General features: G+C 47.8%; 1 protein-coding gene across 1 annotated transcript; it reads right to left on the bottom strand.

The window, feature by feature from the left end:
• Window positions 1-37071: 37071 nt before the first annotated feature.
• Window positions 37072-63004, bottom strand: lrfn5a (leucine rich repeat and fibronectin type III domain containing 5a). Its single transcript, XM_048975608.1, has 3 exons — window positions 61858-63004; window positions 42185-43592; window positions 37072-38548 (listed from the first exon to the last, which is right to left on the bottom strand). Exons 2-3 carry the CDS (start codon window positions 43570-43572, stop codon window positions 37654-37656), a joined length of 2283 nt encoding a protein of 760 aa, XP_048831565.1. The 5' UTR covers window positions 43573-43592; window positions 61858-63004; the 3' UTR covers window positions 37072-37653.
• Window positions 63005-72089: the final 9085 nt, after the last annotated feature.

The raw sequence follows: 72089 nt of genomic DNA, 5'->3' as shown, positions 1-72089 counted from the left end.
TGTAACCCTTAGGGAACATTCGAATCGGGCTGGTGTGTCTCTCAAAACGCCCAGCCAAGAATACTGCTTCTCCTTCTTTGAGTTCTGCAGCTCATTGGAGGGCTGAGACCTCCCATTGAGAGCCGCTTCCTCTGTTCTTCACAGAAAGCCCTCGTTCTGGGTTAATAACCCCATTAAGGGGGCACAGTATTTTAAGAAGGGCTTGGTGTCCGTAGTTGGGTGTCGCGCTGTCCTGACTGCGCCGCCATGCTTTCGGGAGACTGCCCTGGCACACAGCCTTCATTTCCTACCCTGCGGTTCCCTTCTCAGAGTTCAGAGGGACACGTCAGATGGTCCTGCAGGGACCGTGCTTTCAGAGAGAGCCAGAAGGTTCACAGGCTAGGGAGCGTAGTCAGGCTGGACTAGAGGGTTTCATGCTCCCATTGTAGAACAGCCAGCATTGTTTTTGAGGATGATGCATTAAATGATTTCCTGTAGTACAACAGAGAACATTTAGCTGTGCAAACATTTACCAGGCCCCTCGAGATGCACTGGGGGAAAGTTGATCTCTGCATGTTACATGGTGAGTGAGTAAATGTGTGTGTGTGTGGGGGGGGGGGATTATGTATATATTACATTGTATGGACCAAATGTCCCCACAATGTGAAAAAGAACCGTTATTTTGATGTTGTGGGGAAACTCAGTTTTAAAAAAGCCTGTGTCTACGGCTAAAAAACTAAACATGCCAAAGGTCTTGTATTTTTTTTGGGTCCTTATGGTTAAGGGTGAGGCTGGGCAGGGGTTAAGGCCGTCATTGTTCAGATTAGGGTTTTTCCTATAGAAATTAATAGAGAGTCCCCACAAAGATGTGAATATAAATGTGTGTGTGGGGGGGATGCGACTACGATATTGACCAAATCGACCCCCCCGCCAAAAGCTGGTCGATAATAAGTCCATATCACATAGAAGTAGCCACACTTTTTAGACTTGTCTTCTGAACCCATTTCCTGTCTCCCGTTACAGTTCCACCATCCGTACATCAGTCCTGCTCACTGCATTTTCATCCTTTTCCCCTGTCGCTTGGCCGTGTTCTAGTGGGAAACATGCAGGACGCCCTTTAACTGACCTAAACGAACCTGCCGTTATTCCCCCACAGCCAGAGAGCACTCAGCCCGGCTAACCATGACCCATTGAACAGCTTCCTCCCATTTTATATTTTTTCAGATATTTAACTTGTGTTTTCAGAATGATTTTAAAATGCATTATTCTTGATCGTTAATTATATGTGGTGTGTGTTCATTGTTTTAAACAGGAATGGATCGGCGCCCCTAGGAGAGCAGTGGTGATAAAGAGATTGTTGCTTAGTCGGCCCGCTGCGTGTCACAGCAAACAGCCCACTTTAGCATCAGTGTGAGCAGTCATGCAGCGGGGTCCTGCTAGCACTTAGAGGCGTCCAGGCTGGCGCCTCGAAGGAATGCCGGGAGCACAGAATAGAGCATGGCCGAGCTCTTAGGTACCCCCTGGTCACTGTCTCCCCACTTCTGCCCTGCAGGAATCTTTTACTGGCTACAGCCCACCTGGCTCTGCATGGCTTTGACGAGGCGTGCTGTAATGAACCCTCTTTTCATTCCTCGGGTGCAGTCGTTTCCGTGCCGTCTTGCCTTTGGTTTTGCTCCCGCACCGCTGTGGGGTGTGTGACTGATGTGCAGCTGCTGTAAGCGCCCTCACCGCTGCGGAGTCGGGCCACGGCATCGCCTCCCGCCCACACGGGGGCCGCAGGCAGAGTGCACACTTCATTGCGAGTAGCACGAGGTGGGTGGGGGAAGGTACCCCAGTTTCTAATACAAACGGAAGCGGTTACCATGACACCACTGGCGGCCGTTGGAGCCCATGTCAGAGATAACCGCCAACTGCTCTTATTTAATTAGGATCGCATTTATAGTCTATAACTAATTTACAGCCAGGGGTTTAACGGGTCATTAGTTCTGGATCACTCTCCTGTGAAATGGGTCCTTCTCTCAGCTGTGGTCCTATGATCCTGTCTCACCTACCTGGCAGAAGGTCAGAGGTTAAAGAGCAGGTTATGGAGGACCAGGCCTTGGGGACACTCCGTAGGGTCCCAGTGATGCTGACATGTACCCTGCTCCTCACACTCATGTAATGACAGTAGCCAGTCAGCAGGGGGACAGTTTTTCATCCCTCGTTTTGTCCACCCCCCAGCACATGAGTGAGGTTTTTAATCGGCCGAGCAGGCCGGACCCCCAGTCCACCTGGGTCTCAGGCTGTCAGATACACTCACTTTGTCTCGAACCCGTAGCGCCCTTTCTTCCCCAAACAGATTCACCATGACCCCCGCCCCTCCAGGGTCTGCAGAACCTGCCTGCCGACATGCTTCAGATGAAAATTTCCATTTTAATTGGCACTTCTGGTCCTGACATTAATTACCGGCGTGAGCTGGAGCTAACCGTCGGCCGAACACGCGTTCTTGCGGATTAAGCTTTTATCCACCATGATATTCTTCTGCAAATTCGATATGCGTCATTTGACTCTGACAAAGTGGCTGATATTACGCGCTAAACGCCCTAAACAGTGTGGAAATGAGAAGCTGGATTCTGGCATCATAATGGAGACACGCTCGACTCCCCGAATGGAGGAGTACATCGTCACCTCCTCTGGCGTTTTCCTACTGCTCCACTCACTCATGTCCTTCCCTGACAGGCTCCTGGTTGTTCTCATGCTGGCCTCATCCCCTTACCTCTCTCAGCCTGGGATAGACTCCCGCGTCGATCTTCCCTTTCGGCCAATGAGGTGGCGTTGGCAGCAGGGGATGCTGGGTAAGGTGTGCATAGCAGTTAATGAGGTTAGCACCGCGATGGAATGGTGTCATAGATGATTAGCCCTGATTGACAATGTTTTGAAGCATCATATGCAATGTCTGTCTGTCCAGATGCCTAGTGAGTGATGACTGTCTGGTTTCTCCACTTTGTTCATTTGCTTCGGTGCCGTAAAGTGACATATTTAATGCCGTGGTTTGCCTGGGAAGTGCTGCCCGTCTTCTCTGGTCTTTCAGTGGAGCTGTGCGTGATTCTCCAGCCTCCAGGAGAGGTGCGGACCAGGAAAAGGTCAGTGACGTGAAGGTAATATCGAGCGCGGTCTGTCCTTTCATCCCTACACATTCCTGCACTTTAGCTCTGCATCTCCAGCCCCTCCTGTCTCTTAGAGACTGTAGAAATACGTTGCACCTCAGGGTTTGACACCCAAGGGAAGTTTTTACGGCCACAGACTCAGACGCCTTTAGAGATGCCTCAGATGTTATCTGCCCTCATTGAAGATGTAAATCTGCTTAGACCCATGCTGGTCAGCGAGATCCATGAGTGACCCTGTAATCAGTATGCAGCCCATAAACAGTCATCTGGGTAGCAGGTATTCAACCCAGGGGCTTTATAGTTGGCCCGTGAACCTGAAGCATTTGTTGGGGGTGGGGGGGTGGGTCGGGAATTGGATGAATACCTGAGTAAACCCACAGATGTCAGGAGGACAGGAGAGGCAAATATTTTGATACTGGAGACACAGTTCAGACACACACAACTAAGCCCCCCCCCCACCCTACTCCCACTCTAGCACCCAGTTCTGGCTCATACTTAGATTGCAACTGGACCACGGTGTTAAGGCCCCGCCCCTTATTCAACAGTAACTGTGGCTGTCTTTCACGTTTGACAGCAAGTAGATCCACGTAGAGGCAAATTTGAAGAGGGTCAGGATAAAGCACAAACGAGGGGGAACGACTGAAATGCCTGTCAGTTGGTTGTTGACACAGCAACAGACTGATACAGTTGGCGGCCCTTTGGGTCCCTCTCGCTTTGTTTATGTAGAATCCGTTGTTGAAATATGAATTTCAGATATCATTGCGTTTCGTATCCGCACGGAGGCATCCATATTTACAGTTACGCAAGGCTGAGATTTGGTTTAAATCAAATCAATGGAAGGCTCACCATGCTCTGTCCTCCAAGTCGGCCGGCGGGGTTGCATATAAATCTCGGTTATCGGTAACTAGCTGTGAGTCGAATGGGAGCTGACCAGGTTATTAGCCCTCCTGGGCGTGGCCTTCTGAGGCTGTTCAATTCAGACCTAAGACTAAACTAAAAGAAGTCAGTCTTTTCTGAGCTGCGAGAAGTCTGGGGCGAGGAGTGAAACATGAACGACGGAGCAGGCGGAGTGCGGGGAAATAGATCCGCTGGTTTGAGACACCAGCAGGAACTGAGGCGAGTGCCGTCCGCAGAGAAGGGGGGGGGATCGCAGATGTGGGACGGTGGCCCATGCTGGTGTACCACAGGGAACGGGCCGGAAAAGGCCGAACATGGAATATCTGCAGGCAGCTTCGCAGGTTGTTCAGAGAGCGGGGGTCTGGGGATCGGCCGAGAGGAACCCCATACATTATTTAGCACGTGATATTAGAAAAATAGTCTCACTGTTCGGTGTAAATAATTCACAGATTCTGTGTGACTCTGAGCCACTCGGCTGTTACTGATGGGCAAGGAAGAGGAACCCGCAGGGACCGCAGGCCTCTGTTTCCCACCGAATATCTTACCAAAATTCGTTTTGTTGTAATTTTATCCAAGGACTGAATGTTCATTCGGGGGCAATGAAATATTTAATAGATGTATTCAAGATGCCGGTTTTAACGTAATGCAAGTGCGTTCAGAGGCTGGTTCATCTAATATTCTTTGGGTTTGGCCCCACATGCCTTTGCGTGGCTTTTCCGAGCACTGAGGTGAGTTTTGTTCTTTTCCGCAGTACATCTGGATGTGTTATTTTAAAGCAATGTTATGGTAAAGGAAGACATTAGAGGCAGGAATCAGAGCCTTGTGGTCAGAGAGCCAGGCTCCATTAGTTGGTGAGCTTTATGGGGCGAGACACGAACAGAGAGCTCGGCGGACAGATACACAGCAGGCGTTTTTTTTTTTTTCTGAGAAGAATTTACTCATACCAGAACCTTCCTGCAGGGGTTTATTTTCTTGCGGATGTAGAGGAAGGTAAAGGCAAAGGTTCTGGAGACAGAATGGCGATTGCCCTTCAGGAGAACGGGTAAGGGGAGGTATGTCTGGAAGCTTCCGTGCCCTCAGCTTTAAGGCGGCTCATGCCACATGACGAAAGACGCTTGCCGTGTTTCCAGAACTGTTCATCATTACTGCAAACAGAAGTGGAAGTGATGCTATCTGGTCATAAAGTGGTGATAACCAATCAGATTATAGAGGAGGTGGGACCAAGACATCATATTGGCTGGTTCCACCTCCTCTAGTTGCTTGGACTCACCTCCTCTACAATCTTATGGGTTATCTCTCTGAAACAATCTTTTTTTTTTTTGCTCTCAGACCATTTCTGTGTAAGAAAAACATATCAGCAAATATATTTATCTTGGGGTAGGGTTTGGCTAACTCTAACCCTAACCCTTTCTGTTTGTGGTCAGTGCCACAGCTACACATGTCCTGTGAGTTTGGATGTGTAATTCTAACACGAGAGGTGTTAATACCATCACTCAGAGCCATAACTAACGCAGGGTAATCTTTCACCGTCCATCACACGCAGATGCACATGCGACAGGTTGGTTTATAACCGTTGGTGGACTCTAAATGAGAACAAACGTGACTCGGTCGTTTAAATGTCACGAGACAATTAACCTCTGTGTAGCAGCCCAAAGATAAATGCTGATCCCTTCTCTGCATGACATTTAATTGCTGTTTGTTTTGGAAGCAAAGCAAAATATCACAACCAAAAATAACATGGCTGACTCCGGTTATTAAGTTCTCGCACACATTGTCACATTTTCAGACTTCCCACATTCAACCACGAAGACAGATGACTAAGTCTTTCTTAGCTTGACTTTTATGTCAATTAAGAGTAATATCTGACTTATTTCAACTTGGAAGTTGTTGTATCGACAAGGATTGGTCTTGGTTAGTGTGCTGGAAATGGCACAGGGTCCTCTGCGGCAGGGTAGACGAGACTGAGTCAGTAATGAATCAGTAAATAGGTTCATTAGTCACATGCCTGGCTGTGTCTCTGAGCACCACCTGCAGCTGTAAGCCTCACTCATGCACAGAGAACATCAGAGGGGAAATACAGACGACGTGGACCGGCAACCATTACCAAAATACTCCTGTAAAACAGAACAAATCCCTTTACAGATCTTATAATCACTTTAATCTCTCTGGGGACTCTTGTGTTTGCTATGCAATGCTTAAGTAACTGTATAAACGCTCATATTTAGGCTGTGTAATGCTCGTATAACAGTTTGAACATTCAGATTAAGGCAGTGTAACGCTCATGTAGCAGTTTAAATGCTCATATTTACGCTGTGTAACACTTGTGTTACAGTATCAATGCTTGTACTGAGGCTGTGTAACAGTATTAGTGCTCATATTTAGGCTGTGTGATGCTATTGTAATAGTATAAATGTGCTTATTAAAGCTACATCACGCTTCTGTAAGAACACAAATGTTTGTATCGGGGCTGCCTGATGCATTTTCTCTCGCCTCTGGTAGACACTCTCTCTGGGAGAGCACATCAGTCAAAGAGGGCTGATCTCTCCATCAGTTTCCTGTCACGTGGTTTGACCGTACCACATAATTTAACGAGCTTTCTCTAGCGCCTGAGCCATGATGATGTAGCGTCCAGTCAGATGATGACTGGAGCTCAATGTCTCTGAAAACACATGCTGAAATTTTTTTTAATAAATAATAATAATTAAATAAAACATGGTGTGAGCCCAGCATGCAGCACTGTAACGCTCCCTCTGGATAGCATTTCAGGTTAGCCTAGCACGCCGCATCATTAAAGAGCTTAAAGCTCTTTATCTGTCATCTCAGCCCTGCCTCAGGCTTTAAGATTTCTGCTCCTCGTAGGATACAGTGTCTTTGCTCAGATGTGACCTTAATTCCTGCCAACTACAGGTGTTTGTCAGTGAGTTATTGGACCTTAAATCCATGCTACTTGCCCGGGAGAGTCAGTGCCCTGACTCTATAATGAGTGGTGGGGGATTAGAAGCCCCGCAATCATCCGGCTGCACGTTTGCAGAAAGCCGCCGCAGGTCATGCGGTCTGCAGATGGCAGCGTACTGCGTGGCTGCGGCCGTCTCCCCGCAGGGTGGGGGCGCGATGGAAACGTGTGCCTCCTTCAGTGGTTGTGGTAAAAAGCAGGGGGGGGGGGTGGGTGTGTGTACATCCAGACACCAGGGGCTCACAGCGAAATAAGCTCCATATACAGATGCCCCCATCCCCCCCCCACCCTGCAAACGGGGGCCGCTTTAATTTTGAATGGCAGCTTAATTCTTCAACTGTCGAGAGCCCGTTGATAGGAAAATTACTTTTGCTCTGCTGTAGCATCATGATACAGGAAATCCATTTAGTACAATTACCTTTAAGCAAGAATAAATCTCTTTCCCAAACAGCCTGTATAGTGTAGCTTCTAGAACGTATGTGCTGTACATTCATTGCTATTTTTAGAACGGCGTGCCCATCAAGCGGGGGCTGGGCGGCACGCCGGCGTCCACATGCCACGCGTTTGGGGTCGATCACGTACAGTGACACTCGGGAGGGTGGCTGGTTGGGAGCTGAGGTGAGAATTATCTAGAAAAGGCCGTGAATGCCTCCTGCTTGATCCCCTTCTCTCGCGTTGAATCAGGCGCTGGTGGGGGCCTTGAACCTACAGTACAGAGCCAACTTAAGTCTATGTTTAATCACCCACCATTTTATTGTCCTGCCTTCACCTTGCCCAGTATTATATTAATTACTCATTTGACTCATTCACCCCCAAGCCAAGGTTGAGTGTTATACTGCAGGAAATATCAAATTTAAAGTTTGGAAAGCCCAACACTGCTGTGTCTTTGCTTTTCAAAATGAAACAGTAGGGATTGATAATGATTCTTCATCTGAAGAACCCATCACTGTCATGTCAGCATACGGTCCACGGTGGAGCATTAAAAATATGAAAGCAGACCATGCTGTGGACTGCAGTCGCATGTATCTTTTGACGTCATTTAATCCGAGTCTTTTCTTTGTGGATGGTATGGGGTCGCTGTTGCCTCAAACCTCTGGGGCCCTGGTTCCAGTCTCTGCCCCAGATCTATGTATATGGTGTTTTATTGTCAAGGGCTTCCTCTGGGTTCTCTTGTTTTAACTCCCACAGGTGGACATTTCAGGTCCAGAAAGTAAAAATACAAACCAGGATTTTGTTTCAACCCACCAGTTGAGGATAAAGAGTCACAGTCACAGAGCACTCAAATCGTTGGTTGAAACAAAATCCTGGTTTGGATTTTCACTTTTTGGGCCTGAAATGTCAGCCTCTGCCCACCGTCCTGGGTTATCCCCTGCTTTGAATCGATAGCTCCCAGGACAGGCTGTAGACCCCTGCATAGGATGAAAGAAAATGGATGGATGTTCTCCTTTAGTCCATTACTAACATGGCTTGTCTTTTTCCTGAGAAGTTATCCAAATGTGAAACTTTCCGAATGAATCTGGGATTCATTGTGTGATAGCAGACTTCCGTTCTCTGGGCGGATGATGGGCGGGCTCATCGAGGGTCATGTCATGACTAAGGAGTCGTGTCAAGGAACAAGGGGACAGATTTAGGGGAGTCTCCACAAAGCCACTGCCTGGCAGTAAATCCCGGCAAAAGGCGACGGGATCTCAAAGCCAGCACACTCTCTGTGTGCTAAGCCTTCCTCCCGCCCGAGGCTCCCCCTTGCTTGCTCGCTCCTGGGGATGTCCCTTGTGAAGCTGCTCCTTCTCTGGCCTCGTTAAACAGTTTTAACTGATGTCGCGGGGGAGTGAGACGCAGTGGTGGAATAATATGGCTCGAGGGACCTTATTTCCTGCCCCTGAGAAGACTGTGACCAATTTAGGATTCAGGCAGCATTGTGAGGATGCCATGGGTCATGTGACCTTACGGTGGGGAGCTCAGGTTCCAGATGGGAACCGACCCTTCAGATACGGCGCATTCCTTAACGTTAATAACTGTCACAAAACACCCAGCCATGTGTCACGCTTGCCTAGGCTGGCCGTGGTTGTTCCCCAAAAACAGCAAAGAGAAGACAGCTGCTTGCTTGTCCCTGGGCTTTTGAGGCCAAGGGCTACCCAAGGGACTCAAACTTATAACCCTGCGCTGTCATTCTACCTCCATCTCCAAACAGGGTGCAGTACAGAGAGTCATTCGCTTTGTGAAATAAGGGTGCATGCAAATACAAAAATAAAGGACCTCGGAAGATAAGCCGAATGATGACTCCCTGTAATAATAATAATTGTTGCTGTCGTTAATATTATTGTCTTTGTTTTGTTGTTGTTGTTTAATCAATAAATCAATTTGTTCAATTGTTCATATGGTTCATTAATGTATATATATTTCGTTTTCCCTCTGGGATCAATAACTTTTTTTTCTGATTCTTATTCTGTTTGAATACCCTGTGCTCTTTCATTTGTTCACATTATGTTTGCTTGTTTACACTATGTGCATCATCCTTACACCTTGTGTGTTTTGCACTGAATGCAAGTTTGTCTGCGCTCTACGTACCTCGCTGCTGTATGCACAAGAATTTCCCCCTGGGATCAATGAAGTTTATCTCATCTAATCAAATGAGATCCTGGGCTGACGTTAGTCCCTAAAGCTCATGCAAATGTCAGGTGTGTTTCTGATGGGAGAGACAGCAGTCTGGCATTTGGGTGATGTCACTCACATTTGGACTGGGGAAGCAGGAGCAGGGAGACGAGGAAGCGGGGAATGAGGGATTTATTATGGAAAACCACTAGGAACAGGCGAGGCAAGGCACAAGACAAGACGACAGATTTCAATGACCGGACTGAGGAAAACATACTTAATGCAGACTTAAATACATAGGACTAATCAACAACAAGGGGAAACAGCTGGTAAACACGGGGAATCCACACAAGGTTAATGAGGGGGCGTGGCACACAGAAGGAGCGGAGGATCGGGGCAGGACAGGAGATCTCATTCACCTACGTGATGTTTCAAACATGGACCCTACGCCTGCTTTAATAAGGAAGTTGAATACGGTCCCTGACAGCTGTTAAATCTGCAGAAACAGTGCAAGAGGCTGTCTGTGTCCGTCTTTTCCCTCCATTCTTAAATCTGAAGCCAGACATCGGCTCTCTCCTGACAAACCGACATGTCCTCCGTCGGCTAACGGAGGCCGTAATCTATTCTAGGTTCGGTTAGAATGAAGTGAGCGGCTGGCAGGGCAGCAGGTCGTTTGTAGGCCACTTTAATTCAGGGGAAGTTCACTTTCGGGAAGAGCTGACAGGAAGGACTTGAAAGGACGGACAGAGTGGCTTCCAGTTCTGCCCGTTGCAAGGTTGCCATGGACACCACGGCTCTCTAATCGCTGCCAAGCAGACAGAAGCAGAAGTGTTAGTGCTTCCTGGAGGACACTGGAGACTGGATGTGCTGACTTTGTCCTGCCTTTTTGGATATTTCAGTGAAACATTAGATCCCTGCTGGATAGTAAAGTCTTAAAATGTGTATTTGAGTTGAGAGCTGTAAGAAAACAGGCTGGAAATTAAGCGCATTTTATAAGAGTAACAAAATGGAGATATTATTCACTGAGTTATATACAGAACATTAATGACATCAGTCCTTTTATTATCGTGGTCATAACTCTAATTAAAGTGTGACTAACGGCTCCTTGTGGTTATGTAATTATGTTCTTAGCATGATGTGTTGAGTGAGTAAAAATAATTCTAATATCTCATTATAATAAACACCGGTAGGTGACATATGTCATTCAACAAGTCCAGCCAATCAGCCATATTGGATTCTCTGCCTGAGAAGTAACTTAATGGAAATATCGGTTTACTTAAGACCGTGTTTTTTAGTCATTTATAAACACATTAATAACACATTTTAGCACATTCATAAAGCATAATAAACATGGCTATAACTATAAAAAGGCATAAAACATTATAGCTATGTTTATTATGCATTATGAATGCTTTATGAAGCTCTCGTCTATAATGCTTTATAATGGTCAGTATAAGAATTAAGGATGCTTTATACTGAATTATGAAGGCATCTATAGTGCATTATAGATGAGAGCTTCCCAGAGCATAATGCATAATAAACATGGCTATTATGTTGTATGTCTTAGTTATAGCCTTGTTTATAATGCTTTATGAATGCATTATAACGTGTTATGAATGTCTTTGTAAATTAATAAAAACATGGCCTTAAGTAAAGTGTTTCTGAAATATCTCTGGTGATGTCCTTTAGCAACCTTAGTGAGCATCAAATCTCCACAAGTATGTTACTTGCATTTGTGCATTTTCATCATGTAGAGGGATTCTGTCGCTGCTCCTCTTTGACTCTTTTGTCACATGCAGCCATGAGCCTTGGAAACACTTATCAGTGCTGAAGTGTCAGAAACGTCCCTGTTAATTTATCTTTTCGAAAGCAGAAGTGGCTACCAGACGTGTGCAGGCCGGCCGTACTGATGCATGAGCAAGTATAAGTGCATGATTTTCCAGAAGGTTCCGGTAAACAGCCATAGAAACACATGGCTAACTGCCAGAAGGGCCATTTAAAGCTGAATAAAGACACGGGAATGTGTCTGTGTGTTCATATGCTGAGCGTATATGGCATTCAGTGAATGGAAATGGGCCGATAACAAGCGGAGGGCCCAGTAAGGCTGTAAATACTTAGCAATAAATTTGTTTTATTTCTCCCGCAGTTGAAATGCTGTTCACAAGCTGGTGTAAACTAATCTTAAGCCCACTCGAGCCTGATGTGCAGCACCAGTCAAAAGTTTTGAGACACTTGCCCGTAGAAAGGTTTATTTCTACTATTCTCTGCATTTTAGAATAGTTGTAAAGACATCAAAACGATCATTGTATGGAATTATGACTTTACAAAGAAAAAGTATTAAAACAAAAAAATAATAATTAGTGGCGGGGGGCTAGGAAAGGCAAGATGCAGGACCGGAGCTGGATTTAGGAGATATCAGCAAGGAAGGCAACAGAACAGCTGGATCTAGGAGAGATCAGCAAGGAAGGCTAGAAAACAGCTGGATTTAGGAGAGATCAGCAAGGAAGGCAACAAAACAGCTGGATTTAGGAGACATCAGCAAGAAAGGCAACAAAACAGCTGGATTTAGGAGAGATCAGCAAGGAAGGGAACAAAACAGCTGGATTTAGGAGAGATCAGCAAGGAAGGGAACAAAACAGCTGGATTTAGGAGAGATCAGCAAGGAAGGGAACAAAACAGCTGGATTTAGGAGAGATCAGCAAGGAAGGCTAGAACACAGCTGGATTTAGGAGATATCAGCAAGGAAGGGAACAAAACAGCTGGATTTAGGAGAGATCAGCAAGGAAGGCTAGAAAACAGCTGGATTTAGGAGAGATCAGCAAGGAAGGCAACAAAACAGCTGGATTTAGGAGACATCAGCAAGAAAGGCAACAAAACAGCTGGATTTAGGAGAGATCAGCAAGGAAGGGAACAAAACAGCTGGATTTAGGAGAGATCAGCAAGGAAGGGAACAAAACAGCTGGATTTAGGAGAGATCAGCAAGGAAGGGAACAAAACAGCTGGATTTAGGAGAGATCAGCAAGGAAGGCTAGAACACAGCTGGATTTAGGAGATATCAGCAAGGAAGGGAACAAAACAGCTGGATTTAGGAGAGATCAGCAAGGAAGGCAACAAAACAGCTGGATTTAGGAGATATCAGCAAGGAAGGCAACAAAACAGCTGGATTTAGGAGATATCAGCAAGGAAGGCAACAAAACAGCTGGATTTAGGAGATATCAGCAAGGAAGGGAACAAAACAGCTGGATCTAGGAGAGATCAGCAAGGAAGGCAACAAAACAGCTGGATTTAGGAGATATCAGCAAGGAAGGCAACAAAACAGATGGTGCAGCTTGTCCTGTCCCAATCGTGCGCTCCTTCCGTGTGCCACGCCCCCTCATTAACCCCGTGTGTATTGATCGTTGTCAATAGTCTAATGTATTTAGTCCCCGTTCAAGTCTGTTTTCCGAGTCCGATCATTGACGTTGCTAGAGTCTCTATGTCTTTCGTGCTTCCTTCATCCATTAAACCCTTTTATTTACCCTGGTCCTGTTCCCCGTGCCTACTTCCCCGCTCCGCACCGCATCGGACGTGACACGACTGGAACAGTGCAGTCCTGTGTTTGACTGGGCACCTTCAGGTTCTACCTGCTAGGTCCACAGAAGCCCAGGAATCTGCCCATCAGGAAATTCAGCTGAGCAGTTATCTATGTGGAAATACATTCTAAAGACACATTAAGACTATTATAGGGAGTCTGGAGGGTTAGGACTGGGTACGGGTCAGGGACTAAGCCAGGGGATGTTATTTTTTTGGTATTCTATTAGGGTGGATTCTTCCCAGTTTATGGGGCCGTTATGGTGGAGCAGACCCACCGGCATGCTGATTTCACAGCTATTTTGGACGAGCGGCCCATGAACCGTTGGAATTTTCCTGAACAGGGTCAGGGTCCTGTTTGTCCTCCTGCACTGCCTGATTCTCCTAGTCGCTGCTTGGATTGGGCCTCAGCGCCCGTCAATCAGAGAATGAGGAACACCCGGAACCAATCACATACCTTCATAAGAACAGGCGGTACCTGAAACAGAGACATCAGCTGGTCCAGTCGCAGATGATGTCACTGTGTGACCCCATGGATCTGTGTCTGATGACACCGTGAAGGGCCTGGTCTCAGAGACGCGTCCATCGCCAGCGTTTATCAGTCTTTCTCCCCGTCAGGCCTCTCCTTAATAACGGTATAAATCCTGTTATACACTTATATAAGAGGCCTGTAGATTAATCCTCTGCAGCATATACAAGATTAAAATGAAAAATAGCCCTATTTATAATATCTTCAGAAGAGTATGACAACAGTGCTCCGATATTTATCTGAAAATAAAGCCCAGGCTGCTGAAGGCAGAGTCTACAGGCGATATGTCATGTCAGGCTGCTGGGTCTGGGGAGAAAAATCCGCCCAATAAGGTCGCGTTCCCGCATGACCATATCGCGCCCTTTATTCCGTTAGCCTGCCGGGGCACTGGCGACCTGTCATGCTTTATCTGGGCCTCTTCGATATGAACTTTTCCAGCCTGACCATGAGGGGGCACTCTCCACTTAACCAGGAAAAACCCCAGAGATTGGGAGGGAGGGGGGCAGTGGTACTCCTGGTAGGATGCTGACTCATCATAACACATCTCAAGGCGGCCGTCAGGTGATCACGTGGGCTTGGATTAATACCTTACTACCCTGGCTACATTCCCAGCCAGGCCCTTATCACCCCCTTGTATGCTAATTGGCTAACATAATTCCTTACCTCGTTATCAGAAAAGGCTGATGAGCGGGCAGCCGTAGACTAACAGCGTGTCGCCCGGCTGTGGGGGCAAGTTGGCAGGTGAGTAGATGTTTTCACACAGTGCTTCTGGTCACAGTATGAACGTGCACATATCATCGCTCATCCAAAGAGCAGCATCTGAACCTCCAGGTTACTGGAGTGGGCCGTGATGCGACCAGCACCCAACACTGGGAAGAGATAAGCCAAAGGAGATCCCAGGCTGACCCAGGGGGATAAGACATGTTGTCGTCCCTCTCACCATCCCTACAGATGTCCTATATGCATGTGGTGCCCGAGGCCTGAGCCCGAGTAAGAGACTGCCCTCTAGAGGCAGGAGGATGTTTGTGTTATTACATGTGTACTGATGGCTGTCAGTGTCAGCACTAGACAGTTGAGTCAGGTGGGGTAATAGATAGACGGATATTTCATTGATCCCAAAGGAAATGTAGGATTTACTCTTGGCTACTTCAGTATGAACTATTCCTGGGGGGTTAGGAACTATGAAATTTAGGGTTGGTGACAGTAAAGTTGCCGACCATAGTGGTGATGGTAAAAGTTGTGGGGGAGGGGCAAACCATTGGACCGGGCTTTTAGGCTAATGTTTTTTTTAGCACCTTTGGGTGATTTATTTGGGGGGAGCATTAATGGCTGTATATTTACATCTGGACTGAAGCACTTGGGTCCCGGTTAGAGGATCATGGGGAGATTAGGCTGAACCCCCCTCCAAGCGATATTACCATGTTTCTGCATGACAGAGATCGACTCCCCCCACTACAGACAGGTGTAGCTATTAATCTTACCGGCAAAAAAAAAACTGACGTTAAATAGAAACTGTGAAAGCTGGAAAAATGCCTAGAGCAGGAAAAATGATGCTGTTCATCCACTTTGAAACAGAACCAGGTGACTTGTTTATTGCTTAATTAAGCGCATTTAAACTTGCGGCGACGCATGCAAAACGTGAAATACGGGGAAGATTCATATGCCTCCTGTAGAGAGAGCTCCGAGATGGAGCCGGCTGATGTGATTGGCAATTTTCTATCATGTGTCTGTTACTTTAAAAAAACAAAACTTCAAGTCATTGAGAACAATATCTTATTTACAATGGTGGCCTGGCAAAAGACACCCAATCCCTGCTCCACTTCTTTGTTTGACCTTTATGACTGATTAGTTAGGCAAGTTATTATTGGCTATCTTGAAAGTTCCTTTGCATGACAGGTTTTGTTGGCTGACGGGCTTTTCTGCATGTGGGCCTTAGCTAATGTGAACCTTTATTCTTAAAGGGCCGGATGGAGAGAGCGTTTAGCCAAACCTGGGGGGCCGTGAGTCATCTCACATCAGAGTGAGGGGGGTAACAGCTGGCTCCTCACATCTTTTATGACACAAGATGTATTAATTACTTAATAAATCACTCCTATCAATGGATTGCTTACATTGTTTAATGCCTCGACATGATGTTTGCAAAGGAATCCATGCATTCCTCTTGTGAACAGAAGAGCTACTTACACTCTTTTAGGTTGGATACTGAATTGGAAGTCAGTGCTGTACTGGAACAGGAACTGGAAATGATGTCGTTTCTGCTCGTCCCTGTCAACAGCCTGCAAGTATTAGGCCCAGCTGCAGTAGCTGCGTGTTAATTAGTGTTAAATTCAGTGTTGACGAACATGCGGCTGTGCTGGGCGGCGCGGGATTCATCTCTCCCCGCTTGAAGGAGAGCACTTCTATTTTCCGAACCATTAAAGCCGCCAAAACAGGTGATTTGACTCCCCACCTAAACATAGTTTTTGAGTGAATAATTAAAGTGCCAAGAAGGAGCCAGGAAAAGAACCGCGGGCCTGGAAGTGCTCTTTCGGCGAGCACACGGAGTGGGATAAGTGCTGCTCGTCGTGGCCATTTTGCGACTAGAAGAGTCCTAAAGGTGGGAGCGTGCTTGTCTCCGTCTCCGAGGACGAGCTGTCGGGCCAGAGTAATTAAATGCACCGCAAACACCTGCTTTAACCAGGTTCACCTCGGCCCCAGACGCGGGAGTTTAATTTCCGGCCGCGATGAGTCATTTGGGAGCGCAGCTTGACTCACCGACACGCAAACAGCTGCCTAACTAACGTGTGCGTGTCGTAGCTTCCCGCTGGCTGCTCGCCTCGTCACGGCTCCGGGTCTCTGCAGACCACGCCACCCATTTTTCCAGCCCGCTGGCTGCTGTTTCCAACGGGACCTTGAACCACAATCCCTTACAGCTCTGTATCTGACCTTGTTGCATTCAGTGAAAGTGTGATGCCAGTTGTCCTGATATAAACAATTACGGGGTGTGACCCACCGATGGCTTTTTCCCAACATGCAAGGCGGTAAGTGGGCTGACAGATAAAGGCTTATTTCACAGTTTTTAATAAAATTATGAGCCTTCCACTTGGAATCCAGAGCAATGCCACCCACAAACAAACAAGGGTTTATAAGCTCCGAAAGGCTGTAGTCTAGCAGTCCCACCCAGGAATCAGGTGGGGGTTATTAGTGGCTCAGTCGTCGAAGCAGAGTCCCTTTGACCATGTGTGACACCAGCGCCTTTGTCAATCCAGCTTTATGGACCAGATCGACAGGGGCAAGACCCACATATGGACCAGGACAGTGGTCACCAAGTGCCGGACTCTGGTCCACTTCCAGCCCCAAATACAATTGAATCCCAGCCAAATACAATTGAATCCCAGCCACATGATTGATTCATTCGCTTCCCTTGCCAGCATATCAAATTTTATTATTGGAGGACCCCTGACCCCCACCCTCAGTTGGCATTTTTTGGATGTATTGGACCTTATCTTTGTGTTGCCAGTGGAATTTGTAAAAATAACTGACACCCCCTATTCTAGAAGGTTCCCCATCAGCTGATGAACAAAACAATGTCTTTCTGTGCAGTGTAAAACAGGCACGCACATAAGCATTGTTTAGTATGTTCAGCGAATATATGTTTGCCATGTATGTTTATCATATTATGAACATGGATAATACAAAGAAATTTATATCCATTCCATATAAAACGGAGCAGCTTTGCTGAAGATCCGGACCTCGCTGACAGTCACACCAGAACCCAGCACGCGGACCGGCACCCCCTCCCCGGCCACTGTTGCTGGGGATCCATCAGACATGGCGTGTTTGCCCTGCCGTCCGGCAATGTAATTAATGTTCTGGTTGGCAGAGTCTCTAATTATAGTGATTTACTCCAGTGCGGTGTCACAAATGATATGAGCCTAGCGTTTCGCTAAGCAGGAGCGAGTTACAGGACTGTGAGTGATGCTCGCTGGGACAGAAGGCTGGCGGGGGCGGGGGGGGGGGGATATCGTCCCCACGTTGGTGCTAAAACAGACAGCGTATGCGGTCACAGATACTGTGAGTCTGTGTGCCTGGGCTGCTGACAACGGTCCTTTCTGCATGAATCTCAACGAACAGGCTCTCGCGTGTGAGTGTCATCCCTTAGATTCCCAGACGTCTGCCCTTGGTGACCTTCTGACCCTTTGCTTCAGCCTCACCCAGTTCTTATCAGGCCTGGAGGGTTTTAAGCTGACGGCTGCGTATGGGCGGGCCTTTTCCTCCTCCAGGCTGCCTCTTTCCTCCTCACATGGGGGCTGTGGGGGGAGGGGGGGTGAGATGTCACAGCACAGATAACTGCAGAAAATTACATCATCCAGTGGATTTTGTTTCACATATTTCGGTATAAATATGCAAAGCAGAATTAACCAGAAGCAGGGGTACATTGATAATTGTCTGATAGTTTAGATAAGTGCAGTCGAGCTTCTCTGCAGTACCCAGAATGCAGTTCTCAGAGATATTACCTGGTACCGTGGGCGGAGCTTAATTTCCATGTCACGCTTCTGCGTAGAGCCACGATCTCCACAAAACATTATCTTTTATTGAAAACAGCTGAGGCAAGTAGTTTTCTGAATTTAAAAGTGTGTATAAAATAAGTAAACGTGTGTAAAATAAGTATAAAATGTCTTACAAAGCATATAGCCAATGATAATTACTAAAGAATTTAAGCATAATAAATATGGTGGGTAGGATCTATAGCTGGTAGAAATGGCGCTATCCTGAGGCCTACAACATAAAAGCGTATGACACCAAACTGGAATCAGTAATCTTTAAAAGAATAGAATACATTACATTAATTTATTAAATGCGATATTTTAAATATGTTTTAAGGCAAAATAAAACTTTTAATAATAATTTAAACAGGGTCACCTGACGCGTTGAGCGTTTATAGCTAGAGAGGAAAGAGGTTCTGGCAGTTTTAAATGGTAAAAAGAGTAGTTATGTATTGTTAAAGGGTTATTCTTTAAACAAAATGCACTATTTTATATCAGTAAAACACAGCCATCCTGTTTTTAAGGGGATTTATGCGTATTGCATGTCTAGACATGTTGCTCAGCTAATGTCCGCGGCAGTGGGTAATGGGGCGTCGGTGCAAGAGCTTTTGGAGCCGTGAGCGATAAGCCTATGAGAAGGAAGCGTCAATGAAACAAAATGGCCGCCGGTTGACAAATTGTTGCAGGGTGCCTGCAGTGTGACTGTAACATCCCGTTTAACCGCTGGTCCTGAGTGTGAGAAGCAGACAGCCAGCACACCCAACCTGGCAGAAAGCACATTACCTCTATTTGTTAATCTGTCTTATTTGTAAATAGTATAAAATAATATATTTCTAATTTAAATAAAAGCCGATCTCTAACACCACAGCTCTGGGGCTCTGGCATAGGCCCAGACGCCCCGCTGCGGGTCTGGGGGCTGGATGAAGTATCTACAGTAACTACAATTGTTTAATCAGCGGGATAAAGTGCCATAACTTAAATGGTTGTATGAAAATTTAGTATAAATTTTAAACCAATATGATTTTAAGTAATAAAACAATTTAGCTGTATTTTGTTGGTTTTATTTACATAAGATGCTCCCAGTTTATTATTAATTTAATAGCTGTAGGAACTAGTGAGCGGTATTTAGCAACATACATCAAAAACATCTTCAACATTCCAATATGGAAGGTAACTGACAAAGTTTTCAAGCAGATTTCATAAAACAAGACGCCGCAAGACTAATATCTTAGTTATTTTAATAATTTAAGGGATAAAAAACACTTATCGTGTTTGTCAATGTGTTATTTTAAGTAAATGCGTTATTTTCTAACAGCAAAAGCTCTGTCATCATGTTTTAGGTGCGAAATTATATGGTCTAGCATTATATGGACTAGCAACTGTCTCTGGGGGAGCAGCCCCAGATAAGAACTATTAAGCAGCATTTAATGACAAGCATCAAAAACACATTTTTTAAAACTTTGACAGAATAATGCCTTAGTTATTTTAATAAATATGTTTTTGAAATTGTAAATTAGTATGAGTGTGATATAAATCATTCATGCAATAAGAATTGAGGAAGAACCTAAATAGCAGCTAGAAATGACCGACCAGGCAGGCAGAAGTCTGCTTTTCTTATCTCACAAGCCATGGAAGGGTGGGGTGGGGGACACATAAGTGTGGGGTAGGAACTGTGGAATCAGGCAAGGTTGTAAGAATTTAGGATACATTATTTTAAAGAAGGTGTACATGATTATTTAATTACATTTAATAAGAACTAGTAAGTTGCATTTAGCACCATGCAGCAAATACACATTAAAAACTTTAAAGAATGATATCTTAGTTATTTTAATAAAGACACCCTACAAGGTGCCCCACGGCCCCAGCTTATATCATCTACAAGCTTGATTTGAGATGCTAGCTGGAGTAGCATGATACGGCCCCCCCGCTTATGACATCAGAGGCGGAGCCAAATTAAGCTCCGCCCAAGGTACCAGGTAATATCTCTGTTCTCAGTTCTTTGTCACCATTGCTACCGAAAACCACATTAGCACATGCTGGCCTCACCGGTTCATGTGAGCGTCCTCCATCTGGCTCCGACACTGCAGCGATGCTTTCTAGATGATTCCAACACCTTTTTTTTTCAATGCTGCTAGAGAGCACTGGTAAGAAGCGTGAAGCGTGAATGTGAATTTTAATGCATGGCAAGATGCTGCCAGAGGAGGGCGCCGAAGCGGGGGGGTGGGGCCATAGCACTATTCCAGTTTCACCTAGGTTTGTAGGCGTGGCAAGGAAGGTGGCCTCCGCGGGTTGGTACGCGTGCAGGGAGCTTTTCATGCTGACGCAGCTCCTACCCACCAGAACTGACGCCAGCGGAAAATGAAGGGGGGGGGGCATCTGAAATGTAAAGAGGGGGCTGTGACTTCACCCAAAAAAAAACGATGCACACACAGCTTTATGATTGTTTAACAAGTGCATCATTACACCACACACACGCTAACAGATCAACAAATCCCAGGAAACATGTACCATCCACACCATTGCATGATAGCAACTGTCTGAACTCGATTACAGCAGAGCCAACAACGCTTGCTAACATAAAGCAGGCAGCTACTTTCTGAAATGCTGAGTCCGTCACACAACGTAACCCAACATTGTTCACATCCACTCAGGCAGTGGTGGCCTAATGGTTAGGGAAGTGCACTTATGATTGACAGGTTGTTGGTTCACATCCCTGACCACTGAGTTGCCCTGAGCAAGGTACCACCCCCAAGCACTGCTCTCTGGGTGCTGAATTAGCTGCCCCTTGCAATGTTGCAATGTTACATGCGGGTTAAATGCAGAAGACACATTTTGGTGTGGTGTGTCAACAATGACAATTAATGACTTTCACTTCACAAACAATGAAGTGGATTTGTGAGGATTCGAAAATGTAGGCTAGATCGTGACTTTCAGCTGGGCTAAATTATCTACACTACTCACAATAAGTTAGGGATATTGTAATGTACATGAGTGCTTCTCCAATTTGCTCTGAATATTAATGAAATATGTAAAATTTCCCTTTGATATTACTAATAATGTAGAGAAGAAACAGCATTGTCATTAGCTTAATATTTATTATCATAAAAATTTAGACCATAACAGGGACAGCCCCAAATAACAAAAATTGACAATGTCAGTAGCGGGTGTTTCCACCATTTTCCGCAATGACAGCTTGACAGCAGCGTCTCATGCTCCTCACTAGCCTCATGATGTTGTCCTGAGGCAATGCGTTCCACTCTTCCACAAGTGCTACACGCAGTTCTGCCAGGTCACGTGGGGGTGGGGTACGATCATCCAGTCTCTGCTTCAATTGGTCCCAGACGGGCTCTATGGGGTTCAGCTCAGGGGACATTGATGGCCATACCAAATGAGGCACTCCTGCTTCCCGAGCTGTGACAATTCTGCCACGATGTGGCGGAGCATTATCATCCATGAACAGAAAGTTGGGGGTGTGCTGGCGGAATTGGGGGATGATGATGGGTTCAATGATGTCTCTGAGGTAAGAACGTGCAATGACTGAGCCATGGACAATAACCAGATCTGTTTTGTGCTGACTGGTGATGCCTGCCCAGACCTCCTCCACCAAAGCAAACCCTGGGGACCATGTTGACCTCAGCGTATCGCTCTCCTCGCCGTCTCCAGCAACGCTGACGGCCATCATTTCCGTGCAAGGTGACCCGACACTCACCAGTGAACAGGATGGTAGACCACTGCTGCATTGTCCAGGTCACATGGTCTTGTGCCCACTGCAAACGTTCACGGCGGTGTCTTGGTGTCAGTCGAGTCACCTGCAACGGTCGTCTGGCATTCAAGCCAAAGCGGTGGAGTCGGTTGCGAATGGTTTGTCTGGAAACCGTAGTACCCTGCGCATCTCGTAAACGGGCCTGCAGCTGTGTGGCAGTTGCATAACGATGTCTGAGTGCAGTGGTCCTTAGGTACTGGTCATCGTTGCGGTCTGTCACTCGTGGGGCTCCACTCCTGGGTCTGTCCTGAACTCTGCCAGTAGTTCTGTGTCTTGATGCAAGTCTGCTGATGACACTTTGAGACACACCAAGTTCACGAGCAACATCTGACTGCCTGCCACCCACCTGAAGGCGCCATGGCCAGGTGGCGCTGGTCCGTTAAGTGACGTCGTGTGTTCATGGCTGTTTGACTGATGAACTTGGAATGACTTGCTGAAAATACCAGCTTTTTATCCCCGCAGACTGTTGAAATTGATGCCACATTGAGAAAGGTTGTGTTGTGGCATTGGCCCCAATAAGGCACACCAGTACACAATGAGACTATTACATGGAAAACACAAAATGAGGGGTGTCTATCACCCCAATACAATTGCCTCCCTATCCCAAAAATGTCTGAAGTGTAACAAACACCGTATGCATGACATCCACTGAGTCTCTCACAATATCCCTAACTTATTGTGAGTAGTGTATTTGTATTTTAAAATGTTTTTTTTTTTTTTAAGCATTGGGTAGCCCAGTTTGCATGTTCTCCCCATGTCGTCGTGGGGTTTCCTCCGGGTACTCCGGTTTCCCCCCCACAGTCCAAAAACATGCTGAGGCTAATTGGAGTTGCTAAATTGCCCATAGGAGTGCATGCGTGAGTGAATGGTGTGTGAATGTGCCCTGCAATGGACTGGCCCCCCATCCTGGGTTGTTCCCTGCCTCGTGCCCATTGCTTCCGGGATAGGATCCGGACCCCCCGCGACCCAGTAGGATAAGCGGTTTGGAAAATGGATGGATGGATGGATAACCCATCTGAGGGAGCGACAGCCCCTTAAATGCCCCCCCCCATGGTGCCGGGCCATCTCCACACCGGCTGCTTCTCCTGCACTCGTTTCGCAGCAGGGAAGCTCGGAACCCCACGTGACCGGGTTTGTCGTCGCCAGCTCTTCTCGACGTCCCCCTGGTCCCAGTGGTCCGCCGCGTGCTGCCGGAGCATCAAGTGAAATGCTGAATCCAACAGCTTGGCTGGGAGGGCCCAGTGCGGGCTTGCTGAGTGAGAGATAAGGAGTGGGCAGTCGTTTGCTCTGAAAGCCACACGGACGGACTTCCGAATGGCTTGTGGAGAGCGCTATACTGCAGCTGCTATCTCTAGCTTCCTGTCTGCACTGACTGCAGGCGAAACCACTTGGGAGTCAGATTCCATAAAAAGTTTTCTTTTAGATACCTGCTCAACTATTTCTTCCCCGTGTGATGTTCGTGTGGGTTTTTCCTCTCCGCTTCTATCTCATGACCCTCGTTGACACCCCTGAGACTGGAAGCTGCCTCTTACATGCCTTCTCTTGGCATTTGACGTCAAGCAGATGGAATATAAATACTAAAGAGCTCCTGGTTAGACAGTAAACCCAGTTAAAAGCTCCTGCTAGCGCAGCCCTCCCCTCACTGCCCCCTCAGCAGCAGCCTGGCAATCTGCCCCCCACTGCCTGGTCGACTGTGTTGTCTGAATTTAAATAGTGCACAGAAAATGTACTGGGGAGCCTTTAAGAAGTGCCACTCTAACTGCTGTATTTATTCTTAGCATTAGAGACGCTGAGGGCAGAGTTTGGTGGCATTGGAAAGGACCCTTCTGCTGTCCAGGAGCTGCTGATAAAGGGAATGTGAGATCTAAGCTGCTCACCTTTTCTGTTTACTTATCTGATGATGGGATGCGGGACAGCAAGCCTAGCCAACAGCACCTGATCCAATGCATGAACATGCCCCCCCCCCCCCCCCCCCCACCCCCCCATGCGCTAACCACCCATCATCCACATCAGTGAAATGAGGAAGGAGCTGAAAATGAAATGGCAGCCCTTTGGCTCCCGGCCAGTTACAGCGTCTCCCCGGCTTAGCTTAAGCACACTGCTTCTTACAGGGTGGAAAACGCAGGCGGGGTGTCCCAGGCCCATCGCACCGTGAACACGGCCCAGCAGACGCGTCAGATACGCCTTCCGACTTCCTTCGGATCAGGCTCTGGGGATCGGGAAGAGGGTGAGCCAGAGAAATGAGTTTTCCCATCTGAATGGTTATAACTAGCCTCCTGTTACAAACTGAATCATTATTTAATCTCTTTGCTTCACACTTCAGAATTGTTTGTTTGCAGTGGATTATTTTATTTCCCTTTTCTTCAGGAGTCCTAAAAAGTACATGAAGGAACTGCACAGTTTCCTGTCCTATATGATCCTCTCTCTCTCTCTCTCTCTCAACCCCCCCGGTAATGTATGGGGAAACGTAGGTAAGGTGAAACAGGATGTGACCAATCAGTGGTGACCGTGGACTAATAGATTTACGAGGGCGAATGGCTGTCCTAACACTACACTTGGACCAGGGGATTGGGCAGCCCTCCACATCCTCCTTCCTCCTGCTCACAGTCGTGCTGGGAGAGCCAGCTCCTCTTTGGTGACGAGGCAGCAAATCCACAGTCCCTGCCGTGTGAAGGGTCCGTCCTTGACTGCACGCTGCTGTGTGTGTTTGACCTGATGCTGAGGGTTACATACATCATCCTCAGGGAAGCCTGAATACCAAACCCCAGCAGAGAGGCCTAGTCATGCCCCCCCTCCTCCTGTTTGGGGAGGGCTTTACACCAGTGTTTCCCAACTCTGTCCTTGGGGACTTCCAGACAGTCCACATTTTTGCTCCCTCCCAGCTCCCTCCCAGACGGTCCACATTTTTGCTCTCTCGCAGACAGTCCACATTTTTGCTCCCTCTTAGCTCCCTGTCTAATGGTCCACATTTCTGCTCCCCCCCAGACAATGAGCTGGGAGGGAGCGAAAATATGTTCTATCTGGGGATACCCAAGGATCAGGTTGGGAAACACCAAAGCCCATGTGGAGAGGCCCTCACCAGGCAGAGAAGAGCAACAGGCAGACGGCCTCCCAGCTGCGCAGCGATAACTAATTATAGGTGATTAGCGACTGCACGAGGAGCTCAGGCTGTAGGGTGGGATGCGCTTCATGGGTGCCGCACACGTGCTTGATACGCTACAGTCCGAGGCGTCTCCCGCAGGAGCGCCGTGAATCAAAGCACGCATGGTAAACAGGGCAGGGATCTCCCCGGCATGCGGGCTGCGTTTCTCCAAAAGTCTTCTTTAATGGCATCCCATGCGTCGTTCCAGGCTTGCTGCATTTCACAACAAAACCGGAATAAGATTCCTGTGATCAGCCTTGAATCGTGAGCAGCTCAGTTTCTGAACTTACCAGCTCGAAAGCGTCGTAATTAAAAGGCCAAGAGATTCTATTCAGCTCCTGTCTGAATCCTGAATCAAGCAGCCGTGAGTGAATTCCTTTCTGATGCAGTGATACGGGAACCGCGATACCTAGAGGATGGAGTTATTCGCTTTAAATTTGTTACGCTTTCAGGAAGCTCTATTGCTGCGGCTGGACAATGTGAGCCACAAGTGTGGAATCCATTTGCAAAGGAGACCTTGTGTAATACTTTATTTTCGTGAGTTTCGTGAGAATTCCGGTTTCTGACTTTTTGGACAGAACAATGGCATTCTCAGTGTTACTCAGCAACAATATTAAAATTGAAATGCTTCTGAGTGAGAGGCTCCCATCTTTACCTCTGACTGATGAAGGTTTCCCACGGCACGCTTTGCCACTCTTTGGTCACCAGGTAACGCTCTCATGAGCAATCGGCAGCTGGAACCTTCCGGACATAAACGTGCGAACTGGGCTAGTTCATTATTTCCAACCATGGATTTATAATCGCAGTTTATCCAACAAAAGCCACAGCCCTGCATGACAAGTCAGAGGATCTAATTCAAAATAACGACCTTATGTCTTATTGAGCTGCACAGCGAAAGGTCGGCTCCTGTTCCCAGAGTCCCATGGGGCTGTTGTGGGCCAGAGACCACGGATCCGCCGTTCCCTGGGGGTGGCCCCCAGCCAGAAAGTGGGGGAGGGCGCTGGGCTGCAGTGGACACGCCGGCCGGCTCCTCATCCCTCCTCGTTTCCTCCCAGCTTCGTTAAAGCTGATCTGCATGCATGGCCGGGGAAGCCCGAGGCATTCATGTTTATTTTAAAGCACCTCTGAGCCGCATCTGCATGAATGTGCTCTTAGAGCAACCCGCCATGTCACCTGTCAGTCCCTGACGCTGGGCCGCATGTGTCAAAGCGAATGAGGCTGAAGCGGGAGGACTGTCAATAATTAATCGAGTCGGACGAAAGAAAGGGCTCGCCGCTTTTGGTTAAGCTGAGCGACCATAAATAAAACATCGCTCTCTCCCAGACCCCATAGAAGCGCAATACACCGGGACGATTTCATTTATTTATGTATATATCTCACTTTAACGCCCCTTTGATTCATGGGCACTCTGACTCGTAAGTTTTATTCAGACAAGGCTAATCTGGTCCTACATATTTCACTGCTTCTCCTGGGCCACCTACTGCCACAGTCTGTCGTGCTGCATAACTTACAACTTCTTCATGCCCTGGGGGATTGTTTGAAATATGATTTCTATAATAATATATAATTAATGTAATAAAGTATGCGTTTTGCTTTTAAGGAATCCAATTAGAAGGCACAAGTAAAGCATGGTTGTGATTCACAGTACTAATAATTAAATGCGGTTTCCGGGTGTGTTTGAGTTAATGAGGCAAGCGGTAGCGGCAACCAATTAAAGGGGAATTTTAAGGTTGATTCTGACACCGACCGTGGTCTCTAATTGGTCGGTGTAGGAGGCGTCATTTCGAAACGCCGGCTGCTGTCACCGGCATGAACGATGTGACATGTCATCTCCACCGCGGGTCACCGGGTTTCGATTGACAAGCCTTTTTAACCACACACTTCACGGGCTGTGATCTGTACCAGAATGGCAGGATGCGTCCATCTGGTTAAGAGAATAAAATTAACTGGCAAAAAAAAAACCGACGCTGGATTTAGAGCTTTCTGGTTTATTTAGCTTTTCATTAGGAACTTGCCTTCATGCAGATGAAGACTATAATTAGCATTATCACAATCAGGTTCAGCTCACATTTGCATAAGAGGCTCCAACGTAGATTAGCAAACGGCAGAGGGGACAGAGAGAAATCATGTTTTGATTTAATTGGATAGCAGGGTAAATTATTTGGAGACCAGTTTATTAAACGCCCGTTCCAGTGCACTATGTCCTTTTCCTGATTGGGACGCGAATGTTTTATTCATTAGACTGATTCAGGCAGCCACTCACATCTGGATTAGCAGAGAATGCAGAAATATCCATCGGGGTCGTATCTGGGCGGGGCTTGGGGGATCGAGCAGGAATATACATGTTCATTTCTTGTATATATAGTATGTATATGAAATGTGTTTATCAAATGCAGCCAGTTTGATTGCATTAACAGATTGATCTCATTAAATAAAATGTTGCGCAGCCCATTCAAGGACAGAGATTCAAAGGCCTTTACTGAGCCACCAAAGAGTCCATCAAACAACAGACTGTGGGGCCCCATAAGGCCCTGGGCCCCTGACTGTAAGGTCGCCGGTTTCAGTTCTGGGGCTGGCAGAGTGATGCTGTCATTGGGTCCTTGGACAAGGCCCATAACCCCAACTGCTCCAGGGCCGGTACACTTTCTGTCCTTATCAGTTTGACCCTAACCCCCCCAATCCCAGATCAGTTATTCTGTCTGTGTTATCATCTGGGGGTAAGGGGCAGGGGCAGTAGCTAAATGAACCATCCGCTTCTTAATTGTCCCTGTTTCTGAAGGGGTTCAGTGACCAGGAGTGCTGAAGTCTGTCCTGCAATGGGACTGTCTTTGCTTACGGCAGCTGCCCCCCCCCCCACACACACACACACCGTGTTTGATCACTGACAGCGGTGCGTGTCCTGACAAAGGCCAGTGACAAAGGCTCTCTGTGATGGCAGTAAGTGATTTAATTTCAGATACCACACCGGAGGCGTGACAGCTGCAGATGGTAGCATCCTGGGGCTTTAGGCTCGGCTCCGGTCAGCGCCGAGGGCTTGTTTGTTCCGTAACAGACACATCCGGTTATTTCTGTTAACCTGAGATGCTTAGTGACCAGGGGGCATTGAAGGCTACAGCTGGGATTAAGTGAACTGGGCTAAGAGGGTCTGTTATGGCTGTTATGGCTTTCTGTGTCGGCTTTTTATGACTCGTTATAACTATAAGTGCTGATTTGTTATAACTCGTTATGATTGTGCGTGTGTCAACTTATTATGACTCATGATTGTGAGTGTTTGAAATCGCATACTTGTTTACTGCGTAGTATGCAACACGAGCAGTATGTCCGAATCCTCAGTATGGATGGGACAGTAGGTGAATGGTACCCTGATGGCATACAACATTCTGCAAATTTCTGAAGTATGCAACTGATGGATGCCACAATGTCCTACAAGGGCAAGGGAGCTTCAACCAGAGAGGAAGAACGTCGCTTGCTCCGTCAAGTTGGTCGGAGGAGGTGCCATCTCTGTACAAATTAAAGCAGAAAACAATAGTCTGTTATCTTTGAATTTACATTTGCAGTTTAAGTTGATGTATTTTTTTTGTTGGCAGTTTTTAACAGTTTTTAAGTTTCACACGCGGTGTGTGTTGATTCGGTAAAACTGTGTGTCTGGAGTCCGCAAGACTGTGTGTATCGCCTCGTTATGTTTGTGCAGATTGCTTCCCTTGTTGCAGAATCACACACACAGTCCATTCAGATTAAATAAGTCTGCTGCAATCTTGATTTATTTCTCTGGCATAAAAACACGAGCAAGTGAGAAAGTGGAATATATATACTTTGCCAGGTTGAGTTTACTTTCTTTGTAAGTTCTGTTATCAGTCGTGACAGCAGTGCTCTGTGGGATTGCTGGCTGTGATAACCTAAAAGTCCTCACAGCCATGGTGTTGTGCTCCTGGAATGAGAAGGGGGAGTGAGACAGCAGGAGCCAAGCGGGATGGCAAAGGCACGACGAACAGGCAGTCTCCAAATGCTGAGCTCCTGGTGGGTAAGGCCATTGGTGTTTCCCCGACGCACAGAGCAGAAAAGAGATCACTGGGCAGACCTCCATAGAACCTGGCTGCAGACCTCCAGAGCTTAAACAAAAAGGATCACTGCACAGACCTCCAGAGAATGTGGCTGCAGACCTCCAGAGCTTAAATAAAAAGGATCACTGCACAGACCTCCAGAGAATGTGGCTGCAGACCTCCAGAGCTTAAACAAAAAGGATCGTTGCACAGACACTCCAGAGAACGTGGCTGCAGACCTCCAGAACTTAAACAAATAGGATCATTGCAGAGATATCCAGAAAATATGGCAGCAGACCTCCAGAGCTTAAACAAAAAGGATCACTGCAGAGATCTCAAGAAAATGTAGCTGCAGACCTCCAGAGATAAAACAAAAAGGATCATTGCACAGACCCTCCAGAGAACGTGGCTCTAGAGCTTAAACAAATAGGATCACTGCAGAGATATCAAGAAAATGTAGCTGCAGACTTCCAGACCTTAAACAAAAAGGATCACTACACAGGCCTCCAGAGAATGTGGCTGCAGACCTCAGGAGTTCAAACAAAATGGATCACTGCACAGACCTCCAGAGAATGTGGCTGCAGACCTCCAAAGCTTAAACAAAAAGGATCACTGCACAGACCTCAAGAGAACATGGCTGCAGACCTCCAGGGCTTAAACAAAAAGGATCACTGCACAGACCTCCAGAGAATGTGGCTGCAGACCTCAGGAGTTCAAACAAAATGGATCACTGCACAGACCACCATAGAACATGGAGGCAGACCTCCAGAGCGTAAATAAAAAGGATCACTGCACAGACCACCATAGAACATGGAGGCAGACCTCCAGAGCGTAAATAAAAAGGATCACTGCACAGACCTCCAGAGAATGTGGCTGCAGACCTCCAGAGCTTAAATAAAAAGGATCACTGCACAGACCTCCAGAGAATGTGGCTGCAGACCTCCAGAGCTTAAACAAAAAGGATCACTGCACAGACTTCGAGAGAACGTGGCTGCAGACCTCAGGAGTTCAAACAAAAAGGATCACTGCACAGACCTCCAGAGAACGTGGCTGCAGACATCCAGAGCAAACAAAAAGGATCACTGCAGAGATCTCAAAAAAATGTGTTCCCAAGTTGTGTTAAAAACTGCTTCCAGAACTTATGTCCCTGACACTGGACTGCAGGTCACATGATGTTTGTATATGCTTACATGTGTATGCTAACAAGAAACAAGAACATTTTCCATCTAATCATGATCAGAACAACTGAGACGCTATCAGTGCATAACAGACCCCCCCCCCTGCATCACCACCACCACCACCACCACCAAGTGGCCCTTTATTTACTGAAAATGCAATAATCACTCACTTAAACACAGTCGGTCATTTTGCCTGAAATGGACAAATTTGAATCAAAATTAAAAGTGAGGGGGAAAGCATGTGAATGATTAATTTGCTTATAATAAAATAGTTTATTTTCTATTATAATTGGGCCACCACAGAGCAGCAAAATGGAGAGCCGTAGGGCAGGGGATGAAGTCGCCCTGTGTGCCGTGGAGACGCATGGGTTTGGGGAGGTAAAGCACTCTCAACAGCTGCAGGTGTGTGTTATGCAAAGGAGCCGTCGGGCCCCGGGCTCCGCGCCACCCCACCCGTTCCAAGGGAAATCCAAAGGTGGCATTATTCCACACATAATGGCCCCCACTTTTTACTCTGGCCCCCGGCCAGAGGCCTGCTTAGGAACGTTGCCGAAAATGTAGATTTGTTCAAAGGGGGGCGGGGGGGGGGGGCTTATGCACTCTCTCTTTACAATCAGCCAGGCAGACAAGGAGACTTAGGATGCATAAAAATCACACTGCGACATTTGCCGGTTTCCTCTCCAGCCAGTAGCTGGAGACGGTTCGCTTGCTGATCTCGCCCGTTTTGATCTCCGCGCTTCGCAGTACCAGCTATTTCCATATATAACAATGAGATTCCCTTTGTTTAAAATCAGCACAAACAACATCTGGACAAAAGGGAAAGTAGCTCTCAGCAGATGCTCCCGTCTTCCCCCTTTGGTGACTTACCTAAGGAAACATTATCATCAAAGGGACGGAGCCCCTGGGCATGTCTGTGCTGAGCAGGATTTGCCGTTCAGAAAGCTCATTTTTCCCGTCGCCTCAAACATCACTAATGAAATTCTATTGATTTTACACTAATGAGTTTGCTAATTATGATGCATGGAAAGTTCTAAGACAAATATCAGTCTTACACTTCAAAATAATAAATTAAATACATTCCCAGGCAGAACATGACGACGTTAATTTTCATACACCCCCCCCCCCCCCCCCCCCCCGCCCCCCATGTCCACAGACAGGCTCCACTATGACCCTGCAATAGATAAACAATACTGGAAAATAGATGGATTATGTTACAACATAAAAGCCATGCTTTTAGACACATGAGACTTAGCGGGACATGGGCTGTACTGGAATCATGATGCGCTGACACATCGAATGATCCGATGCTGGGTCTGCAGGGAAATACAACCTCGAGGAGCCGCCTGTACAATAAATATCCAGAAATGCAGAGCCAAGCATGATCCGACTGCCCGGTGTTGTGTTTAGGAGATCTATGAAAAGACCCCAGCTATTTCAGGAGGCGGCCATGTGCTGTGCCTTCTGGGAAATGAAGTCCCTTTCTGACCCTCATCCCCACTGGCCTTTTGATGGTGGTGCGGATGTTCTTGCGCATGTCTGTTGCAGTTGGACTGAAGGATTATCTGAAAGCAGAGATGGTGCTCATAAAAACAACTGCAAGGAGACTATATCTGAGGAGGAGGCAAAACTTCAAAGCTTTGGCTGAGTGACATTCGGGGATGGCCACTGGAGGTCCTGTTGTTGACCTGTTCTATAAAAATTTTAATTGGATAGGAAAAGATCTGTGTCAAATGCCAGCTGAAGTGGTGCTGATGAGAGGTGGTGCACTGCCATTACGAGTGGGCAAACAGCTCCCTGATGGAGGAGATTTGGTGGAGATTTGAAGGAAGGCAAGAAGTGCTAGGGGTTCCTTTCCCAGTAGCTAGGGTTAGAAAAAAATGCATGTGCTGATCGTCTTTGGAGCAGGGACAGAATCCTGTGGGCTGAGCGATGGTAATGCATAATTTTCACTGTGTTTGCAGATCGGCTTTGCGGATCCAGGATGTATCGTGGCTCTGCGAGGCCAGCTCATCATCAGTCGCGCTTCTCGTGACACACCGGCCGCTTTCTCGTGACTCACCCGTCGAGAAAACGAGCTTCGACTGACGTTCCTGACGCCTGGCAGCCCACGATCATCACCCAGCAAGAGGCTACGTCACCCGGCAGGGCACTGAGACGGACGCGCTCAAGCGACATGTACAGACGGACGTGAGATCCAGCTTATTCCTGCCACCATCTTTTAGATATTCACAGACAAAGGCTGGACGACCTTAAACTCCTCAGGATCCTCTTTTTGACGTTTTGATTGGCAAGACTGTTGTAGAGCATCACACCAAACATGAATGCATCAGTGAGTGATCAAGAAGGATTCCCTACTGGGGAAACAGAGTACGGTGGCCATGGAGACCGTGCCACTGGTCAGATAATTGAGGCTTTCTAAGCTTTTCAATGGGTGTCTCCAATGCTGGAGATCAAAAGCAGTGCCTGCTCTTTGAATTAAGCAAAGCAAACCCTGCGTGAGTAGCTCTTTCAGGACTCCGCAGAAATTATCCACCTGTTCCTTTATTTTCCAGCAACGTCTGTAAGTACTTCAGTCAGTCAGAAGTCTGAGACCGGAAGTGTCGATACTGCTTTGCTTCCCCAGCAGTGGACCTGGTTAACACCAGACATCGGGACGATTTAAGGTGAGGGAGAGCTAACAGAAAATCAATCTGATGTCTCACAGCGAGTCATAATCCGGGTGACTGAGCCTGATGGTAGTTAAGGCTAATTACACTTGCAAAGCATTGTGGGATGGAGCGTGGGATTGTGGAAAACACAAATACTTTATAAAAGAAGAAGGGAACAAGAGGAATTGAGATTCACATTATAACCTTTATCTGAGACAGTGATAGACACACCCTTCAGTTCATTCAAATTCGCCCTTAAATTTAAGTCTTGATTACAGACACACACACGCTGCTTGGAGTTCCCGAGGCTCCATCTCGGTCTCCTCGATCGCTCCGTGCCCTCACCTTCGCCCCAAACCGGACCTTGCTTTACATTTATTGAAAATCAAAGTGATGACTTTTTAAATAGTTTTGCATGCGCCGGGTCCATGCATGCCAGTTACAAGGCCGCCAGTGCTGATTTAATGCACTAATTAGCGCCTTTGTGGCCTGCAGATCCGACGCGGCGCCTGACACCCTGCGAGTGTGTGCATGTCATGCGTGAGTGTGGATGCAGAAGCAATCATTTCCCTGCTGGGGTGGGGGAGCTGGTTCATCGCAGCTATGCTGCCTGATACTGGGGCTCTCACTCTGCCTTCAGAGCTGCACCCCACAGAGCACTGCACCCCCCCTTCTCCGGCCTGCTTAAAGGCCTTGCGTCGCCACATCTGCTTACATTTAAAGGGATTATCATTTGCCATCAAAAATAACTTGACATTTGAAACCATATAAGCAGGTAGCTTTCATAACATTCGCATAAAGGTCATTTTGCCACAGATCCCTCTAAAAGACATCAGTAATTGTAACATATTAGTTATTTTTGGCCCTTCTGCACTGTCTCGCTTTGAGGGTAGAGGAAGGGGGTGGGTGGGGGTGAGCTTTCAGTGCTAGTTGCGCTACATCGCCACGGTAACCTCTGCGCAGTCCTTCAGCGTGCACAGAGAGGGGGCAGGATGGTGAGATCGTCTGGGGAATAAGAAAGTGAAAGTCGAGCCACCAGTCACAGCTCGTCCTGTCATTATCACCCGGCTCCTCCGACGCCCTGGGCTGAGCTGAACGCCCCGTTCTGCTGATGGAGGGAAATTAGGGGAGGCATCCTGCCGATCGACTGGTGCTGCCGCTGTTTGGGATGGGCAGGGACCACCAGAAGGCCTGTCACGCGAAGCCTAGCCTGGCTGCCACCTCCCAGGCTGACGAAGTCAAACCTAAACACCATCAGGCAAAGCCCAGGACCGGCTGGGGGCCGCACCTGTTCCGCAGCCATCCTGGAAGGGAGTGTCACTGAACTGTGCTTACAGGTGCAGCTCAGTGCCTCCTCTGTCTAATGAGGATTATTGGCTTTACATCGTCCACCAGGCTGGATTCTTCACATTGCCTTTCACCCTGATATCACTCATTCAAAATAGTGCCATGTGTGTGTAACGGACATCCCACCTTAGGCATATTGATTTCAGGAAAGCAGATGAAGGACAACTGGGAAGGGGGAGGGGAGGTGTTGAGGGGGCTTGGGAGGTACTAAGGAAATATCTGTTTTTTTTTTGTTCAAAATTATCCCCTATCCCTTGCTCAAGAAATTTTAGCTGGTTAATACCAGGATAGCATTGCTTTTTAAAATGCCGCCAAAATACTATATACCGTGGTATAATATCTGGATGGTATGATGGTACTAAAATGACAAAATGACAAAAGCGCAGATTTGCGGGACACTGCCTGTCATTTGAGGGAGTAAGGGACCCGCTGTCGATTTGCGGGAGATTCCCGGAACTTCCGGGAGAGGAGGGACGTGTGCCTGGTGGCAGTGTGGGCAGCAGAACAAGTCTGATGGCCCAATATTTTCATGGGGAGAACAGCTGTTAAACAGATTGGGGTGTGGACAGTAAAAGTTGATAGCATCGAGGGGGGGGGGGTAGCATACGTGGATGTGCTTTTCAAAAATAACCCCACTGCTTTAAATTTGCAGAGTAGCAAACCTGACGTAGGCATTCGGCCCCCAACTGCTCCGATCTGAACCCTCTCTGTGGAGATGACTTAGTGGGGGCATGTGACAGGTGCATCTCAAAGCCAGATGTCGGCTTTTCACACCGTTATTTGGGAGGATCCGCCTGCCAAGATGGCGTCACGTTCATCTGCCTCTTCTTTGATCAGACGCTGCCCTTCTGCTGTTGTTTGTCAGGCGGGTCGCAGAAACTAAATGTTCCTGCTGTCTCGCGTTGTCGTCTGTTAGCCCGGCGCGTCGAGCTGAAGCTGCCGAACGCTGGGGAGCCAAGACACTCGGTGTCAGATTCGAACGAGATCAATCAAAAGTCCCGCTAATCTTTGCTTTTTCCCCACTGTACCCGAGCCGGTCTCTGCCCCCATGTTAAGCCGCAGGCCGGCGTGCTGAATTACTGAGCCTGACTCTCTCCATTATCGCTCCCTCATTCTGTCACTCGGGCTGAAGCACGTCGGGCTGCACCACGCCCTCTGTCCGCCTCCTCTATGCGACTGCATCACCAGGATAAGGCTGTTTGGAGTGAAATCCAGCCTGGCTGAAAATCAGGGGGGTGGCATACAGTACAGGTAAAGCCCTGCATCATTTCAGGGAAAGCTCTCTTCCGTCTCAGGGCACGGGAACCGGTGGGGGGGGGGCATTTATCCAGGGTTGTGGGGGTATAACAACGATAGCTAAAAGGAGAGCTGGACAGTCTGACCCAAACGGGTACGGAAATGGGGCCAGATGGCTAGAGAATCACGAGTGTCAGGCAGTAGCCGTCTGTCTTATGTGTTAATAGGATAATTGGCTATAAATAGGCGCCTTGCTGAACTGGTGAGCTCCGGCCTGGCGAGGCGTGTGGGCGGGAACCGGGCTGCTGGCTCTGCGTCGTGGGCTTCGGCGGCCCCCGTAGGGGCTGCTATTGGGCGTGGCTTTGCTACCGCATGAATGGGCGTCCTGGATCGGCCCTGAGCCGCTGGCCGATCTAAGGGCGAGGCGTCCCGTGTGCATAGACGACCCCAGAATGAGAGGCTCCACGCACTAATGAGAACGGACCTTCCACATAGGAGTCACAGTTTTCAGTCTGAGGAATTCTGTCAGCACGAACGTCGGGGCTGGTTCTCAAAACCGATTAATTAAATAATCATTTCATATCTGGGGAGGGTTGGAGGGACTTAATTAGGAAAGATTTCCCCAGACAATTTCTCAGTACATCATGTCAAAACCTTCTGTTTGTCCTCCGGTGTGTTGTCAGGGATGAAAAGAGCCAGCAGCGATAGCAGTGGATGGTCTCCTTAATGTTCTCTGGAGGGGACTGTCAGAATTTGGACACTGGGGAGAGGGGTGGCGCACGGGGGCGGAGGAAAGGGGGGGGGGGAGTGCTACTCATTAACGAGCCGTTTCACAATAGCTGTTAAAGACTCTACTGTCACCCGCTGTAATCTGGCAGCGAGGCTGTCTGAATGGCTAGAATTGTGAGCGTTTTATGTGCCGCGCGGGTTGACGGACACATTCATAGCCCTGTCATGTGGTAGAGAGGGCGGGACCTTCAATCTAGCCAGAGCAGAAAGGGGTCATAACACTCAAGGGTGACAAAGAACAGGGCGCATCTCTTTTGCTCTGAAGGCAGGTGCTCATTTCAGCTTCTTAATATTCTGGGCCGAGAATATTTAAATCAATCTAAAAAAATAAGTAGCCTGAAATAGTGACGGTGAACTGAATGGGAACCATTATCTCAACAAAGCAGATGTTTTTTAAGCAGCACAAAAATGTAAGGCCTGCGAGAACATCACTGAGATACCCTCAGGGCCCGTTTTCGCAGAGACCACCATCGGGACTCGAATGGCCAGCGCGCGAATCCCGCAGCCCCCCCCACCAGAATCATTCTTTGGAAGTGGAATGAATAGAACGGACTTTAGAGCACGCCGGATGTTTGCTGGGTAATCGGCTTCCCCTCCCCCCCACAACGGCTCTCTTCACCTGTCTGAATCACTGGCGAGGGGCCGCACACGTTGGGGGGGGGGGGGGGGGGGGGGGGAGTGGTCTGGCTCATCAGGCACATTCACCACCATTACAGGATGTCCGTATTTGTATTTCATGTTTTATTTTACACAACATAACAACACAGCAGATGTTGTCTTCCTGTACAGCTTTTTTTTTTTTTACGCCGCCTTAAAAGAAAAGGCAATTCCAATGTCATTGAAAAGAAGGCTTGAATTTTCCTTTAAAAAATATCAATTTTATACGAGGTCCAGTATCAAGTCTTAGAGTTTTTTTTTCACGTTTTTTGATTCTTTGTCTGTATATATGCAGGAAAAGGGCATTTCCTCAGTAAGAACGCTTTGTGTGTAATTATGCCAGATCCCACACCCCCGGCAGAGGGCTTGGCTGTCCGGAGGTGCCAAATGAAGGCACCAGATTGACTAAACTGACCAAATGAGCTTACTGTAGTCCAAGCGACTGGGTCCATTTCCTCTCTTGCTTGGTTTTTTTGTCGTGAAATGATGGCATCGCCGTGTGACATCCGCGCTATTACACAGGGAGACCGCTTTCCACAGGAGGCTGAAGGTATTCATCCACATCCTGGCCCACACTGAGGCAGGCCCCCGTCTCCCTGGCAGCTCCCTGGGACAGAACGGAAACAAAATGGGGGATAGATCCAGTGGAGGCAGTGAATAGTCACACAGTGCTTTCCAGTATCCACTCGGAGCTGGAAAAACCCTTCCCGACATCCTGCCCCTCCAGCGGAATGAGCATCCCGTTCATGGACAGACTCCGCTTGTACCACATGCCTCCCAACTTCTGAGAGCCGATGTAGCAGTGATATTTGGACAAGTCCTCATTTAGGGAGTATCTGCGTTTGGCCCGGGCTCCCTCTGCTGGCAGAGTCAGGTACTTGGGAGAGCCCTTGGAGTGCGCCCTTCTGAAGACCGGCGTGTCCTTGATGCGGGCCACGGGCAGGGCCGTCAACTGCTGCAAAGCCGTGGAATTATTCCGGTTTGTGTTCTGCAGCTCGGCGTCGGTCAAGGACTCCGCCGCAGCTTGGCGCTTCGGCATCGAAGACCCCGACAGTCCGGGCGTCCTACCTTGACTGGCTGCGGCACTTTCCGGCTGAGAAGTCTCGAAGGAATGCGTCAGCGTGTCTGGTGGCCCCGGCGCCCCCTTGTGGCACACGTCATCCTCATGGGCCAGGGCCTGCTTGGACGAGGAGGGCGTTGCGGAGCATCCCTGGGACCCGTTGGTCTGGGAGTGCACGTTGGTCACCATGGCGCCCTTGGCGGCCTCGCCGTTGTTGCACACCTTGTAGCGAATCATAAGTATGATGATGAAGACCAGCACGGAGGCCACGATGATGCCGCCGATGATGATGATCATGGTGCCGCCCAAGAACTGCGACTGCATGAAGTGGCAGCGGAGATACTCGGACTCGGTGGTGAACTGGACGCAGCCCACTACCCGAGTGGCTGTCAGCGATGTTACCACGTCGTCATAGATGGCCAGCACGCACAGGTCATACTGAGTGCCTGCTGCCAGGTTGTTCACCAGGAAGTTCTTGCTGGTAGGAGGGATCATCCTGCAAGGAAGAAGAAAGAGGCTGAACATCAGCATCCAGGACAGAGATGCCGACCCTCTCAAGCTCTCTTTGTTATGTGTGAGTTGTCAGTAGCAGGGGTCTGACACAGGAAGGGGGGCTGTTCAGCACCTGTGGTTAACAGTCCCAGATTGCTCTTCTGTGCCCCACAAAGCCGAATGTGATTCCCTAACAGCTCTGGCATTCTGTAACCGACCAATGGCAGTTTGTATAGCTGTTTATCAGCCGACCTTATAAGGACTTTACGGGTGCCTTAGGCAGCCTCTCGCTGTGGTTCTTCTCCACCTGTGTGGAAATAGGCGGAGCTCCGTCAGGGGTCCGGCCCTCTGAAACCCCTGTGGCACGGTCTGCCTCTTACCATGTCCCACCACACTGCCACCCACTCGCTCTCTCACCCCTGGAGAGGAGAATGACCAGCACGCTCCAGAAGGAGCCCAAAAAGCATCTTCCTCACAAGACAGCTACCTGAACCCCATGATTCCAGATTATTCTGCAAAGAAGGAGTGCAGAATTTAAAGAGGGGGGGCTACAAACGAAAACTGGGGGGAGGCCATGAGCTGCTCGCTATCTGGAAGAACGGCATCACAGCATCAGAAGGTGACAGATCTGAAATCTGCTCTGATCCCTTCAAGACCAGCTCCTGAAACTTGGCTTACTGAGGTATCTACTGAGGTATAAACTATCATCGTTTAATTTGTCTGTTTTACCAGATTTGTTCAGTTGTGGCACCACATTCTCCTTTCTTCCCAGCGTTAAAATGCTATGAATATTTTCACAACAGTGAGGTACCACTGCACAGCCTTTCGGTAGCTCTGAAGGATAGAGGAGGAGGAGCTGAGGCTAACTTTGCTGGGTTATGATCTGCACATCATCCTGCCCATTTGGGTGTGTAGAGTTTAACTAGCCTACATGTGTGCTACATATCTAATAGTACATACATGTGTGCTATACAGTATGTGCAACAGTACATATATGGTGTTTGCATTATATGTGTAATAGTACATGCATGGTGTGTCCCTCTTGTATATTTGTGTTATGTATTTGTTTGAACTGCCATGTTACTGACGGTTCGGCCTGTTCCCATGATTCATGCGCTCATTTTGCTCTTTCTGTCAGCTGGTCAGAGTTGCCCTTTGTTCAAACGTGGGAAAAATATCTTTCCACTTAGAAAATGACCTGGCTGACCCCAGTGACTAAAGACGTGTAATGAGCAGTGGTGCCGAGTATCCAGCTCTCTGCCTTGCATGCGGGAACCACGGAGGAATCATGCACGCTGTTGAGGGTTTATAAGAGAGGACACGTCAGCCGACAATCATGCGGCGACACCCCTGCTGCACCACTGTATGTGCCCTCTGCCACCCCCTGCTGGTGGGACATTGTCGGTTGCTTCCCACCACAGTGAGGTTGCCTCCCTATGAGGTAGCGCGCCAGTGTCATCCGAGGTCGCCCAGCAGCCTCTCCCATCCTGAACAGTACAGTTATGCCGTCTAATGATGGTGCCTAACGATAGATCTACACCCGGCTAAACGATACGCCAATCACTCGGATTCAACTAAGGCCAAGCACCCAACTGCAAGGTTTCTCGGCTGAGGAGGCCTCTTAAGGTCTTAGCTGTCTGTGATTTTTAGCCCTCATTACTTTCACATGAAAAGGGGGCGGAGCCCCGGCAGCCCCAATGGGCATGATCGCTAATGTGCATAGCGTTTCCTCTTTTGCGATAATAATTTATTAGCCTTATAAGCAGTTTCTGTTCACTGTAGCCCCCGCACCCCCCCCCACCCCCATCTCCATAGTAATGCTTCTCCCACCAGTACATCTCTCTCCTCTGGTAAGGAGGAGAAGGTGAACTATGACACATTTTAAGACCAGACGTTCCCTCATCAGAGCCTGAGAAATGGATTTCATTTCCCCGTGGTTTCCAGCCGCTCAAGGCCAGGGGCTCATCCTGTCACAATAACCGCCCAGCCTGTCATGCCCAGGCAGACGCTGCCGCATGAACTGTGATACATCGACAAAGGGAGTCATTTGTCATGTGCATTATTTATAAACATTTAGCATTTTAACCGGTACAGGCTGTTACCAAGTGTCCTTCAGGGGCTACGCACTTGTTCGACTGCCTGTTTTAAAAACCTTTGATTTAATAATCTTCGATTGCCGGTCTTTTTCTTATGTTAACAACTGATCATGGTAAATAAGATTCAGGTTCATTGTAATGAAGATGATTGTTCTCACCAGCATCCTAATTCACACACACTTTTAACAGGCCAAAAAACAGGGAGTTGATTCTGTGCATGTCGGACTGATAAACGATTGGGGGCAGTGTGCAGCTCGGAGGGTCAGGATGCTGTGCCTCTGATGCAGAGTCACCAGTCCAAATCCCAGGGTGGGCAGAGTGATGGCACCATTGGGCTCCCGAACAAGTCCCTGAACTCCCAAATGCGCCAGGGACTGTCTGACCCGGTTTCTTCCTTTGTATGTTGCTTTTGGTAAAACCATCAGCTAAAACAAATAATAATAAAGCATTACGTATCCCTGCATATGTGAATTTGCTGACTGATGGCTACCCCTTTCTTAATGCATGGGTTAAAAAAATTTAAAAATGAGGACATCTGTGTGAATATTTTCCCCGCTTCTCAAGATCGTCTCCTATGGCTATACGGTTTGTTTCGCTTGTTCTGGCAGCCTTTTGTAAAGGGGTCAGCCTTTGAAGGAGGTGCCACTACGATTGTCTCCTCTGTATGCCATGCCAACCCTATGCTAACCCTATGCTAACCGTAACCCTTTCCCTAACCTTTTCCCTAACCCTAACCCTTTCCCTAACCCTAACCCTTTCCCTAACCCTAACCCTTTCCCTAACCCTAGATTATTCCGCCGTTGGTAAACAAAATGCTCACCTTGACAGGCTACTGCATCAGCACCTCCTACAGGCTAGTTGCTGGTAGTTTACATGTTTTATTGTGCTGCACCCATTGCATTGTTTCATTATTACTAGCCAGTATCTTTCTTGCTTGATTAGAGCATTATAATGCCTTGTATAGCATGAGGCTAATCAGGCCATACTCATCCGGGACCTTGATCTGAGCTGCATAACTCAGGAGACTCACTTTATGATGGTGAAAATAAAACGATAAAAATGAATTGGACTCAGGATTATGTTTCGAGCCATATGTTTGTGCCAGGTAGGAGTGATGGATTAAGGGCCATTTAAAAATATCTTGTAACACCATGGAATCAGTGATTTTTTTTTTTTGGCTGGATTCCATTCATTGCGGAGCCAGCAGCATAAAACGCGCACAGCTGACTGCTCGCAGATGGACATTAGTGTCACTTTGTGGTGCTGCGCTAATTCAGGAGTGTTTTTATTGCTGGAATAGTAACCTTCCCATTGTAGCTCTTTGAAAGTGCGCAGTGCATCATGGAGTACAGCATCTGTAAGCTTAAGAGAAAGTGTTCTGCTTTCTTAATGTTTACCTGATGGGTGTTTATCTGTAGATAAGAGCAGAGAAGTATCAAAAGTACATCCATCCACGTAATCCTTCGATTTAGTGCTTCTGACAGTAGAAACTTTTAAGAAGAAAATCACTTACGAATTTGTGGGGAAATGGTAATGTTGCTTACCTGTAAACGAGGGAATCATCATAGGTGCCATTGTACTGGATCTGGAACATCCGGATACCTGGAATATTCCTCTGGAAGTTGAACTTGACGAGGGCCGTAGAGGCTGTCACCTCGGCTATGACGACCCGCTTATCCGGGCTGGTCTTGGTCTCAGCTGTGTGGTTGCTGCCGTTGGCACCGCCTTTGGTAGAGGTGGAGATGTCAGAGGAGCCAGGGTCAGGCTCCTGGATGTTATTGGTGCTGTTGGTGATGTGAGGCAGCTTGATAATGACGAGGTCCACGGTCTGGTGGGCCTCGCCAGCAGGGTTGGAGGAGATGCAGGTGAATGAGCCTGAATCCTTGACCGTGCTGATCAGGATGTCCAGTGTGCCATTGGAGTACACCACAGTCCTTGTCGAGTTGGAGACCAACTTTCCCTCTGGTGAGATCCAGTGGATGATAGGCTCAGGGTCACCCCGGGCCTTACACCGTAGGGTGGTTCGCTGGCCCTCAAGTACCCGCATCTCGTGGGAATACCTCGTGATGAGGGGTGGCTCACAGAGGAACTCCTCTTCGGGGATGGACCAGAAGTAGCGTCCGGACAGGTGGGAGGGCGTGGCGCAGGTCTCTAGGTCATCGTCTCGGCTAAGTCGCCGCAGCCAGAGCAGCTCGCAGTTGCAGTGCAGAGGGTTTCCCCCGAAGCTTAACGCGAAGGAGGTGGGGCTGATAATCCCTGCGGTGGCCAGAACCTGAGCTCTCTGGAAGAGTGGGTCTGGTGGCAGCTTTTGGAGTTTGTTGGAGGTCACATCCAGGCGGTTGAGCTTCTGCATGAGGGAGAAGGTGCCCTCTGGGATGAAGTCAATCATATTGTGGTCCAAACTGAGAGTGTGCAAGCTGATCATCCTCTGAATGGCCTCCCACGGTACCGTCTCCAGATTGTTGTAGGATAAGTCCAGCTCCTCTAGAGCCAGCAGGTCATTGAAGGCCCCCAGGTGGATGTTGGTGAGCTGGTTGTTGTTCAGGATCAGGTGGTGCAGCTTGGACATGCCGCTGAAGGTATCGTTGGATATCCGTGTCAGACGGTTGCTGTTGAGGTGCAAGGCGCGCAGATTCTCCAGGTCTGTAAAAGCGTGAGGTGTAATGAAGCTTATCGTGTTCCTGGAAAGGGTAAGGTCTACAAGCCTGGTCATGTTGGCAAAGTCCTTTCGCTTCACGCTAGTGACGAAGTTATCGGCCAGCCGTAGCTCCACAGTGTGCCGGTCGATGTTTGGGGGGACAAAGAGTAGCCCTTTTTTGGCACAGAGGGTCGCAAGGTTGGGGGACAATATCTGACAGACGCAACGCTTCGGACAAATCTGGGCTTTAACTGCCATGCTGATAACCAACAGATAGATCAGCAGGTTTTCCATTGTAAGTCAGGTTCAAACACCTGCAAGACAAAATAAAGAGGAAGGTCACATATTGTGAAGGCTTCTTTGTTTTATTAACAATGCAGAACTGTGCATAATCATTTGACAAGTTGTGGTCAATCCTGTAACGTCACCAAGTAATCGATCATTTAACTATGTGCTAATTAGCGTCTGTGCCTCTGTATTTTCTTCTATTCGGGAATTCCACTGCTTGTAGATAACCGTATTCTGTGGTCCAGCAGGATCAAAATGGAGATAGAGTACAGTATACTGAAAACATGGCTCATTCCTAAAAAAAAAATTCTCATCTTAAAAAATCTGTCAGAAATTAACAAAAGAAATCACTGTGTGCTCTAGAGAGAAAAGGCCGTACGACAACAGCAGCCCTTCCAGGAACTCTGACGCTGAGCTCGCCTGATTTACGATTCAGCCTCGGCTGGCTGGCAGGCCTTCTGACAGCTTGTCTGTGCATCTAATTTGAGTCCAACTTGTCGGTCACTGAGAGTCACGCCTGGCTGCTCCGGCACCACATCACAAGACCTGCCCACCTTTCCCTGATACGGACACTGTATTCCTTCCCACCACACGCAAGCTGTCGGAATCTACGGACTGCACAGTCCCCTCTTGGAAAAGGACACTCTCCCCAATAGTTTTCCCATTTGTTAGACATATATTGGTTCCTTGAACGAATTGAATTGGTTCATTCATTCCTGTATAGTTCTAAGATGATTTCTGCTGGCGGCTTTGACTCATACTTTTTCAAGCCTCTAAATAGCTGGCCTCTCCCCTTTCATTCATTTCAATCATAAAGCTGGAATGTTCCCAGATTCATGAAGTCCATGTTATGCTTCTGAACAATAGACTTATTCTATGACAGTACTGGCGTCACAGAGATGGTACAGAGGAGCAGCTCATCATTTACTCTTCTTAATATACCATCACAACAGCCCGAGTCAGACATGAATTAATAAATGAAAATGCAGTGATATGGGATAAGTAATCAGCAATGTAATGCATGAGGAGTCTTCTTTGTAAGACATGACTCATGACTGTATATGGTAATTTCCTTCTTTGTTAAACTCTTTCCTTCATTCTGTCCAGAGCTGTACTTTTGCACGCATGCGTCTTGGTGTTAATCCTAACGTGTAATACACTTACCATACATAACTATGTTGGTGCAATAAGCATGACTCCCATGTATAATATCATAGAATTTCTGTCCTGGGCAGAGTGTTTTTGAATTGACATTTATGCTTTCCTCTTCTTACATTTAAATTCTGAAAACAATAATATGGTCTGTCTCTTTATTTGGGAGTTCCATGATAAGACGAAAATACAATTATGAAAAATTATAGATAAGATGTAACAAGACAGTTGCTGTCTCGTGTACCTTTCATGGTGTGGGGATCATCTCAAGCAAAACAACGTGTCGGGCCCCACAAGTCAGATTTCAGACATAATGTGGGCCCAGAAGACATGGAAGCAAGTTCCTTCAGCATCCTCTCTCCTCGCCCAGGTCTCCGTACAAGTGGACTTAGCACTCTGCTACTAATCATCAGGAAGCCACATCTGCTTATCATGTCTGCCATAGGAATCAACAGAGATAAATACAGCCACGCTGCCTACCGCTTGACACAGAGTGTGACATCTCTATTGACAGGAAGAACATCTGCAAGGAGCGTGGACAAAGATCCCTAATACTAGAACACATTTACACAATGTCTTCTGAGACGTTTCGCGTTAGTTTAGGCTTGTCTCCTGTCCATCTAGTCCAATCTGGTAGGGTTCCTTCGGTTTTCATTTTATAAGACAATGTAAAGATGTTCACCTCTCAGAAGTCAGTGAATTCAGAGCCTACATGACAGGGCTCTGGCTCGATTCTAAAACGAGCCTCTGATGCTTGTAGGAACATTCACAGTCACGTGGTGGAATGGACATCTCCACATGGCCACCAGCCACAGAGCTGCGGAGTGGACGTCCATTACCTGCTCGTAATTCTTCACCATTGATTTTTGTTTTTTTCCCTCGTTTCCGGGCTACGCTGCTGTTTATGTGAAGTGAAACATAATGGTCCAGTGAAAGATGAGATTATAATGGCTTGTATACTAGATGGTTGTGTGCTTTAATACAAGGGCTTCATTGGAATATTAAACATGCTTGTCTGAGTATCAGGCTCATTCTCCCCGTTTTTCCCTTGTGTCAGAGCACTCGCTCTGAAATTTATGACATTAAAGGCTTTGGCTTTGCCATTGCTTATGAGTCTCAGCCAAGATATTCATCATCCCCCTCAAATGACGCTGTTGTAAAGGCTACGAGCTACATGCTAAGGGCCTCGGCTACATGATATGTTTACAGTGGCCCAGACTGCTCAAATCTAGTGAAGATGTCGGTGCAGTGCAGCCTAGATATATTAGACCATCCGCGTAGCCTTTTCAGTAAATCCACATGACAGACATGTGAAAATGAGTCTCCTCGGGAGTGTAACACTGAGATGTTTATTGGAAAGCCGATAGGTACATATGCCCTGGTTGCGTTACCATGAATTCTGGTGATTTTAGATATTTCGTGTGTCAGAAAGCTCAAAAGCAGCAGTGTTGGATTTTACTGAATATGTTGAGGTCGACCATGCGTGAAATACAGGGGAGGATAAGCTGTTTGTGTTTGTTTTCCGGTGAAGGCAGCTGGGTTTACTCAGAAAACTCAATGGGAAAACGAGTAAGGAGACAAGGAAACATACTTGAATTCAAATTAGTAAGATGTAACATCTCGCAGGTATTTCAAATCAGTTTTCCCATCCAGCCTGCTTATGTCGACAGAATATGAAAATGGCCCCCATGTGGGCTGTTAACAGGTGACCAGTCAATGGGTACAGCCAGGTATCTGTAGACCTCCTGGAATTTTACTTGCATGGATGTGTCCAGTGAATGTGTCGTTTCTGCCAGCAGTCTCGGAATAAATTGAAGGTTTTGCCATTACTGCTCTCTCTGCTCTTAACGAAGGCGAACGTGGCAAAGACAGCAGGCCGTGTGACGCGAGAACGTTTTTTGTGATTCACTGTAAGGCACTCTTCACATGAATGTAGAGCGAAACACAAGACACTTGCGGTATTTGTTTTACTTCAGAGTTAATTATACATCTTCAGAGCTTTAAATAGCAATTTGCACCAACAGTGTTTTCTTTGTTAGTCAAATGCAAGTTAAAAAAGTACGGTATCTGACTCTGTAATTAAACTGGAGTGCCGGATAATAATCGCAGATGTAATGTGTCCCCTAAGTTCTGAGGCTCTGCGCGTCCGTTTACCTAACTTGAAATTATACCTCGTTAGCAGGCTCGGCTTTCATTACAAGGTGGCATGGAGGGCACCCATGAATATAACTAGGATTGTGAGAGCAGGCATCTCAATAGGCACAATCGCAACTGCCTTTGTCCTTATCGCACTTGTGCCAACATTCTGCCTGCCCATAGCACTTCAGCGCACCTGCGTTGACAACAGCATGTGACAGCAAACTGATTTGGTTTGAGAATGACTCTGTGAAATTTCGGGTGGTGATGTGGGGTGGACCTGTGCGGTTGAGTCCTGCCTCTTTTGCTTTTTCGTTCTATTTTTATTTTTGAACACGCACGGTTCATGAATCTTTTAAACTTCCATTAACTCCAAAAACGCCGCTATCAATCCTTACGATGCGTCAGCTACACCCAATCTTACATCATGCCCCTGGAGGGTGGAGCTGAAAGGAGACAGGGAGAAGCGGGAACATGCATTCAACTGGAGGTTTCATTGGATGATTTAAATTCAAGGGTAAAACAGCAGGACCCCCCCAATGGGTCCAACTAAAGCACAATGTGATCTGCTGCCCTTATTCCACCCCTGTAAAAAGTCTAAACACACCTCACTTGCAAAGGAGGGCCGTGCTCAGTCTCTATCCAGCTCTCCTGAGTGGCAGGTGCTTCCACACAGGGCCAAAGGCACAAATAGCCAGCCTTTAGAATTTATCTTGCTGCAAGTAGCAGTGAACAGCAGCCTATGCGATCTTTAAACCTGTCTGTTTATGTGGAGAGACTCAGACTGTAAAAATTAGAAGACGGAGGGAAAAGGAATGGTGATGAATCGTGATCGATGGCTGTTTCGTGTTCGCATCAGGGAATCTACTCAAGGTCTATCTAATGGTGCTTGGATATTGAAATCAGACGGGGAGACGACGGCAGCACTTTGGATCAGGGGAGTATAAAGACCCTCTGTTTCTCTGGGAGGAGGTCTGCTTCATTACTGTGCTGTCTTACTGGGATGATCCAAGCCCACAGAAACACCCAAACGCAATAACTTAATATTAAGAAAACCCATAAGTCTCTTTCCTATATGGGGCCAATCGAGGTTGATCTGGTAACAAGTGGGATAAAATGGCATTTCCCATTCCAAGTGGGTGGTTTTGTTCCACGGCGTTTTCCAGAAATCAGCGTCTTACGGAGGGACAAAATCTCCAGGCACATTGTGTGTGTGTGTGTGTGTGTGTGTATGGCAGGGGGGGTCCACAGATAGGGGGAGCTCTAGAGTACATCGCTAGTCATATGCGGGAAATGCTCACTTGAGACAATGCTGGGTCTTAAAAGCCTCACTCTCCACGGCCAAACAATGGCTCTTAGGAAATCTTTTAAACTATAATTAGAAACTCTGAAGCAAACAGATGCTTTCTGCTGCCTCTTATTCAAAACCAAAGAGCCACATAGTTTGGGGCTGTAAGCTAAGTGCAGCCCAGTCCCTCATCAAGTTTCATGCCATTAAATGGCTGGAAAGCAGTGACAGAGTGAACCATGTGACTCCTGCCTCCCGATTGCGCAGTTAGAACCTGCATTTGCCCCTCTGCCTCTCCTACCAGTATACTGTAACTCCCAGTCCCTAATTGAACAGTTAGCCTCTGCATCTACCTTTCTTAGCAGTATAACTCCTGTCTCCTGATTTGATAGTTAGACCTGTTGTCTGACGTTCTTAGCAGGATAACTCCTGTGCTATGATTGGATGGTTAGGTCTGTTGTCTGACTTTCTTAGCAGTATAACTCCTGTCTCCTGATTGGATGGCCGTTGTCTGACATTCTTAGCAGTATAACTCCTGTCCTATGATTGGATGGTTAAGTCTGTTGTCTGACTTTGTTAGCAGTATAACTCCTGTCTCCTGATTGGATGGTCAGGCCTATTGTCTGACATTCTTAGCAGTATAACTCCTGCCCTCTGATTGGATAGTTAGGACCTGTTATTGGCTTTTCATACGCTTTCTTAGAAGATTGATGTGCCCCCAGATGTCACTCTATCTTAAGTGACAATGCTGAGTTTTCTGTCATTATTTATAACAAAGCTCTATACCCTGTTACACTTACACCCCCCACACACCAGACCCGTCAGCTCGCTGTTGCCTGTGGTGGGGGAGGGGGGCTGCATAACCCAGGGACTGTGCTGGCAGTCGGGAGGCACAGAGAAGCCAGGGCCATATGCAGTGATGGAGGGCGGTATGGCTCCACACGGCTGACTAACATGGAGTGGGTTGCACTCCTATAGTCAGGGGAGACGGCTCCCTGCCACGCGTCGGAAAAAGTCGCCGCATTTGTGCCACGTCGGATTCCACCGTCTGCCCGGTTTCAGCCTGTCTGCCACCGGGATGACAAATGCCAGGCACGGGCTGATGACCTCACACACCGGCGCCGGAACCCTAAAGAGTGCCATAGGCAGGGGAAGGAGCAAACACCGTAAATAGCTGCTTAATCGCTCCCACGAGGATCTGGATATGAATTATAACATCCAAAGGCCTTGGGATGGAGCTTATTATTAATAAAGGCTCATGGGAGTAGTGATGGCGCATAAACAGCAAGGAATGGTGCATGTTGATAACCTAATTTTCTGTAGTTTTGAGGGTCAGTCTTGAAGCACATGGTTATGACCTCATTCCCCATAGTGTCTCGGCCCAGTGCTGAGGCACACAGTGATGACCTCATTCCCCTTAGTGTCACAGCACATGGTGATGACCTCACGTGTAGCCAGATGGTTTTCCCTGCTCTGTCAGAGACAAGGTTTGTGATGATTCTTTGATGGAAAGTCTGTGGTTTGCCCTCAAGGTCCCTCCTTACTACGGGCAGAGGCATCTGAGCCACACTGAAAGCAGCCCCCGAGATCCCAACCCCCCACCCCCCATTATGGAACATCAGATACATTTTCGATAGAGACCATTTAAGTGAAATGTCTGCCTGTCTTCTCAGACTACTGTCTGCAGAATCCTTCTGGAAAAATCCGTGGTGGTGATGGTGGTGGTGGGGGGGTCTGCAGCTGAAGGAGGACGTCTTGTCAACAGCCCGCCGCACGCTCACACCCCTGTCACTCGTCCTGCGCTCCATTTGAATCGCAGCTGCAACACACCTAGCTGTATAAATATGCACAGGTCACATGGTGCCGCGGTTGCCATGGGTAATGATGTCCCTCCAGCGCTAAGAATACTGATGAAGGTGAGCAGACGATGGAGAGGCCGCAGAAGCGGGAGGACGCCTCAACGCTACACTTCACGTGGCTGAACATGCGTGAGTCTGCAGCACTGAATTATTAATACGCTGGTATGCGCACCAAAGGTTCTACATCAAAAAACCAGACGTAAATAAATAATTTACCAAGTGAAACCTTCTCTTTACGTCTTTACGTGTGGCTCTGAGCAACCACGAGGTCCTGTGTCAGGTTCGGGGTCCTTGCTGGGTGATGGGAGATGCTGATTTGTGGTGTGAGTAGTGGGGAAATCTGGGCCCCGGAGACTGGAGAAAGCTGGTGAAAGTAGGGGTGGAACATGCCCCCTTGTCTTTCCCTCCAACCTCGATGGAGTGTCCAACACGTCTTAAGGAATGTACTTGCCATACAGGACTGGTTAGAGTAACAGTACTGCTCCAAGATCCTCTCTCACCCACAGAACCACATAGTACGGGGGCAGAGCCCACATTATAGGCAGAAACGGACAAGCATATTCCAGCAGACGTGGACTACTAGACTCTCCAGAGGGAGAAACTGTGAACTAGAAGGGGCTCACTCACCAAGAATAGTTTTGGCCTCCCTAAAAATTTGATGGGGATGCCTTGCCCCGATTGGGCAGCAGGGGGTGCCCGGGCGGTGCTGATTGGCCATCTCTCCCAGACAGCCCCGCCAGCAGATCTCCCTTTAAGATTACACAGTATCTCTCTTCCTGTTTCCCCCTCGTTCTGCACTCACCGCACTCTGAACTTATCGTCTTACCGAGCTGTGGCTGCCCCCTCGGATGCCTCTATCGATTTGCCGTTTACAGATTGATACGAACCTTTAATGGACCATCAGTTTAAATGACGCCCCATCGCCGGCCTGCATGCCAGTCAGATATATTATTCATTTTAGTCTAACAACTAAATAAAATATAAATGCGTTATGCTCCTTTAAGAAAGCAAATTTTGTGGAGGGAACGTGAGAAAATTGTGCAGAAACGAGCGGGTCAAAATCGTGAACTCACTGTCACCCAGGGTGAGCAGGAGCCAAGTACAGCGGGCCGGACCTCCAGGACCGGATGCAGGCATAGGCAACCTCGGTAGCTGCCTGGGGCCCAACAGCACAGGAGGGACAGACAAATTCATGAAATAAAAAAATAATTCTCATATATAATTTATAAATAAGAATATTTACACAAAATTCATCATAATAAAAATATAAATCCATACACATCAAATTTAAACGTTTATGTGCAGGCAGAAATATGGCCAGCTCTAGCTGTAGGCAGAATCAGCCTAGGGCCCCAGAATTCTGCGAAATGCACAACAATTTTCTTGGTGCAGGGGGTGCGCCAAGTTTGGCCTAAGGTGTCAAAGAGGTAGATCCAGCCCTGCAGGTCTCATCGCGGGGCAATGGATTCGCCGCACGTTACACCTGTGTTTCCGCAGAGCGCTACGAAGCCGCGACGGAATCGACTACTGTCGCATTTTAAAATGCAGCCAGACAGTCGTGTCATACAGACGCAGGGAAATGGTGAGACGAGAGGAGGCTTTCAGGTGTCCTGTGCTCTTTTTTAATAATGGATGTTGCCTCATTAGTCTGACGGAAAGGTAAACAGGAGTCAAACAACAGCTTGACGAGATTCATAAGTTTTATCGATCCGCAAGAGAGCACTTTAATTCCGAGTTCTCACGGAATATTAAATCAGGGTGCACGCCTCGAGCTCCTGGGAATGACGCTTATGATTAATCGCGTGACTGTTTTCCAGTGGCTGCTGGTCAGCGGTGATGTATGACGCATGTCCGTTTTGATATATTGAGATGCATAAATGGATGCGGAATGTAGGGCCAGGTTTTAATTCCTCCTGCGATGTTTCCGTGTCCCCAAATGGCGGCCCCCTACATCCCATTATACGTCCATCAAAGCTCCCCCAATAGCGTGACGGCAGGTCGATCACACGTCTGGGTTCTGACCCCATCTCCGGTGGTGGTGTGCGCCTCAGTAAGTTTGTGCGCTGCCTGTGATTGGAAGGTCACTGGTTTGAATCCCAGGGTCAGCAGAGTGACTTCATCATCAGGCTACTAAGCCTGTCTCTTAAGCCCCAATCGCTCCAGGAATTGTCTGATGCTGCCTTCTCAAAAATGTGTGCCACACAGAAGAAAAGTGTCCATTAAATAAATTAAATGTGAAAACTGATTGTGCACTGAACCTGGGCATTAGGCTGGGAGTGCGATGTATGGGCTGTCCTCTTGCTGGCTCTGCTTCCAGTCTGCTCATCTCCATCTTTTTCCTGTCTGTTGGTTGCTGTGGCCTCCTTGCACCTCCCCTAACCTCTGAGCTCGGAGCCCCGTGAGCGTCGGTGGGCAGCAGACACCCGCCGTGGTGAAAACTGTAAACACAATGGCAGCAGGGCTCCGGGAACAGCCGGTCAGAGCCTCACCGCTCCCGGCCGATTACCCTCCACGGAAGGTCAGCCAAACAACCCACACGGGAGCAGGAATGGACGTGTCAGAATGTCCCCGGAGCCTGCTGTCTTATTCGCTCGGGCCCATCAGCCTCGGGGGTCACCGGGCTCCTCCGTACGTGAGGATCTCTGAATGCGGCTCGGACACGCAGCAGGAGACAGTGCGGGGCTTGATATTGGCTGGAGGTGCGCAGTGTCAGCAAGGAGCAGGGCCTGGCTGGCCGCTGTGGGGTGTCTCTGTAGCACACAGTAATTTGGAGGGTGTTACTCCCTGAGCTTCTCTGTGCGCTACGCGACTGCTGCATGATCTCCTGCCTCTGAAACTCTCTGAAAGGTCTACAGTTAGCAGAAGTTACCCCATATCGGGTGGTTGGCCTAGTATTGCCACGCACCCCCTATGCCTGGTCTCTGAGCCAATCAGATACACTGGCACTAGCATCAGTAATGACATTGTGTTGCTGTGATATGGAGAGCTCTGAAGAACTACAATAAAGTTAGATTCCTCCCCTGGTTTCTGTCCTCGGCTCCTCAGCTGTGCATTAATCTCACCCGTTTAAGGAGGCAGAGGTTGAGCTGGTGGCAGAGGTTGACATCCTGGCTGCAAACTCACGTCTGTGTCCTTTGTGATGAACTAAGTGATGATGAGCAGCAGCCCACGACCCCTTTGACCCCGCCCCTTCACTGTGATTGGACGTGTGCTCCCAGAATCATGGCAACATGACTCAGCAGAGTGCGGTCCGCTAACTTGGACTTGGAGATGATCAGAGGGATGCAGCAGGCAGGCAAGGGGGCCAACACTGACCTGATCCATGGAAGGGGGGGGGGTTATGTGGTCAACCTACCCCTGTGTCCCTGGCACGTTCTCTCATCGCGCCGGCGTATTTGGCTCTGGGTTCAGCCTGTTTTCTCCTCCTAGCCCTGTAGAGGGCACTAGTTAGCAGTTAGCATGGCAGATAGGAGTGCTGATCTGACTGGGACCACTAATCACCCAGCTGTGTAAGTGGATCAGACTAAGTAGTATTATTATCATATTTACTAATTACCACCGCTGCTGCTTGCCGGCCACGCCTGTGTCTTCCTCCCTAACAAGTTTATGCTGCTGCTCTATTAATAGCAGCTCCTGATGCGGCAATGCCTGCGACTGCGTGGCCTAGCGGGCCAGCGGGAAAGCGCGTCACGCCGTGTCCATGCGCGGCCACCTCTGGAATAATGACCTATTTCACGCCTGCCTGATGCCCGTGGCTCTTTGGTGTCTTCAAAATGTATGTTTTTTGAAAAAAAAAAGAAAAACTCCTTAGATCCTGACCTGTAAAGGTTCATTATCAGCACTTGCAGTGATTTTGAAAAGTGGGATTTAACAAGCATTTGCCGCTGTGATGTATCAGGGTCAACTGTTGTACCTTTAGACTGTGAAAAAATATCAAAATACAATACAGTAATAATCACAGGCATCATACGTGCATAGCCTTAATGTTCCACTGATTTGAAAGAAACGCACTGTCAACCTCTAATGTCTAAAAAATGGATTTTTTACAGTAGATGATCAAAAATTAGCATGCTATTGTTGAGGCTGCCTCAGCATGATGTACTGATTGTGCAGGATGGATGGATGGTTGTTTAAAATCCACATTTTACTGTGTGTGCACGTGCAGCAAATCAGTCCTGAGGGGGGAGTTTGGGTGGGCAGGCACCCAGGGGGGCATCATATCGAGCCCGCAATCCAGACCAATCCAATTACCTTCCAAATTTTTTAGGGTCCTCGTGGAATCATACTTACTCTCTCTCCCCCCCCCATTCATGGTGCCCTGCGGGCCATGAACACTTCTTCCAACGTTCCAATCACCTGCCCTGATCGACAGCCACAGATTCGATTCGATTTCACAGCCCCCAAGGTGGAGACAAGACCCCCACTTTGCGTTGTTTTCCGCGTGCAAAAAAAAAAAAGAATTATTGTCATAACAGGAGGCATGCTAATAGTTTACGTAAACGTAGGGATTACCATCATATTAAGGGGTTTAAGCGTGCATTTACTATGACCTTCTACCCCTGGCCAGTACTGGTAGCAACGCTGTCAGCTTATCGCGGCTCAGAGGAGGGACCCACGGAGGGCGTCTTCCAGAAGTGAACTCCCATCCTGCTCTGCGTCAGTGACTTGGACCGAGTCCAAACAGGACACAACAGCCCTGCTGGCCTTCCTCTCAGAATAAGGAACACTGTATTCACTTGTGGAGCCAAAGTCCACAGCAACCACAGACTGGACAGTAAAAGCACAAAGGCTGGTGCTAATGGAGGTGGGGCAGTGTATTCAAATGGCGGCTGTCTATTGGCTTCCTGAAGATATGACATCATAGCATCCTGTGGAATGGAAAGCTCTCCCTAGTGCTGGAGCTTCTAAACTTCACGAGTTCTGAACCAAGCCCGGGGCCTTAAACTGCCAAACTATCAGCCTGTACCAGACGTGAGTGTTTATCTAAGAAACATCCCGTGTTAAGTCTCATAGCAAATCTTATATTTTTCACACAATAATCAGCATGCAATAAAATCCATTATCATCCCCGGCCTGGATAGCAGAGAAAACAGATGCAAATGATCCCTGCATTACATGTGGACGTCTGGATTATCCGGCATGCTTTCTGGTGCATCTCTAAGCATCTCACTCCTTCCTTGTTCTTATTGATTCCATTAGATCTCAATAGACAGCAAATCATACAAAATCGCTCTTGAATAAGCACATAAACCCTTTGACCCTAAGCAGGATATGCAGGTATAAGATGGTTGGATGTAAATCCACACTGTAAAACCATTCATGCCAAATTTTATGGCAGTACAGTTATGTGACTCTAACTGGGATACAGGCAGTTGCTGATAAGAGGTACATTTACAGTTCATTTAATTTATTTATGGCCAAATTAATATATTTGTCATGAACTTGGTTATATAAGGATTTATTTGTAGCTGTGAACAGAGCAGAGTAATTATATCTCGGTATTAAATAATATATTATTCTTATTCTGGGTCGGTTTTGTCACAGAATCTCTGTGCTCTTTTGCAACAGTAAAACATGACGACGTCTAGCTTCTTCGTGACGTCAGTAGTCAGTGGTGATGTCACCGCCGCTCCATTGGAGATGGGGTCAAAACCCAGAAGCTCCACTGAATACTGATTGACTAGGAAGGGCCCACAGAAGACTCATGAAAAGCTCCTAACTGAACATCCATCATGTCTCTGAGACACATGTGACCCTTTTATGTGCCTCATGAATTCTGCAGGCAGATGTAAAAGCGTGTTTACATTTTCAGGGGCTTGTGCATCCAGAGACCCTACAAATTGCTGGTACAGTAACCGCAAAGGGGTCCATGTGATCAACGCGGTTTCAGGTCTGTAGGTCAGATGGCAGGCAGACAGACAGACAGCAGACAGTCAGACAAACAGGAATGCAGGGGGTCCATTCCTGCCCCTGCCGAACCACATGACTGTGCCCCAAAAATAATCACTCAAAGATGCAAAAAAAGATTAGCCCGTTTTCTCCCAGGGGTGCGGCTATGGATCATCCGCCCATCCAATGGTTCGCGCCCCCTTCCCCCATGGAAATATTCTGCATATTTGTTCAGGCAGTAACTGGGGCGCCACTAGACATTTTGGGCCCCATGAAAGAATGATATCATATTGGGCCCCAAATCCAGACCAATCCAATTATCTTCCAAATTTTTAGAGCCCCTATCATTCAGGGGCCCTTGGAATTGCGTTAACACTCCTCCCCCCCCCCCCCCCCTTACATCGCCCCTCCCCACAGCTATGGAGAGGCTAATCTAATCTAATCCCATTAAGGGCCACTGGGTTGATGTGTAGAGCACATTGGGCACTTGGAGGGGGTACGGAGCAGCCATTAATGCTGTCCCCGCGTTCCTGACGTGACGCGCTTTCAAGATGGTTCCTGCTGTTTGAGGCGCTTTCATCTTCTGATGTCACCTGAAGCTGACCTGCTTCCATGTCATGACACAAGAGGTCCTCCTCCTGGAGGACGGCCAAAATGGTACCTGCCTGATCTATAATCTGTGACGCCCGTCACGTGACCAGACCGCACCCCTGCCGACCGCCTCGCATTAGCCCTCTAAATTGTAATCACATTTTCCCGTTTTGCCACTCTGTCGGCTTGGCAGCCCACATATCTATGCTTTGAGCTGCCTTGGTCAGCAGCTTTACCTGCGTGTCGCCCTATGATCCCATGTAGAACAGCCGGTTGTCGTTAACTAATTGGCTAACTCTGCCTCTCAAACGGCTAATTAGTACGGGCCTGAGCAGCATGATAAACTTCCTAATAATGAATGTCGAAATGAATTTGTCTGCTTCAAACAGGCTGGAATTCTTTGATTTCAGTATTGCCTGCATTTGCCCGAAAGCTAATATAACCAGTAAGGGGAAATGGCTTTTCCAGCCGGCAGCGTACAGGGCAGGGCGGGGGCTTGTGCCGATTGGCAGACGGTAGCTGCTGGGACTGAGTTCTAGCTGCTCTTCTCTCACTGAGCCTGGTGTTGAACCTGCCCCTCTCCCACAGCTCCATTTTGGAGATTTTTCACTCTGCATGTGTGTCAGCTGATACGGTTGTTGCTGGTTTGTAACCATGCAGACAGTGCAGCCTTTCATCCGGAGTCATTTTGCAGTTGCATCAGGCTTTTCTCCCTTCCCCGGTCTTTTATGTATATCGTTAACCTAGATCAAAATAGAGCAATTAAACTACTCCAGCTGCATCACAAAAGTGATCCATTAGTACACGGCACCGAGCCCGTTCCTGTCAGTTTCTCGGGGCCTCTGGGAGGGGCAGCCATCTTGCTGCTGTCTGTGACATCACTGTTTTGGGCAGTTTCAATGTTATCTGTGACATCACTGTCCAATATAGAGTCTCAGTGTTATCTGTAACGCCACTCTCCCATGAGTCTCTGTGCTATCCTATGTGAGTCTTAGCACTGTCTCTGCCATCACTATCCTGTGTGAGTCTTAGCACTGTCTCTGCCATCACTATCCTATGTGAGTCTTAGCGCTATGTCTGCCTTCACTATCCTGTGTGAGTCTTAGCACTGTCTCTGCCATCACTATCCTATGTGAGTCTTAGCACTGTCTCTGCCATCACTATCCTATGTGAGTCTTAGCACTGTCTCTGCCATCACTATCCTGTGTGTCTTAGCGCTATGTCTGCCATCACTAACCTGTGTGAGTCTTAGCGCTATCTCTGCCATCACTATCCTGTGTGTCTTAGCACTGTCTCTGCCATCACTATCCTGTGTGAGTCTTAGCTCTATGTCTGCCATCACTATCCTGTGTGAGTCTTAGCGTTATGTCTGCCTTCACTATCCTGTGTGAGTCTTAGCGCTATGTCTGCCTTCACTATCCTGTGTGAGTCTTAGCGCTATCTCTGCCATCACTATCCTGTGTGAGTCTTAGCACTAATTCTGCCATCACTATCCTGTGTGAGTCTTAGCTCTATGTCTGCCTTCACTATCCTGTGTGAGTCTTAGCGTTATATCTGCCTTCACTATCCTGTGTGAGTCTTAGCGCTATGTCTGCCGTCACTATCCTGTGTGAGTCTTAGCGTTATGTCTGCCTTCACTATCCTGTGTGAGTCTTAGCGCTGTCTGCCCTCACTATCCTGTGTGAGTCTTAGCGCTATGTCTGCCTTCACTATCCTGTGTGAGTCTTAGCGCTATGTCTGCCTTCACTATCCTGTGTGAGTCTTAGCGCTATCTCTGCCATCACTATCCTGTGTGAGTCTTAGCACTATCTCTGCCATCACTGTCCTGTGACAGTCTCAGTACTATCTGTGAAATCACTGTTCTGTGAGAATGTTAGTGCTGTCTCTGCCTTCACTGCCCTGTGATGGTCTAAATGCTTTCTGTGACATCACTGTTCTGTGACAGTCACACTGCTATCTCTGTAATCACTGTACTGTGAGAGTCTCAGTATTGTCTGTCCTGCAACAGCCTTGCTGATATGTGACATCACTGTACTGTGACGGTCTCAATGCCAGCTTGTCACACTGTTATGTATGAGATCAGTGCTCCCAAGTGGGGTCTCCCCAAAATCCAGAAATGGGCCAATTATCTGTCAAGCAGAGCTGCCCCTTTTCCTGACGCCAGGTTGTCACTCTTGACTAGTGTTCCCCAATTCCAGTCCTGGAGGGACAGAATGGTTTGTGGATTTCCCTGCTCATACACATCTTAATGCTCATTACGATGTTTAGTTGGTGTGCTTGAGAAGGGAAATCTGCAAAATGTGTGGGATTCTATCCCACCAGGACCGGAGCTTGGAATCCCTGTTCTGACTATGCGTACGAGTTTAGTGGTTTCATACAGTGCTGGCCATGGTCCTGAAACAAACCATCTTCACGCCCTCAGAAATATGCTGTCCATGGTCCTAAGACCAGCCTATCACAGTCTATACAGCTGAAAGTACTATCTTAAGCCTATCAGTGGTATTTCTACTCCCTGGAGGGGCTGTCACTGGTCCTGAAACCTGTAACTTAAGGAGCCTCGTGTCTCAGTGGGTTAGGAATCTATATCCATGCCCCGGAGGTTGTGGGTTCACGTCCCCATAGCCAGCAAAGTAATAATTAGACCATTAGGCACCTGAGCACGGCCCTTAACTCTAACTGACCCCATTCTCATATCCGAAGCTTTTTGGGACGAAAGCATCTGCTAAATATAAAATGTTAATGTAAACCTGTGTCCTGCCACAGTCCCTGGCAAAGCCATCCATGCAGGGGCGTGGGAACCAGCCTTCATTTGGCTTCATTTATCCCAATAAACAGAGCACTGTATTTATATCCCCCCCCCCATATAACCTCTCCCTTACACCAGTGCGTGCATGTGATCGTGCTGCTACTCGCTGCCACAAACCTATATGAGCCAATGAAGCACCTGACTGCAGTATTCCACACCCTGGCAATCTGAAGGCACATGGCCGGTATTCATCCTAATCAAGGAGGACCTGCTTAATCACGGTGCATAGGTTACAGGATGAACACACAGGGAACATTACCCAGAATACACTGCATTTAGTTACTGTCTAAGTACAGGTGATCCGATCCTTGTGTGTCTGTGTGAAAATGTCAGCACCCGTTAATATTTGCCAACTGGAACTGTCAACTGTCACCTCCCAGACACATCGCTGCTGCCATGGCAACTCGAGCAGAAGTACGACAGGGATGGTGCTGGGGCCTTTCAGTGTGCATCTGGTATGTGCCCCCGTCTCAGCACTGAGATGGGAGCAAAGGACATCTGCATCCCACATGTATGACCCCCAATGCATAACTTGACGTTTAACTCTCTTATGCTTTGATCCCTGCCCCAGCCCCATTTTAGATTGCTTCAGACACAGGAGGCTTTCAAAATGCTGTTCTGTTTCCCTAACATCAAACTGGGCCACCATTTTCTTCCATTTTCTCAGTTAAATGCCCCGGGTATTTGCTGCTCAGAAAGCAGGGGTGGGCTGATCCAGGGCAAGCTGCTGTTTTCCGTATCGGTTCGGCTAATTAAATGACCCCGCAGTTCCGGTGTTACAGCTGGAGCCCTTTGGGCGACTCAGAGCAACTTCAGTCTCCTTGAACCGAACCGGACCTGATGTACGGTGGGGTCGCTTCCCGCCGCTCGTGCGGAACCGCAGGGCAGAGCGTATGCTGAATAATAGTCCAGCAAACCATTAAAAGACACGGGTCTAGCCGGAAGATCCCGTCTCGATGTGGCCTGTGGAAATTCACTTTGACTGGTTGTGGTTTACCTGTTCATACAAACACCGGCGGCTTTGAGAGGCGTGTCCCAGAACGTAACCCAGCCGTGGCTCAGTCCAATCTCCTGCCGGTAATTCGGCATACAGTAACTCAATTACTCAATTACAATTACTGTAGTGCCATGCCTTCTGAGTTAGACTATGATCAACACTGTTATGTTAAATATTATCATTATTATTATTATGTACTATTCATGGTTTTGATGACTTGCGCACACCATTCAGTAGTCGGCTGTCTCGCAATAATAGGCCTAATTGAAAAGGTTAATACGAAATTCAGTTTAACTATCATCATTTTTCTTTTTAATATCACTGTTATGTAAGATCCCGCGTTTTACACATGCGGCTTGTATCGGCGCTTCGGCGCTCGGCTGCCTTTTCCCCTCCCCATTCGAATTATAGCATGACCGAAAGTGTTGATTTAAAATTCACTGAAACTGGTGAGGACGGCTGTCCGGAAATTTATAATAATTGGCTAACACCCCAATTTGCGCCGCTTTTACAACACAGGACATTAAAAAAATATATATGCATACAAAAGTATGGAGAAGCCATGGTTGACCGCAGCATAAGAAAATGGGGTCTGTTGGACCACGGCTGCTTCAGTGGGATGCCATGGGGGCTGATGTGCGTCAGTTTGAGGGCTGTGCTTCTTTCCACTGACAGCTCGCGTTCATCGTTTTATTATGATTATCTTTATCCGAGTTATTTATATACCTCCGGTACGACCGATCGCTTGCACAGTGTCTAAATAATTACCGGTGTAAAAGTCGATATTGTGACACTGAATCCGTACACACAAATTTCTGTCGGATTGCACCGGGAAGGTAGCGGCATCGCCGTCCGGAGCTCCTTTTAACTTGAGCTTTGGCGGTAAGGGGATAATGGTGCCGAAATCATCTGTACAGATGTCAGGTCCCCGTCCTTGTAAGATTACTTTATTTAGCCGAGACTCCCGTTTCTCCTCCGCTTTGACACAACACCCGAAATGGGAATAAACACGGTATCTGATCGAAGCGGGGAATCGCAAAGAGAGGCGATGGAGGACTGTCATGACCCCCCCATCACCACCTCCACCACCCTGCAACCTTATCTCCATGCCCATCCACCCCTCCCTTAGGGATGGCCATTAAAACACTTACAAGTAGTCTCAGGATGGTTAAACCTCAATACAACGTAGATACCGAGTCCCGGTGACGCCCGACGTTAATTCCTTCACTCCCGGAATCTTAGCAGCAAGTGGACCCCAAATCACGGACCCAGAAGCTCCGTTTCTTAACGTCCTGGTCTTGTGTAAATGCGTTTTGACCTTGCAGCGTACCTGCAACACTCCCGTAAACGCCCAAAGCTCTCGACTTTTAAAAAGGCATGCATCCATACCCATGCTATTGCAGGTACCCCCGTTAAAAAAAGAACCACCGTCCAGCGTCCAAACGTCCACAAGCGCTAAACCAGCCCCCACCTTTTCAGCTGTGTCCCAAACGTCGGCGTTGTCCGACAATATAAGACTCACCTGCACACTGCATTTTATAGCCGAATTGGAACAGAAATGGCAAAAGTTTACCTTGATGAAGGAACATCAGCCCTGCTCAGAGTACCAAGGGTCCGGGGATTCTTGTCTTCTCACTTGTCATATTCCCCCATATTTCAATTCCGCTTTGATTGCAATTCCCACTAAATTTTGCCGACGCGATGCCGCACTTCCCATCTCTCTCCCCTGCGCTCCAGACACGCCGCCGACCGGGGCAAGATAATGCCTATGAATCCGCCGGTGCCCTTTATAAAAAAAAATTCCAAGGATGCCGTCGAAGAGGGACAGTCAGATTCCGGCGGGGATCTCCAGGAGCCTCTGGCGGGGAGCCGGTGCGTTCTCTCCCCTCCGGATAGCCGTTGACAGAGCCATTCCACCGCCGCCTGCGCTGTCAGCCTCCTTCCGCATTAAAGCTGTGAGCGAAAACGTCTTTGCGGTGAGAGCGATCGGGTGGCCGAGAAGAGCAGCTGGGATCAAATGTGGGCAGACAGCCCCGCGCGCCGGCGCACCTCCTCCCGCTCCCCCCGGCGGAGTCTCCACGCCGCGTTAATGCACAGAGTGCCGGGACGCCGCGTTAATGTCCGCCCGCCGTCCGCCGGCTCAACAGAAGCGCTGCCCCCCACCCGACCTACGCCCAGATCGCGGAGTTTAATGTCTGCGCCTCCGCGATGGGCGACTGGTGATTTACCTAAGAGCGCTTGTCCCCGAAACAGAGTCAGACCGGTGCCCTAAAAAGCTCCTGCGGCACCGTGTTATCCCTGGTGAGCCATTTTTCCAGAGGTCCTGTGCTCATGCATCCTAAACGTCGTTCGAGTCGCCTAACAAACTAAGACATTACAGCAAGTGGGCTGTGTGATGGAGGCGATTTTTTTTTTCCGCTCCCAGTTGAAAAAAGGCGCAGGCACGGATTGGTCCGCACTAACCCTCACTCTCCAGATTCTCTGTCTTTCCCCCGACTGGCTCAGATGCGCCCATAGTTAGTCTTTAAAAGGCGAGAAACGTGGTGCTTCGCTAAATGAAAAGGTAAGAAGAACCAGAAGCAGCCGGAGAGGACGGTGGACCCGCACGGCGGGGGACGTGCGGCGGATCGCAGGCGCAGCGCTGCTGGTGTCCGGTGCGCGGATCTGCCGAGTGCAACTTAACAGAAAAGCAGCTATAACCATGTCAGATGGAATGATGGTGAACCATAACTGCTGTAGCATTAATTCTCATTAAACTACTACTTTATTCAGCTGAAATGAAGATGTGTCTTGATTTAGCTACGTAATCAAGACATGTTTGGAGTTTTTCCCCTTATATATTATTTAGCTGTGTCTTTTGTGCGTTTCATAAGTTTGATCTCATGGAATTAGTTGACATTATCTAAGCCGTGCTCTCATCGTGGTAACTTGCTCTTTCCTGGTGTAGCGCATTTGCAGAATCCAGTCGGATTTCGTCCCGAAGAATAAGCTGAGTGCCGCATTCGTTCCCGGGACGGGCTCCGTGTCTCGCAGGATGCCGACAGAGACCCCCATACCGCTTAGGGCAGCGACGGTCACCATTCCCCAGTAATATGTGTTGAGCCCATGCTGTATGTTGACTCTCCTTCCCGGTCCAGATCAGGGTACCCCGCGTCGCCTTGGAACCATCACTCAGTTCAGTAACTGGTGTTTAGGAGGCAGGCAGCTGTCCATCTACTGATAGGGCGGGATCTGCACTGCTGAATGTCTTTAAAACAAGCTGGTTTATCCCTGACGCCATTGCCCGATGACTCTGCCGGGCCTCCTGTCTGTTTATTCCTCTCGATACCAAATACTCGTGTTTTATTTGCACATGTCACACATGCGGGGTCCATTTTTATGCACCGTTATGTATGATGGTATTTAATAGGGGCTCGAAGTACGCATATCTCCGATCTGTATTCCTGTATCTGTTGTGGAAACAAACCTTTGCGTTTTTTTTCACTCGAAAAAAAATGTACATTCCAAGGAATAATGAAATACGAATCTCTTTTGTAGCTTTGGGCTGTTCGGTAGCTATTGACTATAGCGCACCTTGCTTATTATAAACCCAGAAGCGTTAAACGGGCCATTAACCCAGTCAATTTCATTACGGAGCTGTTCAGTGTCCAGAGCACAGTTTGTATTGATGTGTCCAGTGAGGGGGGGGAGCTGTTGTCTTATTCTCTGTAATGTTGTCTTGGTTGTGTGCTGTTAGGTGTGGATTTATTTACAGACCAGAAGAAGGGAGTGACCATATTTTCAGCCACCCCCATGAACACTAATACCCCCCAGGCCAGCTGGATTTCAGTTGTGGTGTGACCCCTCCTACCAGCCTGAGAAGTCTTGTAATTAGGGACCACTCCCACCTAACCCCCCCCCCCCCCCATCACCACCACACACACACACACACACACACAAATTCTTACACACCTATAAAGGTACATGCAATACAGTTGATTGATGACTGAAACATACCGTTTTGTCAGTGACTGTAAATCTCAATTAAAAGCAGTAGCCTAGGGTGTGTGGATCAGAGGAGTTGGGGGGGGGGCTGATGGGTCTTGTCCCTTAGTATCATGAGGTGTGCGTCTGAAGGAGCTATTGAGATTAAGCGAGGTTGGGGCGAGGTCTTTGCCAGTGCGATGGTGCAGTGGTCTAACCAATCGCGTGCCAGGGCCACATCAGCCTCGCTAGACTGCGTCCCTAAAGTCACCGCTTTGCCTAAAAGACCCATTTGCATACTTCACATATTTAATTATTTCACTAATGTTCAAATTATTGTTGCAAGGCTAGTGTACATGTGTTAACAACAGGTGTGCCTCCCTTTAATCGTTGAACAAGGAGGGCGTGTGACCTCTGGGCTTGTCTGATTTACTCTGCCGTGCCTACAGCCCCTCCCTTACCCACGCAGGATCCACAGGAAGCATAGTGCCCCCCCCCCCCCCCCTTGTCAGTGTTACCTTATAGGGGTAAATATCACCTTAGCAGTGAAATACTGAATTCTGCACTGAGATAAGCAAGATGCAGCTGGTGTGGGTGATGCTTTAAGTGAAATCATGATATCAGACTGGCTTCTGCAGGGCTGGATGCCGTCTTGCCAAATTTAACTAAACCCTCTGCTGATGATAAGTGTAGAGAGAAATCATTTCAAATGTCAATTAATCTGTTTCTGCAGTGTCAGGCAGTGAAAACATGTGACCTCAAATACACATTTTCCATTCAGAAACTGTTATGCATAGAATATAATAGTGATATATATCTACATATACAGTAGATCTAACACACACGTATATTCAGTTCATACGCCTGCATGTGCACAAATACCCTGTAGTACAATGATACCTTTATCAACAGTTTCATAATCTAGAGCAGTGACTCCCAACCCAGTTCTCGGGGAATCCCGGGGGGTCCACATTTTTGCTTCCTCTCAGCTCTCAGTGCACCTGTACCAGGTATTCGGTGTTTCTGATTGGCTGGGAGCTGGGAGGAAGCAAAAACGTGGACAGTTCAGGATTCCCCGAGGACCGGGTTGGGAGTCACTGATCTAGACACACAATGCTCCTTATCCAGAAGTAGTCTAATGTCAACTTTATGGTGATGTTTAGGAAGTTTGTTTTTTATTCCGTGTTTAATAACCGTTATACAAATAAATTTGCAATAACCTGGTGCCTCGCTGAGAAGGCTCGCAGCGTAATGCAGCGTATGCCCTGGGGTTACTGCCGGTTTACTGCAGTGCGCTCATAAAGGCACATCCACTAACTGAGACGTAAACCTCAGCACGCGTTGCTCTGTCGTGGTGAATTAAAGGGGGCAGAAGATGCCAGCGAGCTGAGTAATACTGACCGCAGGTGTGCGAGAAAGACCCATAGCACACATTTTGATGTATTATTCTATCATTATTCCGTTTGTGTAAAAAGATGTACCAGTAATTATTAGAATTGCTGTTTACTTGGATAATGGATGCTTTAACACTTAGATTTTCATATAATGCAGTCAGTTCCTTTGGTTTGTCGTTGCATGATGCGCAGTTCTCTTTAGAAATTGTTTCTTTTTCTACAAGTGTATAGTACATATTCCTTAATAAATTTTGTCGCCCACATGTTAAGGGGAGACATTCATCGAACACAAATATTCAGATTTGTGGATGTTTTTCTTATGTAATCCACGGTGTGTGAATTTGCAGTCGCGTCTATTTGTGGTTTAACACTGTCGTGAGCCGTGACTGACCAAAATTTTTGGGTGACTGATTATGTGGGTCCCACTGTCTCGCTCTTCTTTACAGAAGCCATCTTCTAAGGCTTGGTGTCAGCCTGTACACTAGCAGGCCTTCCTTTAGCATGGGATGGTACTAGCGTAGGGTGTGTGAGTTCAGTGGATGAGTGTGCATCTGCGCGTCTCTGCTGGCGGCGAGCCCCTTTGGCGTTGGGTGTCTGTTTCTACAGACAACAGGCGGTTGACGGTTGTGGGTAAAGCGTAGAAGAGACATCCGGGCGGGAGGGCAGAGCCGCCGCTACGTGAAGAATATCGGACCCACGCCACGTACGGCCCTCCCCCTGACAGCAGCTGTCATGTCATCCCGGTCTCAAAGATGGGAGGGTCAGTGCTTATGTAAGCATGCTCACGCATCTGGGGACCAGCTGGTGAGTCACTCATGTGCAGTGCTGCTCGTTACAGCAGACAGGAGATCTGCTATGATCTGCACCTGATATCCTCCGCTTACCTGCGACTGTCCCTTTATTCTCGCCGTTACTGTGCATCGCGGTAATTTATGCTGGATCCAGGGGCTGATATCAAGATCAGCTGTGACATTCTTGTGAAGCACTTGGAGCAGGGATAGTCCCGGTCCCTATTATTTATTCATGTGTGTATTTGTTATATAACACAATCTCACTGGGGAGTATTATTTACAAACATAAATTGTTACCATTGAACCACAAAATGAAGATGAATTATTGTAGTTTTTTTTGTCCCAGGCTCCCATAAGTCACTATTCCAAATTGCATTGATATACCTTGGAGAAGGTCTTGATATTAATACATGCTGCTGTGTTTTTGTCTAACCTGACTTTGCCATATTTTAAACAGGCTGCGGGCTCCATTAGGCCCAGCAGAAGTTGCATACTCTAAGCCTGAGGCATCCGCACACTTCCTGCTTCCCGTGTTTTCCAGCCTCTGAGTCATTAAAGGGATTTAAGGTGGAATTAAAGGGGAAGGCGGCAGCTTCAGCTCCTAAGAACCGAATGCTCATGTTCGACGTGTCCCCCCCCCCCCCCCCCCCATGTCAAGATGCACGTTCCCGTGCGCAAATGACTGTGCAGTCACATGCAGCAGAAAGTAAAGAATTTAAGCATATTTTGATGCGCCTAGTGTTTAGCTGTCAACTTTGCGTTTTTTTTTCTCTCTATGCAGAAACCTATATTTAGAATTCACTGATAAGCGTGCTTACCAAGACGACGGTAAACCCGCTGTAGCTCAATGCAGCCATTGACGCTATTGAATTAGTAGTGAGTGCTACACTACCCCTTGCCTGTGGTGCTGCGTGACCGTCGATAAAGAATGTCCAAATGCTTGGTGCACACCTCTCTTATGACACTTAACTGACACTTTTTTTTCCCCTTGTCTCTGGCTCACTCCACCCCCGTTGAATTTGTTTAAATGACAAAACTTTCTGACAAGGTTACCAAATTTAGGACCACGCCAGACTTTTTGAGGTTTTTCCAGGGGTTCGGCTATATGTGGGTGGCTGCTACCTCCAGGATTGCCATCTCCCGGGCTACAGCTGCCCAGCCCCCCCACCATAACTCTGACACAAACTGTGACCAGCGTGTCCAAATGCCCACACAGGGGCATTAGTAGCTAATGAAAAAAAACAGGAACTAAGTCAAGTTTACCTACTCCTGGAAGGACGACTGGCATCACGGGTAAAATACTCTGGGCTGGACACCGACTGATCGGCCCTAATGTTCCCCATGTTCCCGCCCCAGCAGGACGGCCTTGTAGCTGAGGGGTGACTGACGGGTCTAGGCTGAAACCCCTGCTCACTAAGTCTATTAGAATATTTGTGTTATATAACAGGCATTGTTATTACTAATGGGCATTGATAGGTTAATGTCCATCACTACACCTGGGATACCTAACTGAGATATTTGGCACATCTACTGATACAGTAATTTGTATTTTATCGCAGTTTTACTTCATTAAAGCAGGAGGGTTAAGAAGTCAATTAGGCTGAATAGGCGACGGAGATAACATCTGTTTGCTGCTAATGCTCATTCATATCATCAAGCTCCATTAGATCCAAGGGTTTTTCCTGCCCCGTCAGGTTGGAGTTTCAGTGTTCGGATGAAAGCTTCGTGCGTGTGATATAGTTCTCCTAACTATACGCATTTATCCTAGATTGGAGATTTTCATGTTCAGCCTGTCTGGGTACCCATAATGCACCAGCCTGTGTTTATTCCTGTGGGAGCTCCAAGCCAAAACTTTATTGACCGAGAGGTGTGTCTGTTTATTTCCGTTTGTAAGTCACACGAGGCCACACTTTCACGGAGCTGGCTGAAACTCCACAATTCACAAGCAAGTCTCTGATTTTAACTGCCCATAGTGTCTGATTGTGTTGGTGCATGTGCCATGTGACTGATGGGCGTATTGTTTGAGGAGTCCTCAGCTGTGCACTGGCATCGACTCCAGGACCCCTGGGACCCTGAACTGGATAAGTGGTTGGAAGATTAAAGGATGGATGGATGGATGGATGGATGGATGGATGGATGGATGGATGGATGGATGGACATTCAGAAGCAAAAATTCTTAACTTCCACCTAACTTCAGTGTCTTAGTTCAATAAGTCTGACAACATAATTGTGTCTTTTTGGATCTTCTATTGGGTAGAGATTTGTCACACCCAGGTCCACTGGCTTTCTAACATTCTTCATTGCAGATGAGCTCGCACTGACTTCCATTATGTGGCAGGAGGTGTCCAGTTTTTGAAAAATACTCCTTTTAAATCACTCCAGAGATTTTCTTTAGGATTGAGGTCTGGGGTCTGACTGATCCATTCCAGGACATTGATCTTTCTTTTTCATGCATTCCTTGGTTAATTTGACTATGTCCTTCAAGTCATTGTCACGGCGAATGGTTCATTTCTTCATGAACTTCGGTTTTTTTTTGGAGAGGTCAGCAGCTTTTCCTTCAGAACCTCTTAGTTTTCGGTGCAGGTCATCTTCCCATCCATCATGACCTGAGCTCCAGCCCTGGATCATGAGGCTCCTCCCATCATGCTTGACAGTAGAAGCCGTGTTCTTTGGTCTTTGGGTGTCGACTTTCCCAAAGTAATGTTTGGAACCGGGGTCATTGAGGAATTAAATTCTCCCGGGCCTTGCCAGACTATGAGATATTTTCCCATATGTTTTGGTAAGCTACAGAAACCACTTAGCTTTAGCCAAATCTCAGATATACCGTGTTGAAATGGGGGATAACATTCTGAGCAGCACCTTGGCTCCTAAAATACGAGCTGCTTTCAGATCTCTCATTTCTAGGGAAAAGCAGCTTATTTTGATAGTATTGATGCTACATTTTCAATCTAGAAAACTCCAAAGGATCACAGTTACCCCCTTTAATTGGTCTGGTCCATCTGGAAAGCATAACGGTCAGCAAAAGCAAATCAAGTTAGATACAGCCTACAGTTGCTCAGGGGAAACTATGGTTGGGGTCAAGAATGTCCTGTCCATGTAAGCAGATTCAATCCTTTGGATATCCATGATTCTCCTCCTTCCCAAGATCGTGCCATGAAGCAGGTGAGTGATGGGGTGCCGTCATGTGATTCTGTGAAGACTTGTGCAGAGGTCACAGGCCCTCAGACGTTCTCTGAGATACTGAGATCTGAAGGCCCAGTTTGCATCCTCTCCCAGCTATTATGGGACAAGAGACAGCTATTGTTGTAAACTCACCTCAGTCTGTATCAGCATTCATAATGTATATCTGTCTTCATTTAATACTCAAAAAAATGTATCAAATATTAAGTAGCAAATATTAGGTGAATTTGCAGATAGTACTGAGAGTAAGTATATAATAAGCTCATTATCGGCCGATTTCCAGCCTGGTTGCAAGGCTGTTAATTTTACTGAGCCAAACTTAATATTAAGATGATGTCATCTTTAATGGCCAGTGTTTCCTTAAGGATCAGTCTAGTCCAGGGGGCTGCCTCACTGGGTCTGGGGAGATCAGTGAAAGCCATTTCTTGGAAGGACTTCCTTGTCTTCTTTGCTGCTGGGAGGCTCATTGTCTGTGACTCTGGAGCACCGGAGACGGTTTTGCTGGAGCCGCTGCCCCAATCCCCAGTTTCTGGACTGAGAGGGGAAGTGAAACATCTATTTTAATATGGTGTCATGTCAGACCCGCACCTCCAAGATCTTTTCACACACAGAATCACGAGCGAGTTATTTTATGACCGTAAGACTTTCTGTATGAAAGACGTTAGTTTGCGGCAGCTTGAGTTACGTGTGACATTAGCGTCACCCCTGGCGGACGGCTGCAGGGCCTGCTAATGAGCAGTCAGGGTGGTAAGGGCCATGGGCAGGGCGCCCTGTCACCCCTCTGGGAGGGCTCTAATGAGGCCCATGTGGCTGGCGGTCTCCCCAGGCAGAGCTGGGCTGACACTAGGGCCAAAGCTCCCAGCCGCATCCGGCTCAGGGGCCGCAATTCCCCTCCCAACATCTAGGCTTACTGCACTTAGACCTGCGCTCGAAATAGATGGATACCTACGCGACAGTAATCCCGAAAGCGAGCAGGAGCTACTTGCATTTTCCTTTGTTCACTGCGGAATATTCACCTGGTTCCTTGTCGGAGCCGTTATCGGCATGATATTCGGCCCTACAGAGGTCTTGGTATGGATTCCATACAGCTGTTTGGAAAGTGGCATCCAATTTGGGGAGAGGACAGTTGGGGAAGAGAAGCCATGGGATGTCGATCTCAGCGGCGAGTAACGTGCGGGTCACAGGAACCGGCTGCGTTTAGCCTGGAAAACGGGACCGTGACCTGCGGGCAACGTCGGCCGGAATTAAAAGGGTCGTCTACGTGCAAAAATTGATTAATGACAAAGCGCTTGGTTGTAATGTAGGTGCTTATTGTTAAAGTAGGAGCAAACAGCTCGGGAAAGTCTCTGAAAGGACCATTTGTTACTCAAAATGTAAATGCAATTTACTAATCCAGGTCAGAGCAGTGCTATTAGAGAATACGAAATGACATGTCTGAAATACAGTAACATTCATACAGGCATGGAGTAATGTTTATAAATCAGCTTTTAGGGATGTCTTTTAAATAATAATGCTGTGTTTGAAGTGCAGAGACGTTTGATTACCGTGCTGCAGTCTATGACAGATTGTGCTACTAATGGAAGTGGAAAGACGGGCACGGCTGCCCTTGTGACGTCAGTGACCAATCAGGGCTCGGCGTGACCGCCGCATGATTAATGCTCCCGTCCACACCCACGATGGCGCAGTATGGTGCTTGTTCCCAATGTGTTTTAATTCTAACCGGGCCGCTGATTGTGAATTTTGTGTCATAGGTAAAGTCCCAGCCAAGCATAATGGGGATTGCTGACAGTATAAATGACAGAAAAAATAAGAATATATTTAACTATAATTATTAAGACTGATGTCTCCTTTCTAACAAAAGTATCGATCCTCACCTGCATAGTTTCAGATCTCCACAGCGTTCTCATTAATAGTTTTCAGCTCCAGAAGAGCCTCCTCACAAGCACTACCTGATGCTGAGTGAACCAGCGACCCATCAGGTGCCGTGAGATCAGCCCATCGGCTGACTCCTCATTTAACCCGAACACAGGCTGGACAGACAAGCTAAAATGGAGCGACAAATACACCAGAATCAATGTGCATTTCGCATTTCCTTTGTGTTATTATTAATCGGGACTATGGATGACATATTCCTAACAAAAATGTCACTTTTGAGCCTGAAGAATCTCTTCTTATCCATATTTTGCTGTCAGTAATGATTCGTTTCGCATTGTCGAGGAGACGCTAGTCGGCAGGAGATGTGGTCTTCGACGAAGGCGACCAGGAATGTGCAAAGATACGGTCACAGAACGCACCAGGCTGATTCTGCGCACGTCTTTCCCGGTCTCGCTACGACGTGACCGTCATTTTCGATCCATGGAGCCTCCTCACGCACGCGTGGCTGCCAGGCCGCTCCCGGTCCCGCGTGCTCCGTTAATGGGACCCATCCCGCTGATGATGCAGTTTCACAGCGGCCACGGGCCTGTCAGCATCACCTT

The sequence above is a fragment of the Brienomyrus brachyistius genome, chromosome 14 (assembly GCF_023856365.1).
Source record: "Brienomyrus brachyistius isolate T26 chromosome 14, BBRACH_0.4, whole genome shotgun sequence".
NCBI lineage: Eukaryota > Metazoa > Chordata > Actinopteri > Osteoglossiformes > Mormyridae > Brienomyrus > Brienomyrus brachyistius.
This window is presented reverse-complemented; position numbering and strand designations above follow the sequence as displayed.

Excerpts from the sequence above, each read along its gene's own strand:
- lrfn5a (XM_048975608.1), bottom strand. The coding sequence starts at position 43,572 with ATGGAAAACCTGCTGATCTATCTGTTGGTTATCAGCATGGCAGTTAAA. Across the intron at positions 38,549-42,184 it reads GATGATTCCCTCGTTTACAG|GATGATCCCTCCTACCAGCA; the intron begins GTAAGCAACATT and ends TCTTCCTTGCAG.